Source organism: Suncus etruscus, chromosome 1 (assembly GCF_024139225.1).
Source record: "Suncus etruscus isolate mSunEtr1 chromosome 1, mSunEtr1.pri.cur, whole genome shotgun sequence".
NCBI lineage: Eukaryota > Metazoa > Chordata > Mammalia > Eulipotyphla > Soricidae > Suncus > Suncus etruscus.
Genome location: NC_064848.1, coordinates 206,769,531 through 206,836,753, shown reverse-complemented (window position 1 = coordinate 206,836,753; position 67,223 = coordinate 206,769,531). Strand labels below are relative to the sequence as shown.

Genomic DNA, 67,223 nt, shown 5'->3' with positions numbered 1-67,223 from the left:
ATGAAATTTTTTTTAATTTTTGGTTTTGGGGCCAGACCTGGCGGTGCTCAGGGGTTACTCCTGGCTCTGCACTCAGAAATGGTTCCTGGCAGGCTCAGGAGACCATATGGGATACCAGGGATCGAACCTGGGTCTGTCTTGGGTTGGCCACGTGCAAGGCAAAGGCCCTACCACTGTGCTATCATTTCGGCCTCCAGAAATGAAATATTAAACAACAGGGGGTAAGTAGGATCTCACACTCCTTGCACCCCTCTTCACATCCCTAGCTCTGCATTGTTTCTCCAGCACCACCAGGGGTCCCTCCTGAGCACAGAGAGCCAGGAGCAGCCCCTGAGCCTCACTAGCTATGAGCCAAAGCACAGGTCTTGCCCAAGACTGGGACCCCTTACACCTGTCACCCCTCATGGAGAGGAGGGCTGTCCGGAAAGTGGGGTGCCTCTGGGGACAGGTTCCCTACTAAGGGCAGCCAGACTTTCCCCTGGTGGCTGAACACTCCCACAGGCTCCTGGAAGAACTGGAGCTTTGGGGGTTCTAGGGGGTGGAGGTCAGGGGACCCCCACTTGGACAGGGCCTTGTTTGCAAAGTTTATTCTGGTACTCTCCCCCCCCCCACGGACAAGGCAATAAATTCCAGACTCCCCACTGGATCTAGTGTGAGGTGAAGGCTGCAGCAGAGGGGGAGCAAGGGGCTGGGAGAGTGTGGAGGGAATGGGGGGGGGGTCGAGAAGATAAGGGAATGGGGAAGATGGAGACCCTGAGACAGACGGGATGGGGTCCCAAGACAGGGACCTGAAGGTGCCCCCTTCCATAGAGCTGAGCTCTGGGTTGTGCCCCCCCCCCATCTAGCCCCGGCTCCCTGAATCGTGGAAACGGCTGTGGGGGCAGCCCCCAGATGTGCAGCCCATGTGGATTAACAGCGGCTGCTTCTCCTAAAGGCCAGGATGCCCCAGGGACTGATTCCCCAGGGGTGGGGAAGGGACACAGGTCAGGACCCCACCCACAAAGCTCACGAGGACTTGGGAGACAGGGTCCCCCCGCTCCTGGAGCCCCACTGGATACTGGGGACCCTGCCCTGAGAAAAGAAACAAGCCTCCTGCTGGACCCCACTCAGAGCCCCACATCCGGAACATTCTGGTAGGCCCCAGGCCCCTCCCCAGCCTCCCGACACCCCTGCTCACAGCTCTGCTCCCACTCCCAGGACCCGTGGCCCCAGGAGGGACCTGGGGAGGGAGACACAGACGGTGGAAGGGGGAGGGTGGCCAGGTGCACGGGATCAATACTGATAACCAGGAAGTGCTGTGCAGAACGCAATTAAAGGGCTGCTGGGAGCTGAAGCTGCAGGCCTGGAAATGGGGGTGCTGCCCCTCCCCCAGTGCCCTGAGCCAGCGCGTACTCCAGACTGAGACAGGGTAGACGCTGTTCCAGAGCAGATCTGCAGGACAGACACGGAGCTAGATGGGGACAGGGAACAGGACTGTGGGGGTCCAGGGGGGCCCCCCGGATTACAGGGTTGGCCGAGGAGCTTGTACTCCCTTCAGGCCTCCGCCATCACCTCCCAAGGCACCCAACTGCCCCATCGGCCCTCAAACTCCACTGCATCCCATCACACTTTCCCTGCACCTCACTCTTGTTCCCTGTACCCCATTCCTCACACCTAACACCCCTTTATCCAGGGTCTCCACACTTTCATACCCCATTTCACTCCCTGACACCTGCCTGCTTCCCTGTTCGGAACCTCAAAGCAAGCTCACAAACCCCCTTCACTGCTTTGTTTCTTTATTGGGGGACTAGGGGCCTCACCTGGCAGTGCTCAGGGCTGTCTCCTGTTTCCATGCTCACAGACCCCTCCTAGCAGTATTTAGGGGAACCCTTGTGGAGCCAGGATCTAACCTGCTTCGGCCTCACGCAAGGCAGCCCCTCCCCCATCCTTCTGACCTGCCCCCACCTATACCCCCTTAGAGGGAGCCCCAGGAAGGCCCCAGGGACTGGCCACATCCGCCAGACACTGGGTCCTGGGGGAGGTCTTTGCTCAGCCAGACTCCTGGGGACCTGACCCCTCTGCTCTCAGCCAGGGACATGGATTGGGGTGATTAATAGGAAGCCTCAGGACAGCCCAGCCTTGAACCCTGTGCCTTGCCTGAGACTGTCCTGCCACCCCCCCCCCCATCCCATCCAGCGGCCTCGGGGTCACCAGGGAAGCAATGGGAGGCTGAGGAGGACATAGTTGCTCCTAGGGGTTCCCTCTTGTCCATCCAGCCTCCAGCAACTTCGGGTGGTTGTGGAGGAGGAAGTGATCAGCAGGACAGGGGAAGGGGGTGTCGGCCCTCAGAGGTGGGTGGGGTGCAGCCAGGAGGGGCAAAGGACAGTGTAGACAGGGCAGGTCGACCACAGAGCTCAGCCTTCCAGAAGGTTCATGCTGCTCCCAGAATCTGCTGCTCCACCCCCCCTCCACCCCCACCCCGCCTCCATCTCCCCATGTGGGGAGTGCCTGGGGCAATGTGGAGTTTGGGGGGCAATGGTCAGAGTGGGGCTGTCTTAGCTTGTTGGAAACATGCCACAGTGCTGCCATCGCTGGCCTTTCTCTATCCTGTGCCCACATCTGGGTACGGGGTGCCTTCCCGAACCCCTGGCTGAATCAGGATATGCCCTGGGCTGACCTAGAGGCACTTTCCAGCCCCCCCCACCCCCGAAAGGCTATGCAGCCATTGCTAGACCGTTTCTGGGTGCTGAGAGCAGAGTCAGGACAATGGCCAGGTTCTGTCTTATCCCACCTTGGGGTGCTTTGAGTGGCAGAAAAAGGGGTCACACATGGTGATGGCCACTCCAAGAAAGGACAAGAATGCTCGGCCCAGCCTTCCTCTGGGGGTGCCCAGGAGGCAACCTCCCTCTAGAGGGACCCGGCTGGCCAGGGTCCCATGCAGGGAGGGCACAGGCCCTTAGCAGAAGGTACAAGGGCACCTCTATAGTGACCGAGCTGTGGTCACTATAGGGCAGAGGTATAACCGGGGATCCGCTGCTCCCCAAACCAGCCTGTGGTGGCTTCAGACTTCAAGTTCCCCGGGAGGAAGGATGCTGCTCCGGCAAGTACCCAGAGTTTGGGGGGTGGCAACACCCCCGTGGCCATAAACCGCTTCCTGAGGGACACAAATCTTGAAGCCACTGGGCAAAGTGACAAACCTCAGAGGAGAAATTGGGGTCACTGGACCCTATAACCACATGCTCAGAGGGACAGAATCAGGGTTACTGTTCCCCCATAACCACATGCTGAGAGTGACATTCATGTCGGGGTTCACAATTGCCCCAGACTCTAGGGGAACCTGACTAGAGGCCACAGGCCTGAGCTGCGGATGAGGCTGTCCTGGGCTCTGCATCTGCGCCTGCCCAAGAGACTGCGGTGCCCACAGTGGTGCCCAGGTCCTTGGGCAGGGTGGATGCTGTGGCCAGGTGCTGTGGGCCTGTTGTGGGGGTCACTCCACGGGCTCCACCTGGACACACCTGCCGGCCCCAGCGACCTTGGCCCCTCTCTCCCGGCCTTGAACCTGGGGCTGTTCCACTCAGAGAAGCAGAGGAGAAGCGGCACTTCTGGCTCTTCTTATCACCCAGAAACTGCTCACAGCCTTGTCTGGGGGCCCTGCTGGGCGTGGCCAGACTCCTGACCTTCAGGCCCCAGAAGGACAATGGTGACATTGTGAGTGGCTGGTGGTTGGGGTTGGGGTGGCCTTGGTGGGGGTGGGGTCACATAGCCCAGCCTCTCCCCACCTGCTCTGGGAACCAGAACTGCATTTTTGGTCCAAATCTCAACCTCTGTGCTCAACAGAAGAGGGCTTGCTGGTGGGCCTGGTGGGGCTTACAAGTGAGGGGTGTCAAATATGAGTCCTCATAGGGAGGGGCCTGCAGGACCCTGACCCAGGCAACCAGTTCTGCAGGGTTCAAAGTTTCTAACAGCTCAGAGAGGAAGGGCTGCCTATGCACGCTGGTCTGCGCCCCTGGGCTATGTCACATGCTGGGACCCCAGGGAGCCCTCTCAAGTCCTGAGGGAGGCTGGGATTCCCCCACCTTCATCCCTGAGGACTCTGCCCAAGGCCAAGTGACAGCTGCTGGCAAGGGCCTGGAGCAAGGCTCTTCCTGACTTGGAGAGAGAACATGGAAACATTTCTCCGGTTCTAGGTGGTGGCACCACATTCTCCCCCCAAACCCAGGAAGTGAGAAGCTGGTTTTGTTCTGAGCACCGAGCACCTAAGTGGTTCTGCAGAGCAGCCCCAGGCAATGGGGGTCCCGTGGGTTCCATGAAGTCCCAGAGATAGTCCAGAGGGGGGCCAGGAGAAAGGCAAGTGCATTTACCTTGTGCTAGGGTCCAGCCACCAGTTCAACCCCACCTGCAGGGAAGGAGGAGGGAGAGGCTTTGCTGGTCGGTGGCCCAGGGTCCTTCGCACGTCCAGAGTGCGGTGGGGTGGCTGCATTTTAGTTTAGACACTTTTGGGGGGCTATACCTGGCGGTGCACAGGGGTCACTCCTGGCTCTGTGCTTAGGAGTCACTCCTGGCAGGCTCAGGGGACCCTATGGGATGCCAGGGATTGAACCCGGGTCGGCCATGTGCAAGGCAAACGCCCTCCCTGCTGTGCTCTCACTCTGGCCCCTTTCTGGACCCCTTTTCTCGAGAGACAGGCTCCGAGCCAGGCCACAAGGCTCGTGGGGGACACGCCCCAGCACCCTCTTCTGAGTGACGTGGCTGTGGACCGAAAAGTGAGGCCAGGATGGCCAGGGCTCTGTGGGGACATTGGGCGTCCTTTGGGGTTAGTGAAGCTGGATCTCCCACATGTAGAACTTTCCAGAACTCCAAGGTGATCACTAGGTTCAATGAGAATCTTTGGGGGAGTCTGGGGGTTCTTAGGGAGCCCCGTCCAGGTGAGAAGCCTGGGGGCTGTGGCCTCACAGGTCTGGGGCCACAGTGGGCCAGTGACGACTCAGGGAAGTCAAGGGGGGTCTCAGCTCAGATGGTCATGAGTGGGGTGTGGGGTGAGGGGCCCAGAACCAGAGGCTGGAGACAGGGTTCAGGGACAGACCCTGGGAGGAGAGAGCTGAGGGGTCTTCCTGCACTCTGATGCTGGCATGGCCAGGGTGGGTGTGTCAGGTGGCCAAACTGGAGGCCTTCTTAGAAGAGGTGTTCCCCACTCTTACCTCCCCCTGAGAGCACTTCACAAGACAGATGGTGCCAGAGGCCCCCGGAAACAGGACACTGAGGTTCTTTGCTCCCTGTGGAGAAGGATGGACGTAAGACTCCTGGCCTGGGCCCATCACCCAGTTCTAGAAAATTCCCAGCCCCTGTGCAACACACCCAGTTCTAGAACATTCCGTAGTCCCAGAGGGAAGCCTGCACTCGCTAAGACATCTCTGCACCCCCTGGCCGGCCCCAGTGAGGGTTTGCATAGTAGGGTGGGCTCTGAGGCAGAGGTGGGGTCCGCATCCCCCTGCGCCAGTCCTGACCGTCTTCCACTTGCACTGCTCACTGCACCGGCTTGGCTACCAGCTTATCTGTGGGCACAGCAGATAAGATAAGGTAGGCCAGCGCCTACCTACGTGCCTCGGTGTCCTCAGCCTCAGTTTCCCCAGCTGGAGCACTCTGGAGAGCCTGCCAGGAAGCAGCATTCTCCCAGAGAGGAGGTGCAGGGCCCTGGGGCCTGGGGGGGGCTCCGTGGGAGGCAAGAGGGACAGTGCCTAGGCATCACCGAGAGGCGGGTGTCCTTATGCAATGGATCGGAAATAAGTGCCGAAGCTTCCAAACCGGCTGGCACGCCAGCCTGACCATCCATCAGCGGCTGTTACCGGCCAGAGCCCCCCCTTCTCTCCCCCCACCCCATTGTAAGACACGTGGGGCGGCTGCGACACTCGCTAATGACAGGCCTCACGTAGCAATAACAGGGGCTCTGGTGGGCGGGGGCGCTGGGGGTCCCCGCGGGTGCGCAGGAGCGCGCCGAGAATTGATTAGTCTTGGACGAGCTGACCTTTTTGTTCTTGAAAAATTGCTTTGGAGCAGCTGAGGCAATAAAAGTAAATTGATTCAGAGAGAACGGGAGGAGATTTGCGTTAGGTGGGGGGGGTAGAAGGCCCCCCCATGACGTCAGGAGTCGGCCAGAGGCCCCCCTCCCCAGCTCTGGGCAACAGGAGGTAGGGCGTGGGTGCATGGAGGTTACCTCCAAGGCTAGCGGGTTCTGAGTGGGGAATAAGGCTGGGGGAAGGGGCAGCAAAAGGGGGAGACCCCTGGGGAGAGATGGAGGTGCAGCTAGGCCAGGGGCGCTGTCTTCAGATCCTCCTGCATCCAGGGCAGTTAAGGGGGTGTATGTTTGCAGGTACTGGCTGGGGGTACCTCCAGTCAAGGGGTGCTTTGCTCTGGACCCACAGCCCCCCCCCCACCTGAGTCCAAGTCTCAGCTCCACACTGGGATTCGGGGTATCGTGCTCCCTTTGAAGGGCTAGTGGGGTGGTCCCTAGAATGTGGACCCCCTTAGGGAGGGAGTAAAAATCCTGTCCAGGCTCTGTGGGTATTCCTGGGAGGTCCTGAGAATCTGAGGGGTCCCTGCTGCTCACCAGCACCCAGATTTGAGGCGTACACTGGACAGTCTGGGTCCTGCACCCCAATACCACTGCCCCATCTGGTCTGCTCCCCCCAGGCCCTTCCTGGTAATGCTCCACCCCACAGCCCCCAGACCCTCTTTTCCAGGTACAGTAGAAGCCCCAGGGATCTCCATCTCCTCTGGTGCCACCGCCTGCTCCCAGCTGCAGCCCCCACCCCACGCGGAGCCCAGACTCCTCTCCTGGCCCTGGTGGGGCTCCCCAGGCAGTCGTGTTGCCAGGAGACCAGCAGCTGTCGGTGGAGACACTGGCACGGCCCCCACGGCAGTAGATCTGGGCAGCGGCCACTGCAGAGCAGGACGCAGGGTGCAGAGAACCGAGCGTGGGGTGCAAGGAGCCAGTTTTGGGGTGCAGGGAGCTGGCGTTTGCATGCACCTTGCAGGGCAGGGCACATGGTGGTGAGGACTGGCACCCTGGCACAGGCCCCCTTCCTGGGCACTTGCAATGCCCCCAGCTATTTCCTATGGCCTCACATGAGCAGAAGGTCATGGAGGGGGGCTTACAAAACCCCCAAAGGCCCCACGATGGGGAAAGGCAGTGTCGGATCCTGCTGCAGATGCTGAGGCCGGGACCGACCAGCTGGAACAGCGATGTCTGCTGTACAAATAAACAGACATATCCCTGCAGGAAAAGGCAAAACACAAACTGTGATATTTCAGGGGCTCTCAGACCCGTTCATCACTCCCGTACTGGCAATTAAAATGTTCTTCGTGCAGGGGTGGGGGGATAGGACAGCAGAGAGGGTGCTTGGCTTGCACAGGGTAGACCCAGGTTCGATCTCTGGCATTCCACATGGTCTCCCAAGCAGTGCAAGGAGTGATTCCTGAGTGTGGAATTCCCCCCAAAATACCACTTTTATTGCACCTTATAAAGATGAAGAAAATATTCGTGTTAATATTTTAATTTTTCTTAGAGTGGCATTAAATAGCAAACAAAACATCATGACAATTAGAAAGATGAAGGAAGGAAGGAAGGAAAGAGGGAAGAAATGGAAGAGAAAGGAGGGGAAGGGAGATAAGGAAGGAGGCAGGAGAGAGGAAGGAAGGGGAAGGAAGAAGGAAGGAGGGGAGGAGAAAGGGGAGGAGGGAGAGAGGGAAGGAGAAAAGGCATCTCCGAGAAGGACCCCCCACTGTCCCCACTGTGTCCAAGTTTTCCAGGATGTTGGGTTCCACCAATATATTTGAGGGGTAGGAGGGAGCTACACTGAGCAGTGTTCAAGGGTCATTCCTGGGGGGCTTGGGGGGCCACACGGGAACCTGGAGACTGAACTGGGTTTGTTGTGTGCAAGGCAAGCACCCTGTCTGCTGTACTGTCTCCCTCTTTGAGGAACTTTTAAATAATCTTGCTGGATTTCCCTCCCAGACTCCCCGAAAGCCATTGTGGAAGAGAATTTTGATGACGGCTATTATTTTCCCATTTGCTTCCATGATCCGAGTCAGGAAGAATTGGACACGGAGGCGGCGTCTGGCCGTTCACCACACGGCTGGTTCGAGTTTCAAATACAGGATTACCGATCGATGTCCACAGATCAATAACTCGCCAGAGCAGTCACCAGCCCAGATCTCGACGATGTTCATGCCGCCACACATGGGGACAGGCAGACAGGAGGATAGACACTCGCGGACAGACAGACATGAGGACAGACACACAGGGGCAGACACATAAATGGGGGCAGACACACGCAGAGACAGACTGACAGCACAGGGTCCCACAGCACCCAGACCGGCACCTTCGCCTGCTCCAGAGCCACGTCCCCTGGCCCATCATGAGGCAGGTCCTCGCGCATCGTGTGCCATCACCTCACAGAACACCAGGTCAGGAGGGAAGACAAGTCTACTGACCAATGGACAGACAAATGCACGAATACCTACACATGTCCATACACACACCACACACAATGTACATGACACACATGCACAGCAGTCACCCATGGTACACGCATATGCACATAGGCTAGGGCAGGTGCTTGGGGACGCCATTCTCAACCCTACACCTGAGCCCAAGGTGGACTCCGGTGGTGAGGCTCTAACAGGGCGCATCAGTTTCCACACCTCTTCCTGGCAGACTCATCTCAGGAACTATGAAAAATAAAGTGGGTCAGCGGCCCAACCCAGCTGTCCTGGGTCTTCCCGGCGCTCCAGTTCTGGGGGTCTTTGAGGGCTGTGGTGACTGGTGACCTCTCACCCCACAGCCGTCCCCACCCAGTGCTCCAAACTCTGCTGCTTCCACGACCTGTGACTCCTCGACACTCTGCCCCAGAACCGTCGCTAGCCTTTCCAGACACTACCGGCTCCGGGGGCTGCCTCAAATCTGGCCCAGCCCACACCCCTTCTGTGTGGGAGACATCCCCATCACATTGGACCCAGGGTCGACCTGTCCCACCCCTATCACCCTTTCCAGGCTGGGCTCCGGGGGGGGGGGCGTAATATTGATGTACATTTTTTTTTTTTTTTTGGTTTTTGGGCTACACCCTGCGGTGCTCAGGGGTTACTCCTGGCTGTCTGCTCAGAAATAGCTCCTGGCAGGCACGGGGGACCCTATGGGACACTGGGATTCGAACCAAGCACCTTTGGTCCTGTATCAACTGCTTGCAAGGCAAACGCTGCTGTGCTATCTCTCCGGGCCCTATTGATGTACATTTAAGGAGTAATGACATCCCCAATAATGGCATCTGGGCTGGGACATGCCCCCTGCAACTGACGAGTGCCCCCGAAGTATACAAAGGAGAGTCTAGCAGTTATGGGGGGCAGCAGAGCCTGCCAGCTGGGGGGGCAGAGATGCAGAGATAAAGCATCAGCGAGATGCTGCCTGCTTTACCTCTATCCATCGTTCTCTGTTCTCTCTCTCTTTCCTCTCTCTCTCCCACCCCAACGCAGACCTACAGGCCTTCCTCAGCCCTCTCTGGCCAGCAAATTACCTGCCTCTCTCAGAAAGCCTGGGGCAGCTGCAGATATCAGGCTGGGAATAAAAGACTCTCTCTCTTCTCTCTCTCTCCTCTCTCTCCCACTCTCTCTCTGTCTCCTCTCTCTGTCTCCTCTCTCTCCCTCTCTCTCTGTCTCCTCTCTCTCTCTCTGTCTCTCTGTCTCTGTCTCTGTCTCTGTCTCTGTCTCTGTCTCTCTCTCTCTCTCTCTCTCTCTCTCTCTCTCTCTCTCTCTCTCTCTCTCTCTCCCTCCCTCCCACCTCCCACCTCTGGGTGAGAATATCACCACCCTCAGTAGCTGGTTCCCACAGCCCTTACAGCCTTGCAGTTTGCAGCTAACAGCAAGGTTGGGCTCTGGTGGAATCGTCCTGACCCCTCTCTCTGGAGCCAAACACAAACTCAGTGGTACAGGAACCCAAAAATATGAGGCCTGGGTACCCTCCATGTCCTGGCCCTGCTAGTAGGTTCCCACATTCTGGTACAAGGACCTTGGTACAGGAATAGACTGGCTGAGCTGGGAGCCCCAAAGCTGCCCTTATGAAGCACTGGACCTTCTCGGGCCTCCCCCAGGGGCCACAGCTGACAGGACAGGACTTGAACCTGCAACCCAGCCCAGCAGCGTCAGAGACACAGACACTGAGGGAGGTGGCTCAGGGTGGCTGTCCCGGGCCCTCGCAGTAGCAGCAATGGAGTGACGCAGGCTGCATGAGGGACGGGAATCTGAGGCAGGTGTCTATGCAGTCTCGGGTTGATTCCATGGCGAGTTCTGCCTATCCTTCTGAGATGGTGGAAAGTTCTAGTACGGCCAATGGCAGGCTGAGCACGATGTGTGGAAGACTTCCCCAAAGGCAGTTCTGGGAGTGAGTTTCACTGCATTTATGAAAAGAAGTCCTGTAGTGTGGGTGGGTGTAAGTATCTTCCTGAGCATCATCAGGAGGAACCCCCTGAGTATAGAACCAGGAGTCAGCCCTGAGCGTTGCTGGGAGTATCCAAAAATGATAAACCCCAAAGTACGTTTCTTGTTAAAAGCAAAAAAATAGGGCACTTGCCTTGCTTGCAGCTGACCTGGGTTTGATCCCAGCATCCCCTATGGTGCCCCAAAGCACTGCCAGGAGTGATTCCTGAGCTGAGTTATGAGTCAGCCCTGAGCATCAGGTGTGCCACCCCCCCCAAAAAAAAAAAAGGCAAACAAGTGCATGAGCTGCTCTGGCCTCTGTGGGACCCTCGGAACCAGACAGACCAGAATTCCCTCAGCACCAGGTGGAGAGCTTCCCATGGGACGGGCTGGGGAGTGGGAGTGAGACTGTCCATATGGGGAGTGGAAATTAGATTGCCTGCACCCCGACTTCCCAGTCCTTTGGCCAGGCCTGCCCTTTGGCAGAAGCCAGACCCACTGGCAGAAAGGGCAGACATGGCTGAGCTAACCCCAGCGGAACTGAGGCCTAACTTGCAAACGGGGCACAGACAGCCCAGTGGGGACAGCCTGGCCTGGCACACAGCTGACCCTGCCAAGTTCGATCCCCAGAACCTCATGTCCCCCTGAGCCCTGTGAAGGGAAATCCCTGAGTACAGAGTCAGGAGGAAACCCTGAGCACTGCCCAGTGGGGTCCAAAGCCCAAAAAGAAACAAAAGTCTAAATATGTCTGTGCCAAAAAGATGCCAAGGTGGGGCCAGAGGGATGGCACAGCATGGCACAGAGGGCACTTGCTTTACCTGGGTTCCATCCTCATATGGTCCCAGCCCTGCTAGGAATAATTTCTGGGTGCAGAGCCAGAAGTAACCCTTGAACATTACCAAGAGTGACCCTAAAAAAGACAAAACAAAAGAAATGAAGATATAAAGGAAATCTTACAAACCAATGATAAATAAATATATATACATATACATATGTATATGTATATATATATATTTTACTTTATTTTGGTTTGGGGGCCACACCCAGTGGCACTCAGGGGTTACTCCTGGTGGTGCTCAGGGGTGCCATATGGGATGCTGGGGATCAAACTTGGGTCAGTCAAGTACAAAGCAAAAACCCTCCCCACTGTGCTCTCACTTTGTCCCCCCCTTTTTAATCTGGGGATCAGGATTGGGTCAGCACAAGCTTCACACAGGAGAAGCCTTGGGTTGAATCCTGACCTCAAGCGCTGCCAGGCAGCTCCACCACAGCACATGGCTGCCAACGTGGGTTGAGTCTATTTGTAAACTCGGATTAGGAGGAACCCGGTGGCATTCCCCTGGAATGAGGTGGCTTCAGCATTTGATCATAAGCCCTGGCTTTCTTCTACAAGCAAACTCCAGAAAGTAACCACTTGTGTGTGGAGAGGGTGGTGGGAAAGCCCTCAGCTAAGGGCAAGACCTGCATCCCTGCATCCCAAAGGCCCCCAGCCCCAGGGCTGGGACCACAAGGCAGAATTCAGCTGGCAATGTTGTAAGCAAGGGCCCTGGGTTCAATCCCTAGCAGCACATGGTAACCCGAGCAGCTCTGGGGTGACCTCTGGACACCTCTCAATAGGGCCCCTGAAAACCCCAAGTGTGGCCCAAAATAGGTAAAGGAAAACCCCAAATTAACGTCATGTTAAAATGGAGGCTAGTGGGGTTCAGAGCAATAGCACAGTAGGGAGGGCGCTTGCCTTGCCTGTGGCCGACCCAGATTCGATCCCCAGCATCCCATAGGTTCCCCGGAGCATCGCCAGGAATAATCCTGAGCACAGAGCTAGGGGTAACCCCTGAGTGCCCCCAAGCGTGGTTCAAAAACCAAAAATAGAGACCAGAGAGATAACACAGCGGTAAGGCGTTTGCCTTGCCTGCTACCAACCCCAGGAGGGACCTGGTTCAATTCCCAGCATCCCATATGGCCCCCTGAGCATTCTAGGAGCAACTTCTTAGTGCAGAGCCAGGAGTAACGCTGAGCACTTCCTGACTCACTAAAAACAAAACAAACAAAAGTAACCTCCTCCAAGTAGGAGCTTAGCAATGCCAAGGGGCTGGAGGGGCTGGTGTCTTCAGCACTGTACCCCAGCAGGAACAGTGGAGTACAGCCACATCAGATTATCTCAGGAGCGGGAACGCCTGAGGCTGAGCCCAGGGAGAAAGCGCAGGTGTGGAGGCTGCCAGCATCATCCAACACCATAGAGACTGACCCCTCAACACCACAGTGACCCCAAACACCACCAGACTGACGCCCAACACCACAGAGACGACCCCCCCCCATAGAGAAGCAAAGAAGTCCTTTCCCAACACACACAACATTCCCGTATCCATAGGCAGAAAGAACTTGAACCCAGACCAGCCCCACTAGCCCATACTGCCCCACAGATTCAGCTCCCCGAATGCAGCAGCTCAAGTCTGGGGAAGGAAGAGAGACGGAGGGACGTGGGGGTTAGGCTCCATGGCTGGGACCCGTCTTGGGCAGAGTTCTGGTGCCAAGAACACGCCCGGCATGAGTTCAAATCTCTGCGGGATCACCTGAGGCTTCTGTTAATTTGGGTTTGAATTTTTTTTTTTTTTTTTTTTTTTTTTTTTTTTTTTTGGGCCACATCCAGTCGCACTCAACTGTTACTCCAGGCTCTGTGCTCAGGAATCACTCTTGGCAGGCTCAGGGGACCCTATGGGATGCCGGGGATCGAATCCAGATCAGCCACAGGCAAGGCAAATGCCCTCCCTGCATTGCTCTCACTTCAGCCCCACTTCTTTTGTTTGGGGAGCAGATTGGGTCTCAGCCAGCAGTGTCCAGAACTTCCTACAGGCTCAGGGGTCACTCCTGGCAGACTTGGGAAATTCTGTGTGATGCCCGGTTGGAACCTGGGTCGGCCACACGAAAGGCAAAGCTTTAACCGCTCTGCTTTTTCCAGCATCTAGGGGACAAGATTTGTCAGTTGTAAAAACCCAGTGAAGGATTTCGTGAAGGCTGCAAAAGAGAACTTAAAAATGCAACACAAGGGACTGGAGCGGGAAAGCACAGCAGGGAGAGCATTTGCCTTGCACAAGGCTGACTAGGGTTCGATTCCCGGCATCCCATAGGGTCCTGAGCACAGGGCCAGGAGGAACCCTTGGATGCTGTCAGGAGTTTTTTAGGGCCCCCCTAAAAAAGACAGTATGAGAGGCTGGAGGAAGAATACAGTGAATAAAGCACTTGTCTGCACACACTCAACATGGTACCATCCCAAGGCACTCCATAGGGTCCCCTAAGTTCCACCCACAGTGACCCCTAAGCATAGAGCTAGTAGTAAGCCCTAAATACTGCTGGCTGTGCCTCCCAGTCCCTCCAAATGCTATAAGGAAACAAATATGCCCTTGTGTCTTCCAAGGAAGGTTTATTCTGAGCCTTTCTCTGGGGTTCTGCTGATTTTTTTCTCACTTAACTGCGACTCTCTGAAAGCAGAGGACATCAAATATCTGACACGTACATGCTTGCACACACACAAACGGTTCATACGCAAACCCAGAGACTAAACATCTCACTCTCTCTCACACACGGAGCTCACATGAAAACCCAGACACTTTAAACGTCTCTCTCTCTCTTACACCCACACAGCTCATGTGCAAACCCAGACCCCCTTTTACATCAGCACGAGTCTACACACGTGTGTATGTAGCATGAACATGAGAGCATGTGATGGGGCCTGAGATATAGCATGGAGGTAAAGCTTCTGCCTTGCATGTAGAAGGTCGGTGGTTCGAATCCAGGCATCCCATAGGGTCCCCCGAGCCTGCCAGGAGCGATTTCTGAGTGTAGAGCCAGGAGTAATCCCTGAGCGCTGCTGGGTGTGGCCCAAACACCAAAAACCAAAGAGAGAGAGAGAGAGAGAGAGAGAGAGAGAGAGAGAGAGAGAGAGAGAGAGAGAGAGAGAGAGAGAGAGAGCAGGGTGAGGCGCCTGGGAAAGAGGACCTGGGGAGTCTTTGCACAGTCACCCACAATGGCTTCCAACACCTCCAACACCCAGATGGGGACACCTGGGGGCCCCCACCCTGCACCCCCTCAGCAAACTAGGGAAGCAGGGAGCTGCTCAGGGGCATATGGGAAGACTGTGCTGGCAGGGGCTGGAGCAATGGCACAGCGGGGAGGTTGTTAGCCTTGCCTGCCACTGATCCACATTCAATCCCCAACATCCCATAGGGTCCCCCGAGCCTGCCAGGAGCTATTTCTGAGCACAGAGCTAGGAGAAAACCCTGAGTACTGCCTTGTGTGGCCCAAAAGCCAAAATAAAAAAAAAAAAAGCCAATAATTAAAACTGTGATGGCAGAGGGGAGGTGCTTGGCATCCGGCACAGATGGTGGGCATAGAGTTGTGCCTTAAGATGGGGCTTCGGGGCCGGGAAGGTGGCGCTAGAGATAAGGTGTCTGCCTTGTAAGCGCTACCAAGGAACGGACCGCAGTTCGATCCCCCGGCGTCCCATAGGGTCCCCCCAAGCCAGGGGCGATTTCTGAGCACATAGCCAGGAGTAACGCTTGAGCGTCAAAGGGGTGTGGCCCAAAAACCAAAAACAAAAGATGGGGCTTCATCTTCCTGGGACCCTGCCAAGTCCTGATGTGGAGCCTGCCTACCTACTGCAGGACCCCCTTGCTCCGGAGCATCACCATTCTCTGCAGGGTTCACCCCTCAGAGCTTGCTCCCAGGAGAATAGCTTCCAGCTCCAGGCCCTGGAGGCAGCACTCCAGTGTCAGGCTCCTGGGTTCAAAGCCCCCCTCAGATGTGAGACCAGGATGCGCCCAGGAGCTCCATACCCCACCCGGATTCTCCATCAGACTGCTGGGGTCCCCCCTGCTCTGTCCTGCATGTCAGAGGTTGGAGTGGGGTCATGGTGAGCCCCATTTATTGTCAAGGAAATGGCCTGCAGGCCTGGGCTTCCAGTGGCTTCCATTGCAGAACGGGACCAAGTCTGGCTGTTCCCTGTCCTCTCTCCCTGCCTGTGTCTGTACAACGGGGCAGCCCTGGGGGCAGTGTGAGCATGTCAGAGCATCCCAGCTCCGCTATCTGCCACAGCTGGCCACTGCAGTGCTCAGTGAGGACCCCTGGGTCTAGAGGGGTCCCGGCAGCCTGGAGCCAGAGTGGGGTGTGGGGCTAGCCTGCTCTGCTGGGGAACCACTTTAGGGCCTCCCACCAACCCATGAGGCAGCACTTCATCGCTCTCCTGCTACTTAACCCCTCCCCCCAGGGACCCCTGCATTTTAACTCCACTCAAATAAGCCCTGGGGGCCAGGAGAAATCATTGCCAAGAATTCAAGAGGCCCGCCGGGGGCCCCCCACAGGCTCTGACTCAGCTGCTCTGGTCCAGGGGACAGCCTGGGGCCCCCGTGGATTTCAGGCATCTTGGCTGAGCTCCTTCTTCTCTGGCTAGGGCTGGTCTGGGTCTTCTCCTGCAGCAGAGCGCTTCTACCTCCTTCCTGCACAGTGGCCTGTGATGTCCCTGTGAGGGCCAGACTGGCCCAGTTTGAAAGTAGGGACGGGACAGGGGAAGCCCAGGTTTGGGAATGATGACCAGGTGTGGGCAGGACCATGACCAAGTGTGAGCAGGACCATGGCTAGATGTGAGTACCATGAATCAAATGTCCTGCCAGCTGACCATCCTAACTAGAGTCTGTTTTCATCAACCTCTGGCGAGTGGGGATTTAAAAGTTTGGTGGCACAAGCAGCTGCCATGTCTACACCTTCCCCTGGCCAACTCCACAGACTCACTCTGTTTTCAAAAGAGAAGGAAAACAAGCCATGAGAAATTACGGGTACACCAGCCACAAAGCTGAATGCTGGCAATCTCAGGAGGAAAGAGCGGGCCAAGTCTCCGCCCTGCTGAAGCCAGGTCCGCTGCACCCGTCACCCACAAACACCGATTTGCCAATGGCCTTGCTTCACCACTCCTCTAGGGCTCTCTGCAGAGACACCAATCTGACCCAAACTGCAGGTACCCTAGGACTTTTCTGGAGTGAGAGCAGGCACCACCACTCACCCACCCTGCCTTCTTATACCTCTAGGAGCCCTGGAAGCTGAAATCACACCCCACAAAACCGCAGTATCTGCAATAGTGCCTAGAATTCTTGCACCTTGCAGCCACATTCGCAGCCTCAAAACTCCATTTGTTTTTTAATACTGTCATTTCACAGGAACACACCAATTTAGACGTCAATACGTATCTGAAGCCACCTAATGCTCAGGAACAAAAGAAGTAACAAACCTCCTCACAATGACTCAATGACCTCATTGGAGATACAATAACTTCCACAAAGTTTCTTGTGTCTCTACTCCTTTATTTTTCTTTATCTTTTTTAATTTTTAATGATTTTGCTCCCACTTACCTGAAAACCAATGTGACCAACTCTGTGTTACATGGTTTTTTTTTTTGATTTTTGGTTTTTGGTTTTTGGGTCACACCCGGCGGTGCTCAGGGGTTACTCCTGGCTGTCTGCTCAGAAATAGCTCCTAGCAGGCACGGGGGACCATATGGAACACCAGGATTCGAACCAACCACCTTTGGTCCTAGATTGGCTGCTTGCAAGGCAAACACCGCTGTGCTATCTCTCCGGGCCCTACATGGTTGTTTTATAAGGTAATTTATATTTTAAAAAAATAGGGCTGAAGCAATAGCACAGGAGGGAGGACATTTGCCTTGCATGCGGCTGACCCAGGTTTGATCTCTGGCATCCCATAAGGTCCCTCAAGCTTTGTCAGGAGAGATTCTTGAGCATTTCTGGTTGGGGACCTCAAGCCAAAATAATTTTAGATGTAAATGTTGGGCGAAGAGCAGGAAGTGAACACCTACCTCCATGGATGACATCTGTTCAGAGAGACAGCCTGGACAGACAGACGGATGGAGGGGAGTGGAAGCTTCTGGTCAGTTCTTTAAGTGTGCTCTCTCTGGAGAAGCTTTTCTGGGGGCCTCCCAGGTGAAACACAGGAAGCCCCCAATACCCACAAGATTATCAGCCTGGCATGTGAGCCCATGTGGGCTCTACGGGTTCTGTGATTCCTGCCAAGGCCTTGAGTGCAGGGGAACCTTAGGTGACAGGCTCTGCCCCCTGACCAGGCCCTCTCCCACCCTCTGGCCAGGGCTTCTGTGTTCCTGAACATTCCCTGCCACACCCTTGGCCACGTCTGGAATGTGCTTTAGAAAAATGCACACTGGGGCCAGAGAGAGGATGGCCGGGAAGGCGCAGCCCCTTGGATTAGTTCCTGCCCTCATGGTCTCCTGGGCCCTCCAGGAGTGAGTCCTGAGCACCACCAGGTGTGGCCCCCAAACCAAATCCCCAAAACCCCCAAAATACTGGAAAACAAAATAAATACCTGGAGTACAATGTAATGTTAAAATAAGTGTAAATAGGGGCCCGGAGAGACAGCACAGCAGCGTTTGCCTTGCAAGCAGCCGATCCAGGACCTAACAGCGTCCCATATGGTCCCCCGTGCCTGCCAGGAGCTATTTCTGAGCAGATAGCCAGGAGTAACCCCTGAGCACCGCCGGGTGTGGCTCAAAAACCAAAAAAAAAAAAAAAATCTATTAAAAAATAAAATAATTTCATGGCCAGAGTGATAGCACAGTGGTAGAGCATTTGCTTTGTATACAGCCAACTCTAAACTGACTTCGGTTCGATTCCTGGTATCCCATGTGGCTCCCCAAACCTGCCAGGAGTGACTTCGGAGCATGGAGCCAGGAGTAGCCCCTGAGCTCCTCTGGGTATGACCCAAAAACCAAAATAAATGAATAAATAAAATAAATTTATTAAAATAATGTTTCTTAAAAATCATGACATAATAGAGGCCTGAGGGATAGCACAGCAGTAGGGAGTTTGTCTTGCATGCAGCTGACCCAGGACTGATGGTGGTTCGAATCCTGGCATCCCATAAGGTCCCCTGAGCCTGCCAGGAGAGATTTCTAAGCACAGAGCCAGGAGTAATTTTTGAGCACCTCTGAGTGTGACCAAAAAAACAAAAAAAAAAATCATGACATAACTTAATAAAATTAAGAAAACATAAGAAAAATTGCATCCCTTGAGGAAGGGACAGCAAGTAATAAATTGAGCCAACAAACAGTGTATTTGGGGGGAGGAGAGGGAAGGGGAGGGGAGGAAAAGGGAAAGAAAGCACTAAGGTCACAGGATCCCTGGAATTTGCCCCTTGGTCCCAGACACTGGATACTCCTGCAGCCCAATTACCCCAACGGTCATTTTCATCTTTCACAGCACAACGTGGCCCAGAGCCCTAGTACAGTGGGGAGGGAACAAGCTTGTCTTGTATCCCAATGATCCAGGTTCGATCCCTAGCACCGAGCATGGGTCTTGGAGCACCACCAGGAGCCAGTCCTGAGCACAAACCCCAGAATAGCAGCTAAGCACCACTGGGTATGGCCCAGCCCACTACCCAGTTTAAAATTTTTTTGTTTTGTTTTTGGGTCACACCCGGCAGCGCTCAGGGGTTACCTCTGGCTCTGCACTCAGAAATCACTCCTGGCAGGCTCGGGGGATCATATAGGACGTCAGGATTTGAACCATATTCCATCCTGGATGCTTGCAAGGCAATCGCCCTACCACTGTGGTATCTCTCTGGCCCTATCACGACCCATTTTACATTAAGTAATATCCCACCAGGTGCTCTTGGGCTCCCAAGTCAGGGTGCAGCCACTGCTCCCACAGCCTCTCCTTCCAACCAGGTCCCCGCAGGCGCCATGCCACCTTTAGTTGCACACCTGTTTACTTTCTCCTCCACCCAGGCTCCCTCTTCCAGGCTCCCTCATCCAGGCTGTCCTCCAGGCTGCCCCCTTCAGGCACCTGGGTCCTGCCTGGTTGTGCAGGCTGTGGGGGACCAACTGCACAGGGGCTGGCAGTGCCTGGAGACAGGACCAGCTTTGGCCAGGCACAGGGACACCTGTTCCCCTCTGAGCCTTGCACTGCCTGGTGTGGGGTATACTGAGCTGATGCAGTAGCACCTCATCTCTGAGAGAACCAGACCTGCCTGTGACCGAACTCAGGGGTCCTAGGGCCCAGGCAGGGGTGAGGGTGTAAGCAGATTTAGGACCACAGAGATGCTGACCCCTTCCAACTGGGAGTCACCTCTTGCTGGTCCCTGAGTAACACCCAGAATGCCCCCAAAAGGCCACGGAAACACCCAGGGCCAACAAGATGGGTGCCCAAGAGACCGATTGGAGAGCAGTGAAGCCACCCAGATGCCCTCAGAAGCTGTGAGGGTCCCTAGGGAACAGGAGATGAGAGGCTGGGCACCCCTCTCCTTTCTGGGCCAGCCCCCCCAGTCTGCCTGTTCCACCTAGCTGTAGGAAGAAAGGGCAGGCAAGATGGTCTCACTCCACAGGCCCCTCGGCCCCCCAAGATGCCTACCGAACATCCGCGGCTCTTGGAGGGACTGCGCCCGACTTCCTGGAAGGAATAGGCTGTCCCTCCCCTTGAGTCAACTTCCTCCCAGGGAAGTACCGGGAATGGGGCTCAATGGGATCATGAAGTGCTCTGGAAAGTGTGCTCTCTGTAAGGCGGAACAGGCACCCCCAGACCTCTGTGACAACATCAAAGCAGAGCCCACTTGTGCCCATGGCACTTGGGGGTGGAAAGTAGGGCTGGGTGGCATGTAGCATCCTAAAAATGTCCTGCTGGCTGCCTGGCTGACCGGTGACAGTGTGGGCACCCTCCTGTAACTCCGCACCCGGGACAGTTTAGACTCAGGCCCCACCTGTGAAATGAGTCAGGAGGGAGCAGAGGACTGAAGGGAGTCGGCAAAGAATCAGGGAGAGCATGAGGGGCTGGGCAGTTGCAGGCCCCTCATTGCCCCAGCTGAGGGAGGGGGAGCAAAGTCCACTTTGGGCCGGGCCCAGCGCAGAGGCCAAGCGGGGCCAGAGGGCGGAAGGGTCGGGGCGGGGCGGGCCCAACCCTGAGCCCCTAGAGCAGGGGTCTCAAACTCAATTTACCTGGGGGCCACAGGAGGCAAAGTCGGGGTGAGGCAGGGCCGCATAAGGGATTTCGCTTACCGAATATTCGCGATAAAAAATTGCATCAGTGGGCCCGGAGAGATAGCACAGCGGCGTTTGCCTTGCAAGCAGCCAACCCAGAACCAAAGGTGGTTGGTTCGAATCCCGGTGTCCCATATGGTCCCTCGTGCCTGCCAGGAGCCTTTCTGAGCAGACAGCCTGGAGTAACCCCTGAGCACCACCGGGTGTGGCCCCCCCCCCAAAAAAAATCGCATTAGTAAGAAAAAAATCGCAAAAAATCGCATTAAACATTTGCATACCCCAAACGGAACTGCTCGGGGTATGCGAATGCTTAATGTGATTTTTTTCTTACTAATGCGATTTTTATTGCGATTATTCGGTAAGCGAATAATCACGAATACTGCGATATTTGAAGGCTGGCCGCGGGTCACAAAATGTTGTACGGAGGGCCGCAAACGGCCCGAAGGCCTCGAGTTTGAGACCCCTGTCCTAGACCAATGCTGCTGGCCCTTCTCCAGACCTGGCTCTGTTTTCACCAGCACAGCCCCTGCCAAGTGCCCTTCTTTCCTGCCCCTGTGGCCAAGTCCTGGTCCCAGGCATCTCTGAAGAGACCAGAAGGGGCCCCAGCTCTGTTCATTGCACTCCCCATCCCTCAGTTGGGCCCCAGCTCTGCCCAATGTGCTCTCCGTCGCTCAGGGCCAACTCCCCTCCTCATCTCCAATTCATCTTGGATTGCCCTGACTGGCCCCTCTGACACCTGCTTCATGTTCACGTGTGTGAACAACATGCATGTGGGTATGTGTGTGAGTACATACCTGCATGCCTATGTGTGTGCAAGTGTAAGCTGTGTGCATGTGTGTGAGGCTGTGTGCAAAAGTGTGAGGCCATTGCATGTGAGTCTGTGTGAAGCTGTGTGTATGTGTAAGGCTGTGCGTATGTGTGTGTTGAGTGGTGGTTTGTGTGTTTCAAAATCCCCAGAGAGGGAGAGGGATCCCCAGGCCCCCTCTCAGGTAGGACAAGAGAAGCCAGTCCAGCAGCAATTCCGACGCAGGAAATAATCCACATGCAGTTGGGAAGAAGTAGCAGGCCATAAGCTCTTCACTTACAAGCCAGTTGCTCCACCATGTGGAACCACGAACCAAGATGGCAGCCTTCCCTCCATCTTCCCAAGCAGCCTTTATTGGGAAATACAAAGCCCACCCCCAAAGGGAGGGGGGAAAATCAGATGAGGAGGCAATGGGGAAACATCTTTTTAACATGTTGTAAACCAAAGGAACCAGTCCAGAGACATCTGATTGGAAGGCAACATGAGGACCAATCCAAAGGCCTCTACCAACAAGTGTGTGAGGCTGTGTGTACTCATGTGCATGCCTGTGTCCACTCTGGCTCCTGCTACCTGCCCCTGCAGCCAGGTGCTGGTTCTCAGGGCATCCTGCACCCATCCCTCTTCTTCCTCACCTCTAGGGGCTCACACTTTACAGTGCTCCCCCGCCATGTCCCTCACAGAGGAGGAGCTGAATTCAGGCACCCTAGATCCATGGCCAGGCTGTGTGCTCAGGACTCCTGAATCAACTGTCCCCCAGAACCCTTACACACCCTCCTACACCTGAGACACCCCCAGTCTTAGGGGGAAACAAGGTGACAGGCTGGGGCTCAGGGGGTACCTGCTCTCCAAGGGGGGGGTCCTGAGTCCCCAACACCAACTCGCTTTCTCATCCGTTCCTTGGACTTTCTATTGTCATTGTCAACAGTGCTCAAATTTATGAGTGGATGAGCAAAGCGACTGCACCCCACTCCCACCCCTGCCAAAGTGCTTTCAACCTCCCCTGTGACCCCATGTTACCCCTGGACCTGCCTCATGCCCCATCCTCCCCCCTGTTTGTTCATCGCTGTGACCCAAGGCCAGAGATAGTGTGAGACTATCTCTCAGCTGTGTCCCGGATGAGAGGCACGACCCACCTCAATGGATGTAATGAACCTCGATCCTTGGCCCTACCCATGCGTGGGGACTGCAGGGATCCCCGGAGTCTTGGCTCACAGTTACCCAGTTTTACAGGGACAGGTCAAAGCTGGTGATATGGGCCAGGCGTGAGTCCAAGGGAGCGGCACATGCTTTGCAGGAGGCTCGAGTTTGTCCTCAGCATCACGGGACCTCCCAAGGACCTCTGAGAGTAGGGGGACCCCAGAAACCAAAGCAAAGCAAAACAAAGTGACTGCGGAGGCCTCATGGGCTTGGCTAAGACCCTTCACCCATCCCCAGCTAAAGTGGAGGAGAAAAGGGCCAAATACCAGCCCCTTGCCACATGCTGCTGAGCGTGCTGGAAGCTTCTTTCCCACGCAGTGTCCTGAGCCCTTATCTGCAACTTCCTCCCCTGCTGCTCTCGGCCCTGTGGACACAGGTGGAAGGAGAGCTGGTGAGTGAGGGTCCCTGCTGCTGCCCCTTCGGGGGATGCTGGGAAGGGGTCGGCCCTCACCATGTTATAGATAGCTCTCTCATGCTCGCTCTCTCTCTCTCTCTCTCTCTCTCTCTCTCTCTCTCTCTCTCTCTCTCTCTCTTTGAATTTATTTTTGTAACATTGTGAACTACAGATACAAAGTGGTTTCTGATTGAGTTTCAGTCTTCCAATGTCCAACACCCTTCACCAGGACACATTTCCTGACACCAGTGTCCCCAGTCTCCCTTCCATCCTCCCCCTGCCTGCCTCTGGGCAGACATTTCTCTATCTTTCTGTCTCTGCCTGCCTCCTTGTCTGTTTCTCTTTCCTTTCTGTCTGTCTGTCTCTCTCTGTCTCTCTGTTTCTCTCTGTCTCTGTCTCTCTCTGTCTCTGTCTCTCTCTGTCTCTCTTTCTCTCTTTCTCTCTCTCTCTCTCTCTCTCTCTCTCTCTCTCTCTCTCTCTCTCTCTCTCTCTCTCTCTCTCTCTCTCTCTCATTTCCTTTTAGTCACTGTGGTCTGCTGTGCTGTTCCTGACTGGGAACCATTCGTATCACATGCCCTGCCCTCAGCACCCAGTTCTCGTCCGGAGTGACAGTCCCCAGCTCACTGTCCTGTCCTGGTCCTGTCCCGTTTCTGCCCTCACTGCTGTGGGGGGGGGGGGGGCAGGACCAGGATCACAAAGTGGAGGGCAAGTCCCACAGGAACTCGGGAGCCACAGTGCTCTGAGACCGGAAGTTCAGCAGTGGAACGGGGAGGGGTCCCAAGGCAAGAGCAGATGCTACGGTGTCTGTGGGCCTAACTGCTTTCCAGTGTTGGGACCACCTGGGCCACACTGCTCTGGGGACTCAACTCAGGGCCTTGGCCTGCCAGGTCCCATCTGCGTTCTGAGCACCTCCATGGCCCCCATGGAGGCCAGTTTGCCTGTCCCACTCCCGACCTTGGGGTCCCAGGAGTCTCTCAAAGGTCTGACAACCAGGCTCCTCGGGGGCTCCACCCGAGAGTGGGCAGATCCACGCACAGGGAGCACCCAGCAGACTTGAGCAGGGCCCCCCACTTGGAGCCCTTCACTGGCATCGCCACCCTCACATCTTTCTTGGTTTCGTGTTCTCTGGGGTGAGGGGCTACACCTGGCAGGGCTCAGGGGACCCTGTGGGGTGCCAGGGGCCAAAGCCCTGCCCCTGGCCTTATTCATTTTGGAATGCTCTCATCTTCCTTGCCAGGGAGAATGCCCAGGGCTGGCTGGGGGCTGCCCTACCCAGGAACACCAGGGCACAGACCCCCGGACGGTTTGGGTTGAACTGGGCTCAGATCCACATGCCCAGGGAGGGTCTCAGGGGCTGTCTGGGGGCTCAGCCGCAGACAGGAAGGGACAGGCGGGTGACAGTCTGGACAGGCAATTCCATGGCCTGACAGACTGTTCAATACTATCGATGGAGTCCCCACAGCCCCTCCTCACCCTGTCACAGTCAGAGGCCTCCCATGGGCCACAGACACACAGAGAGACCCACACACTCATACACACAGACCCACACAAGGCAAACGTGTGCACATGTGCACACACATGTGCACACAGACAGACATGTACACACACGCAACAGAGGTATGTACATACAGACATACACACACAGACAACACAGAGACATATGCACACAAGACACACACACACACACACACACACACACACACACACACACACACACGCTCATGCACACGTACAGGCCTGGCCCAGGCCCCACTCTGATCACACCCAGGCCCTTTGCTCTGGCCCGAGCCTCACTGCTGCCTGGTTTCTGGTGTCCAGGTCTGCAGGAAAGCTCAGCTCCCCGGGGGCCCTTCCTGGCCAGGCTCTTCTCCCTTGGGGCTCCCCATTCCTCCACGTCCAAGGAAACCAGCCCCGTGCTCGGTGGGGGCAGGAGCCCCTCAGTTCTGGACCTTCCGGTCGCAGAGTCCAAGTATGAAAAATAGCTCCATTACGGTCATTACTGTCGGATCCCGGCAACCGGCACTGACACAGGCCAGACGGACCTGCAGCCACTTCCGCACAGAGCCGCCTCTGAGCTCTGAGCCTCTGAGGAGGCTGGTTGGGGGAGTCGAGGGAAGCAGGCGGCTAGGGTTCCCCCTGCTTCCCCTGCGTTTCCCATCTCAGCCACCTCTGATGGGAAAGGGCACCCTCAGGAGTGGGGAGAAAGGCCAGGGGGGCCTTGGTGGTGCCAGGGAAAGTCAGGGCTGGACCATCAGACTGGGACTCAGAACCAGCCACAATGACTGCAGGAAACACACCCCACCACCAGCAGCTGTCCCCTCCTAGAAGTGGGACCCACACCCCAACAACCCCAACTGTCCTGGAAACAAGGTCCGCTTCTGTGGGTCCTTTCTCCAGGGCCAGGTTGCCAGGGGCATCTCATGTCTTACTGGGGCCCAGACTGTTAGAGTCTGGGGTCAAAGGATGAGACCACACAATAAAAATACAGCAAAGCAAAGCTTTATTCCGTCTACCAACAAACCAGAAGCTGACCGATCAGGGCCATCTCCCACAGGAAGCAACCTCTCATCCTGGGGTGGTCACAAGCCAAGTGATTATAGGGCTAGAAGCAGAAAGTCTTGACCTGAAGTTGATTGGCTGTTGTTTAGGGTGTTTCTAGGGTGTTTTTCCATGTTCTCTTATGGTTAGATGTCTAGGGCGGTATATTGTGCTTTCTAAGGTCTGGGGGTCTGCATCATTAGTGTTGAGTTGGAAACAGCCATAACATGCAAACTTAACTTTGAGTTGACAAAATGGAGTCCCTTCACAAGATGCACATGCAATGTTACCTTCTAAACCATTTTCTTATTCCTGGAAGCTTTTCCTTTGGACCTTAAAAGAAATTAAGCACATGTAAGATGGAATTTTATTTCTGAAAGGAAGACACAACAGGAAGTAAGGCACCTGCCTGCCTTGCTGTCTCTGAACATTAGTGGAATCCCTGGCGCCCTACAGGGTCCCCCAAACACTGCTAGAAATTGCTCCTGAATACAGATCTAGATATAAGGCCCAAGCATCAGTGGGTATGGCCAGAGAAGTCAATAAATTACTCATAAGAGGAAGGAGGCTGGCCCGGAGCGATAGCACAGTGGATAGGGTGTGTTAGCCTAGTATGAGGCCTACCTATCGAACCTGGGTTCGATCCTGGCATCCCTTATGCTCCTCTGAGCCCTCCAGGAATGATTCCTGAGCGCAGAGCCAGGAGTAACCCTTGAGTACCACCAGCTGTGACTCAAAAACAAAAACTAGAAAGACAAAGGAATGAGGCAACAGACTGTCAGGCCAGCAGAGAAATTGCCCAGAGCCTCTAAGCTCCCAAAAAACACAGTGCCCAGAATCTTCCCTGGGAGACTGGTCCAGGCTGACAGCTCTGGGGCCTTCTTAGAATGGGGGTGGCAGAGACCCCTCCTTGCCTGGAGACACAGCAGCTCCCAGCCTCACCCAACACCCTCTGACAGAGACACAGCCCAGCTCCACAACTCAACCTCATCCAAGTGTTAATCGGTTGAATTGGTCCAGATTTATGAATCCTGGATCACGTGGCCTCAAAATTCCCTTGTAGTATTGGCTGAGGAGATCCCAGAAAATCAAACGGGAAAGATGCACAGAAGCCCACCATGCTCGGGGAGCCCCAAAAGACACAGAAGCTCAACTAGCACCAACCACGGCCCAGGAAACCCTCAGACACTGACTTTAGTACCACAGGGAGAGAGAGAGAAAACCATCATTTTACATTGACACTCATGGATCTAGGTCATTTCCATTGGCCTTTTTGTTGTACCAAACGATTATGAAGTAAATTTGTTTGTGCCTGTAAGGGGGAAGAATTGGGCGGTGGGTGAGAAATTGGGGATACTGGTGTAGGGAAGGCCCCACTGGTGGTGGAATTTCTGGTGGAACATTGAATGTCTAAAACAACTTGGTAAACCACAGTGTTATAATAAAACAATTTTTTAATGAAGGATAATCAGATCCCAGAGTGATAGCACAGCAGGGAAGGTGCTTGTCCTGTTTGTGGCCAACTAGGGTTTAATCCCCGGTATTTCATGGGGGACCCCTGAGCCTGCCAGGAATGATTCCTGAACAGATCTAGGAGTGAGCCCCAAAACAAGACAGACAAAAAAAATAAATGATAATCAGTCTAGGAAATAGAATTATGTGCTTATCACCAGTATGTTAAAAAAATAAAATATGAATAATAGTAAGACATGGCTGAGGGGCCGGAGTGATAGCACAGAGGTAGGGCGCTTGCCTTGCGCAAGGCAGACCTGGAATAGCTCCAGGTTTGATCCCTGGCATCTCATAGGGTCTTCCGAGCCTGCCAGGAGAGATTTCTGAGCGCAGAAGTAATGCAGGAGTAACCCCTGAGTGCCACCGGGTATACCTCTCAAAACAGACATGGTTGAGAAATAAATAAATATTTACAAGGAAGAGAAGGGGCCAGAGTGATTGCAGAAGATAAGGAGTTTGCCTTAAATGTGGACAACCCAGGTCTGATATTTGGCACCATATAGTCCGCAGAGTACCACCAGCAGTGATTAACTCCTGAGTGCAGGCAGGAGTAAATTCTAAGCATCTCTGGTATGGTCCCATAACAAAACATTAATGTAATTTGAAAAGGAAGGGAGGGTCCGGGAGATAGCACAGCAGAGAAGGTGCTGGTCTTGTATAAGGACCACTGGGCTTGGATCCCTGGCATTCCATAGGGTCTCTGAGCACCACCAAGAGTATAGAGTCAGGAGGAACCTCTGAGCACTGCCAGGTGTGGCCCTAAAGTTGGGGGGGGGGGGAAGGAAGGGAATTCTGATCCATGTCAGACAAATGAGCATCCAAGACAGTATGTGAAATAATCTCCACTAATAGGGAAAATCCTGGCTGACTCCACCTTTTCTCAAAGAAACTTAGAGGCACCAAATCCAGACAAAAGCGGGGTGAGGACCAGGGAATGGGGGAGGAGACAGGTGAGAGGAGAGGGCATGTTCTCTTTGGACTGAGAAGGTTCTGGACAATAGAGCACAGAAGTGTAAAAAACAGAAGGTCCCTCAAATATAGCTTTAAAAATGGTTAAAGGGGGGGAGGCCGGGGCAGTGGTGCAGGGCAACGGACTGCAGTTTAATCCCCTGGCGTCCACATGGTCCCCCAAGCCAGGGGCAATTTCTGAGCGCATAGTCAGGAGTAACCCCTGAGCCTTAACAGGTGTGCTTCCCCCCAAAAAAATTGGTTAAAGGGCGGAGCAATAGCAAAGCAGAAAGGGCTGACCTGTGTTTGATCCCCAGCATACCATAGGGTCCCCTGAGCCTGTCAAGAGTGATTTCTGAGCACAAAGCCAGGAGTAATCCCTGAGCAATGCCTGGTGTAGCCCCAAAACGAAAAACAAACAAATAAAAATGATTAAGATGAGGCTGGAGAGATAGTCCAGGGGTGAAGGCACTTGCTCTGAATGTGGCAGACCTCGGTTTGATTCCTGCATCATGTATGGTCCCTCAAATACTGTCCCTGAGGACTCAGTTTGATTCCTGCATCATGTATGGTCCCTCAAGTACTGTCCCCGAGGACTGATCCCTGGTGCTGAGTCAGGACTGAACCCCCCAAGCAGTGCTGGGTTGGCTCCAAAACCAAAGCACAAAACTGACACAGAGGGGGCTGGGGACAGTTCAGGCTCATCCGCAGAGCAGAGGCCTGGCGTTCAGCCTTTCTACTGGGGGGTGAAGAGATCATTTCCTTTATATGTAATTCACCACATTTCATTTTCTTTTTAAAAGGGAACCAAATGAGGCTGGGGTGATAATACAATGGGCAAGGTTTGCATGTGGCTGACCTGGGTTCGATTCCTAGCATCCCATATGGTCCCCAAGCTTGCCAGGAGTAAGCCCTGAGCACCACTGAGTCTGGCCAAAAAACAAACAAAACTTGGGGCTGGAGCAGTGGTGCAGGGCGTAAGGCGTCTACCTTGCACGCACGCACTAGCCTAGGACGAACTGTGGTTTGATCCCTTGGCATCCCATATGGTCCCCCAAGCCAGGGGCGATTTCTGAGCATATAACCAGGAGTAACCCCTGAGCGTCACCGGTGTGGCCCAAAAGCTAAAAAAAAAAAAAAAAAAAAAAAAAGTTGGGGGAGCCAAATGGGCCTGAGCAACAGCACATCAGGGAGGGCATATTGCCTTGCATGGGTTCGATCCCTGGCATCCCATACACTCCTCCAAATTTGCCAGAAGTAACTTCTGAGCACAGAGCCAGGAGTAAACCCTGAGCACCCCCAAACCCAAACCAAACAAACAAAACAAAACAAAAAGAGCACTTAGCCCCAGCCATAGCACAGAGGGTAGGGTATTTGCCTTGCAGGAGGCCGACCCAGGTACGAGGCCAACCCTGGTCCAATCTCCGCACTACATTTGGTTCCCTGAGCACTGCCAGGAGTAATTTCTGAGCACAGAGCCAGGAGTCAGACCTGAGCATGGCTGGGTGTGGCCCCCAAACCAAAACAAAGCAAAACAAAAGAGAACACTGGGGGCAGGAGAGGTAGTACAGAGGGTAAGGAGGTGCTGAATCGAAAGTGAGCCCTGCCTGAGCACCCCTGGGTGTGGCCTCAAACCCCATCATCATCATCATTTGAAAACCACTTTAGAGGGGCCTGGGAGTGTCGACAGGAGGTGGGGTGCGCCCAGCCCGTTTCGGACTGTTATTTCTGGCTGAAAAAGCAGCAGCTGAATTGGGGGCACTGTACCTGGGGCCTGGCACAGGGTGGAGGGGACCAGTGCCCCTCCCCCTCTTGCCACCTTCCTTCACTGCCCCAGGGTCGGCCCTAGGGAACCCGCCCCCTGGAGGAGGGCGGCGGTACTGCAGGCCTCGCGCCCCCGCCGCGCCCCAGCGCTTGGGGACCCCCAGGTGTGACCGGCTTAGGCGTCCAGGGCGTTGGGGTAAGGGAGAACAAAGGTGACCCCGGGGGTCCTCTAGGCTGTGCCGGGAAACGCGCCTCCAGAAGCACCCTAGGAGATGGGATTCTTGCGCACAACTGGGGTGTCTTTCCAGAGGTGGGGTTGAGGGGACGCGCGCGTCCCGGGAGCACTTGGAGAGGGGGCTGGACTGTGACCCCGTCCCCTCCCTCGGGGACGGGGACCTGGACAGAGCTGCAGGGCAGGCAGGGCGGGCCCGGAAGCGTCGAAGCCGGCCTGCACTGACTACATGGAATCCGGGGGGGGGCTGAGGGGGACCCCAGACGTCCCCCCAGCCGGCCTGGACGCTTGGCACGCGCCCCCCCCGCACCCAGAGGCCGGGCAGAGCTCGACGGGACCACCTACACCCCCGATCGTCACCCCGAGGTGCCCCGCGCGCCCCCTCGGTCCACCCACCCGGGTCCTGCGGGGAGCCCCCTCCCCGACCCTCCCCACCCAGGTGTCCGGCGGGGCTCGATGCGCGCCCGCCCCCCGGGATCGATCGGTGCCGGCGACGCGCGACCGCGGCTCCGAGCCTCCGCCTCCGCCTCCTCCCCCGCCCCGCGCGGGCTCCGGGCTGCGTCCGGGGCCGTTCCGGGCCGCCGCCGCCCTCGGCTCCCCGCCAGCGGGGTGGCGCGCGCGCGCGGCGCTGGGGCGCGCCTGGGGGGCCCCGGAGCGCAGCGCCCCGAGTCCGCGGCCGCACCCGGCGCCGAGCGCGCGGGCTGGGCGAGGCCGGGGGGAGCGGGGGCCGGGATCGGGGGGCCGAAACCACTTCGGGGGTCCGCGATCTGTGCTCCAGCCCCGGGCTGGCCAGGGCGGCTGTCTCCGAGCGAAGGGACCGGGGCTGGGGGGTGGCTAGGGAGGGCCCCGCTCGGATCCGGGGCGCAACGGGGTCTCCCCCACCCCCCGCCGAGCAGAGCGCAGGGCCGGGCGTGCCGGGGCGAACCCCGCGGGCGAAGGGGGCTGGCGGGGAGCACCGGAGCCCGCAAAGCCCGGCTAGGAAAGCGCCGCGCGCGCCCTGGCAGAGGCCGCGCCGCGGCGGCTCGGAAGCCGAGGCGCACCGGATCCCGGGGGCGCATCTCCCTGCGCCGGGAGCCCCGCGGCCGGATGTGGGGCGGGGACCGGGGGGCGCTCGGCGCCGGCTCGAGAGGGGGAGGCCGTGGAGCCGCCGCGGCCGTGGTCGTGGTCGTGGTCGAGCCCGGCGCGCCCCACCTTGCGCGGTGACCCTGCGTGCCGCAATGCGGAGGCGCGGCCTGCAGCGGCCCGTGTGGCCCCAAGAACCCGCAGGGGGCCACGGCGCGATCCCCGCCGGCCCTCCCGCCCGGACCCCCGCCCTGGTCGCCGGAGCCCGCGCAGAAGGGACGCGGGAGCCGGAGGACGGGGGTGTCCGAGTCTCCTGCGCCCCCGCCCCTAAATAAAAGCCGCCCCTTTTCCCGGACCGTGTGACAAAGAGCTGCAAGGTGGGGGTGGGGGCTCGGTGCGGGGCGCCCTAGAAACAAAGCCTCGCTCCGAGAAGGGAATCTGGGGGTGTCCCCAGCAGCCTCCGCGCTCCTGTCCCCACGCACGAGCCCACCAGGGCTGCGCCCATGAAGCCGCGACAGCAAATCCGAATGGAAGCGAGGACCGTGCCGGCCCGGTTCCCCCGCGAGGGCCCAGCGCGGCCACGTCTGATCGGATCTCCTCGAGTGTGGGGAACCCATCTCGGGGCGTCTAGAAAGCACCCCGGGGGTCTGGCGGGGCAGGGCCAGGGACGGCCAGGGCGGGGAGGTGACGGTGGCCCTTGGGTGCGAGGCGGATCCGAACTTGTGGGCTGTGGGCGGCGAGGCTGGGAGTGTCTCTGCCGGAGTCTGCTTCTGGGGGGCTTCTGGAAGGATCCGTTCTTTCCCGGGGTGCCATTCGTGCCCTGGGGCCTAGGACTCAGCGACCAGCGCCCCCACCGCGCAGCTACCATAAAAACCAAGGCCTGGGGGACCCCTGTGGCCCCTCCCGGGGTCGGAGCCCAGAGGAGCCAGAGCGCTGGACTTTTGGGGTGCAGCCAGGACGTTCTGCCCTTCTCCAGCTTAGCAGGGGGGGGGACTGACCCCGGTTGGGAAGGCCAGACCGCTCTGTCCTGGTGGGATTCCCGGGGACATCCTGGTGCCAGGCAGGGGCCCCAGCTGAAGGCGCTGGGAATACCGGGTTTGGGGCTGGACTTGCCCCCAGGGCCAGGACTGGGTTGGAGCTGCAGGGGACACCCCAGGGCAGTTCCCAGAAAGCACCGGAAGGAGTGTGGTAAGGGGGCTTCCAGAAGACCCCCCCCGTAACTCCCCACCCAGCCCCAAATCCTGTCCTCTCCTCCCTGGATCTCCGGAGAGTCGGGGCCTGAGTGACGCAGCCCTGGCCGGTGAGGAGTGACCTCTGTCCAGCCTCTGAGGCCTCGGTCCACATTCTCACCGCCCCCAGACCCTCCTGGAGGAAGAGTAAATAACAGCTTGGGGGTGTGGGTGCAGCTGCGCTATGCAGGGCCAGTGTCCTGCCTCTCTGAGTCCGGGGAAGAAAGGATAGAGGCAGGCACTGGGGTCTTTGGGGGGGGGGGTGTCTGAGAACTCTGAAAGGTCCCTTCCAGCCATCTCCACCGGGGAGGACTTTAGGGCCACCCTCCCCCCCACCTCGCTGCTGGCCCACCCCTGTTTGACTGACTTCCCCCTGGGGCCCCCAGATGCCAAGGTGTGGCCCCAGAGCGGGAAAACAGAGCAGGGAGCACAGCGGGGGGGAGCGGGGGCTGGCGGGTGGGACACCCCCTGGCTTCGCAGGTACTAAGGCTGTTTCCCCCCAACCCACTTGGCCCCTGAGCTGGATGCCTGTGGGAAACGCCCACTAGACACAGACTTTCCAGGGGAGTTTCTGCAGAGGAGGCTAGAGGGAGAAGGGAATCTCAGCCCTGACCTCCCTTCTGGGGACGTGACTGGCAGACTAGGTGGGGACAGCTCCCCCCAGTCCTAGGCACACGGGCAGCTGCGCGGCTCAGTCGGGGGTGGGTGCTGTCCTGCCCCCCCTCCGGGCTTCCCAAGCTGGCCTGGGGGGCTTCCTGACCATCGGTGATGTACGTGGCCAGAAGTCCCCTCTCCCTGAGCAAGAAGTTGGGGGAAGGAGGACAGGGAATACCCCGTTCCTAACACTCCTAACACTCTCCTCCCTTAGCTCCTGGCCACCCTACCCCCAGCCCCTGCGGCCACGCCAGGCCGGTGACACTTCACCGAACGCCGCTGATCCGGGGTTTTGGGGAACCTGGAGGGGCACTGGCTGCAGTCACAGCCCATCTGTGAGCCTCCCGAACCCCAGTACCCACGGGAGGCACCCCGTCTCTGCCTCCCTCTGAGGCCTCTTAGCCCCTGCGGCGGCAGATCCGAGGTGTGCAAGTGGCCAGACTTGGTGTGCCCCGGCACCACAGCCCCTTTGCAGGCTGCGCCCGCCCAGGATGCGGCGAGACACCCCGTGGGGTGGGATGGGGGAAACTGGAGGTGGGTTTGCGGACCTCGCCCTTCCCGACAGTCCCCACCCAGCGCACGGCCCTGAATCGGGGAGACCCAATGCTTCTTTGCTCGCTCTTAGCTCGACTCTGGCCCTTTTTCTTTCTCCTTCGACGCCAAGCTTCCTGCTCCAGAGAGATGCAGGACACCCCCTGGCAGGCGCGCCCTTGCCTGGGTCCCTCCCGGACAACCCCATCCCCAAATGCTGGACCCCACGGAGCGCGCGCGGCCCACGGTGGCGCCCTCGGGAGGCCGCGTGGCGCGCAGCAGCTCCCTCCGCCGGACGCCTGGACGCGTCGCGTCGCCGCCGCCGGAGGTGCCAAGCTTCACGCGCGACGGGTTCTCCGAATGTGTTCCCAGAATGCGTCGCCTCGGCCGTGTGGGCCCGGGGTCGCGCGTTGGAGAGGGCGGCGGGGGCCCCGAACCCCTCCGTCGTGCGCCCCAGGCCGGCCTTGCTCTCCCTCGGCCTGGGCGCACGCCCTTCCCGGGGCCCCAGGCGGTCCGGTGCCCTGCCCTGCGCCCCTGCCCGGCCCGGCGGAGCCAAGCGTCTTGGGGTGGTCCCCGCGGGCATGGACCACCCGCCCCGCCCAACACCAGAAGAGGACCCGGGCGTTTATAAAAACGGGGAGCCCGATCGAGGCCGGGGAGAAGTGACGCGTCCCCTCGGGTGTGCCTCCTTCGCTCGGGGGGCCCCTGACCGTCTCCTGCGCCGGGGGCCCTCGCCCGCGTCCCCTCGGCGCTCGGCCCGCGGCTCCTCGGCACGGCCCCGGGGCCGCGGCCGCTCGGCCTGGCGCTCCCTTGCCAAGCCTCTCCAAACACCCCACGGCGCGCGCGGCCTCCGGAGGCGGGGAGCCCTCGAGGTGCCCCGGCCTGGGTTCCCGCCCCCTGCCGGCGGCTCCCCGCGCGCCCGCACATGACGCAATTCGGTGCAACTGGAAAGTGGCGGCGGGGACGCGTCCGTGGCCCCCAGCGGGGGTCCCCCGGGCGCGCGAGGGCGTGTAGGGGCTCGGAGAGGGGCCGCGCGCGGGCCGGACGCTGCGGGGGGCCTGTCACGCGCCCCGCTCGGACCCGTGCGCCTTCCCTCCTTCTTTCCTCCCTTCCTCCCTTCCTTCCCGGTGCCCGCGCCCTGTGTGCGCCCTGCGCGCAGCAGCCTCGCTTTGCGCCCGGGCTCCGGGCTCCGGGCTCCGGGCTCCCTCCCTCGCGGCACCTCCCGGGCGGGCGGGCGCCCTCCTCCTCCCTCTTCTCCTCCTCCTCCTCCTCCTCCTCCTCCTCCCCCTCCCCTCCTCCCGCCCTCCTCGCCGCCCCTCCCGCGCTGGGCCCGGGGCCTCGGGTAGGCCGGGCTGCGCCAATCCCGGCGGCGACCCGCCCCCTGACGCCGAGCCCGGCCCGGCGCCGCCCCGCCCGCTGACGTCCGGATTTGCATGAGTTCTGGTGCCGCCGCCGACCGGCCGCAGTTGTCTGGGCGAGCGGAGCCGGGGGTCGCGCGGGCGTGCGTGCGGGCGGGCGGCCGGGCTGGGCCGGGACTGGGCCGGGGCGAGGGCGTGGGCGGCGGCGCCTGGGCCCGGGGCGGCAGCCGGACGCCGGCGGGAGCCTGCAGCGTCTGCAGCCGCGCTGGCCGCCCGCGCCCCGGCGCGCTCGGGCTCGGCCATGGAGCTGCCAGCTGTGGGCGAGCACGTCTTCGCCGTGGAGAGCATCGAGAAGAAGCGGATCCGCAAGGTAGGCGGGCGGGCGCGCGGGGCCGGCGGGCCGGCCGGGCCTGGCACGGCGCGGCGGGCGGGCTTGGCACGGGCCGCGGGCGAGGGGGTGGGGAGGCTGCGGGCCGGCGCGGGGGATCCCGCGGAAGCGCAGCGCGGCGCTGGTGGGGTGCGAGCGCGCGCGCTGCTCACCCTCCTCCCTTCCCCGCGCAGGGCCGAGTGGAGTACCTGGTGAAATGGAGAGGCTGGTCCCCCAAGTAAGTCGCGCCGGGCCGCGGGGCGGGCGGCGGGTGGGCGGCGGGAGGAGGCCGGGGAGGCGGCGGAGGGGGTGGGGAGGCCGGTGGCAGGCGCCGGGGAAGCCGCGCCGGGCCCCGGCCCGAGCCCCGCGCCCCGAGTGGCCGCCGCTCCGCTCTCCGGGAAATGCCATCAGTAATTTATGCGCCCGGAGGAGAGGAGCCGGCCGAGCGGGGAGGCCGGCGCGGCGCGGGCGGCGGGAGGGAGGCGCGACGCCGACTGCTGTGCTGCAGCAGAAAATGGCTCCTTTCCCCTTTCCCTCCGCGCACGGCTCCATATTGCAAAACCAGAACGAAGCAAAAAAAAAAAAAAAAAAAAAAGGGAAAAGCGACGAAAATGCCATCGGGCACCTCTGGGCTCCGCGCGGCGCAGGCAGGGGGACAGGGAGAACGGGCGGCTGGCAGGGGCTGGCACTGTCACGGCGGCGCTTTGGGTGCGGGGATAGATATATAGATATGTTTTTTTAATTCGAAATGCGAACGCACCGGATGGAGCCTGGCGCGCGCACAGACACACACACACACATTTGCACAGACACACATACACACACACGGACTTATGTTGTTTTGTGGGTGCCTGGGGATTTGGGGGGTGTCCGCCCGTGACAGCGGGCGACGGGGGGGCATGGGAGCCCTCGGCCCATGGTGATCGGATTAGGGGTCAGATGGAGAAGGGGCCGGCCGGGAGGCGACGTGGGCGGCTGGGCCATCGCCATTCAGCTGCTTTGCATCCAGGGCTCCCAGGGGCTGCGGCAGGGTCTCTGGAGCCGCTTGAAATTCTTGTCAACTGCGACATGCCCTGCTGGCCGCTCCCCCCAGGCCCTGCGCCCCGGCCTGGCCGCCCTGGTGGGATTGCTTTGACTTGGCGGTGGCAGGCCGTGGGTTCCCGGCTCCCGGCCTCTGGGTCTGGCCTGCAGAAACCCACCACCCCCTATTGCTGACCCAGCGTGTAGACAGAACTGAGGGGGGGGGAATCTGCTCACTGTTGCCTGCCCCGCGGTGCAGACAGAGCCGGATCTCGGCTGCCCGCCCCACTCTTTGACGGGTGTCCCCTGCTTCTTCCCCCGCAAGATACAACACGTGGGAACCAGAGGAGAATATTTTGGACCCCAGACTGCTCATCGCCTTCCAGAACAGGTGAGTGACTGCTGGTGGCAAGTGACCTAACCCCAAGAGGGCACGGCCCCTGGAGGGGGAGAGTGAGGGGGAGAGAGGGGAGGGAGGGTGGCCCCCCAGCCGACAGCCCCACCCCCAACACCCGGGTGTGAGCTGGCCACGCTGCGGCCTCCACTTGCTTCTCCAACGTGCGTCCTTGGCGGTGGCTGCAGGCTAGCCTGTGGGGGCGGGGCAGAGCCCAGGCCTAGAGGCTGGTGGTGGTTTTTTTCGGGGGAAGAGGGGGCTAAGTAAGGGTGCTGGTGGGGGAAGACCAGGAGTTTCGAGAACTTGGGGCTGCACCCGGATCTCTCTTGAAGGCCCCCCCAGCCTAGGTGGCTTTCGCCGCAGGCAGCCTGGCACAGTCGCAGCCACCTGGCAGGCCAGCACGGGGACTGGCATTGTGAAACCGCAGGGCAGCGCCGAACGTCTTGGTGCTTAACCTGTTGGGGGTTGGGGGAAAGTTGACAGCCAGAAGCGCCCTTCTCTCCTTCCCCTGCCCCCCAGGAGTCCAGGGTGGGTGGGTGGCAAGGGCAGACTTAGGGGTTCCCCTTTGGCACCAGGAAACCAGGTGGCCCAAGCCCCGTTCTCAGGGGCTGAGCCTAGCCCCAGGGGATGGGACATCGAGGGGGCATCCAGCTAGTGGCTCAAGTGATGGGACAGCTGGATGGCATGCCTGGTTCTGTTTTGGGGGGGGCGGGACGAGGGGGGTTCCCCCTTGAATTCTGCATCATTTCAAGTTAGACATCCTTGCAGCACTCAGACCCCCGGGTGGACAGCCCCGCGGGGAAGTCCTTGCTCCAGTCTTGAGGTGGGGTGGGGGGGCGCGGGCTGCAGGGAGGGGACCCGCCCCCCTGCACCTGGGATCCCCAGTAACCATGTCAGCGGCTGATGCCATGTTGCATAATGGGTCCCCCGAGAGGCTGGCACTGGCTGTTGCAATGACACGCAACTTTAGAGTCAGGCAGGCGCCCGGTCCCCCCTCCCTGCCCCCAACCCGTGGGGCTCCCGCGGCTGGGGGGGGCCCCCCACTCCCACCCGTGGAGTGTACCTAGGGTGGCCACAGCCGAGGCCCCCCAGGGCGCGGCTGCTTTGTGGGGGGCGCTGGAGAGGCGCCCCCGGCTCCCGCGGAGAGCTGGGGAATGCCAGGACCGGCTCCCTGGCCAGGCCCCTCCTCCAGCCGCGGGCGGAAGTCTCCGGGCTGGGCTGGCCGCGCGGCTTATTAATAATTGGGAAATCGAGGGGCCTCGGGGAGGTCCCGGGCCTCCGCCTGCTCCGAGCTGAGCCGGTTCACCTGCCAGCAGCGGGCCAACCTGGGGCGGGGCGGAGGTCAGTCTGGGCTGCCGGTCCACCCACCACCTCCACCCCCCAGCCGGGCCCCTAATGGGTCATTTGCCGCCCTGTAAACTGGGGCGCAGCCCCTCCCCCTGCTCGGGGCCTGGGCTCGCTCTGCTCCGGCCTCCGCGCCTGTCCTCGGAATCCTAATGAGATCATTAGCATCCCGGGCCTCCGAGGGCTCACCTCGGGGGCTGCAGCCCCTCGCCCACACTCCGCCCACACTCCCCACGCTGCAGCCCAGCCCTCTCCGGCCTGGCGGGGGTGGCTTGGGGCTACAGGGGAGGAGGAGGTGGCCCTGGGCTAACCGTCCCCCTCTGTCCACCCCCAGAGAACGGCAGGAGCAACTGATGGGCTACCGAAAGAGAGGCCCCAAGCCCAAGCCGCTGGTAGTGCAGGTAACCGGGGGCCCCCAACTTGACCCCATCAGGGAGGGAGGGGCGGGGCCCCCCACATTCACGCAAGCCCCTTCCTCCTCGGCTCCCCCTCACTCGCTGCGCCCCTTCCCCAGGTCCCCACCTTCGCCCGGAGGTCCAACGTGCTCACCGGCCTCCAGGACTCCTCGGCCGACAACCGCGCCAAGCTGGAGCTGGGCGCACCGGGCAAGGGCCAGGGGCACCAGTATGAGCTCAACAGCAAGAAGCACCACCAGTACCAGCCGCACAGCAAGGAGCGGGCGGGCAAGCCCCCGCCGCCGGGCAAGGGCGGCAAGTACTACTACCAGCTCAACAGCAAGAAGCATCACCCCTACCAGCCGGACCCCAAGATGTACGACCTGCAGTACCAGGGCGGCCACAAGGAGGCTCCCGGCCCCACCTGCCCGGACCTGGGCGCCAAGAGCCACGGGCACGGCGCGGGTGCCAAGGGCTACCTGGGCGCGGTGAAGCCGCTGGCTGGGTCCGCCGCGGGGACGCCCGGCAAGGGCTCCGACAAGGGCCCCCCCAATGGCCTGGCGCCCGCTCCCAAGGAGGCCGTGACCGGCAACGGGATCGGGGGCAAGATGAAGATCGTCAAGAACAAGAACAAGAACGGGCGCATCGTCATCGTCATGAGCAAGTACATGGACAACGGGATGCAGGCGGTGAAGATCAAGTCCGGGGAGGCCGAGGTGGACGCGCGCTCCCCGGGCAGCCACAAAAAGCGAGCACCCGACGAGCGCCACCCCCAGACGGACAGGACTTTCAAAAAGGCCGCAGGGACGGAGGAGAAGAAGGTGGAAGTGGCCGCTACCAAGAGGCGCGAGGAGGACACGCCCGGCCCTGGACTGACGCAGCCCCAGGACACCGGCGGCAGCGGCGGCGGTGGCGCCCGCAAACTGTCCCCCGCCACCAAGGAGGCCTTCGGGGAGCAGCCCCTGCAGCTCACCACCAAGCCCGACCTGCTGGCCTGGGACTCGCCGCGGGGCGCACACGCGCCCCCCTCGCACCACCACCATCACCACCACCACCACCACCACCACCACGCGCTCGGCCTCAACCTGGCCCCCTCGCGCAAGCGCTGCCTGTCAGAGACACACGGGGAGCGCGACCCCTGCAAGAAGCGGCTCACGGCGCGGAGCATCAGCACCCCTGTCTGTCTGGGGGGCAGCCCGGGGGCCGAGCGCCCCGTGGACGTGCCCATGCACGCCGCCGCCGCCTCCGCCCTCCCCGCGCAGCCCGAGGTCATCCTGCTGGACTCGGACCTGGACGAGCCCATTGACTTGCGCTGCGTAAAGACGCGCGGAGAGGCCGGGGAGCCTCTCCTCCCCGCAGCGCTGAGGGTCAAGCCGGAGGCGCCCGCCACGGTGGTGGCAGCGGCAGCATCGGTGGAGGCTGCGCCTGAGAAATCCCCCGCCGAGGCCCAGGACGAGCCCGACGAGCCGCTGAGCGGATTCAAGCCCTTCTTTGGGAATATAATCATCACCGACGTGACCGCCAACTGCCTCACCGTCACTTTCAAGGAGTACGTGACGGTGTAGCGCGAGCCATCGACCGAGCAGTGCGGGTGTGGGAAGGGGACCCCAGTTCCCTGGAGGGGTGAGGGGTGGGGACAGACGCCCGGCTAGCTGGCTGGACATTTCTTCGGGCAGGAACCATCCCCACCTCCACCCCCACATCCCCTCTCCTGGGAGCGCTGAGGGTGCCCAGGGGCGCCCCCAACCCCAGCTGGAGCGAGCGGGATGCGGGGCGCCAGGCCAGGGCCGCGTCCAGAGTTCTAGTATTGCTATTTTAACTAACCGTGCTGACTTGTTTTAAGTGCAGGCTTGTACGTGGTGTTATTGAAACGTATTGTTTGAGCTCAGACGGGCCCCCCTCGGCCATCCCTCCACCTTACCCCCCCACCCCTTTTGGGCTGATATATATATATATTTATTTGTAGGTATTTATATATTGAAATATAAAAACCTAGATTTATGGAGTTTCCTCTAGATCATGTTATATTCTATACCAGACAAACTATTTTCTGTTGCTCCTCCCTCGGTTAATATTTGGGTCCATTTCCTACCCACCACCCCACAATCCACCCCCCCCCCGCCAGGATTCGCAGACTAGTCACCTTGGTATATATTTTTTGATACTGTCCACATGGATGTGTTGTTTCTATGTGCAAAAAAAGAAAAAAGAAAAAAAAGTTTGTTAACCGGCTAAACGAGCTCTCTAGAAACTGCTGCTACTAGGAATGTCTAAACGATGCTTCGGGTTCTTACCTGCTTGAATGTACATAGTAAAAAGGAGGTTTGAAGGTGCCCTGTGCTTGTCTGAGGGGGTCTGCGCCCCGTTCCTGCCGTCGGGGTGCCCGGTGGAGATCTGCCTACCCGCCGGATACCCAGTGCCCGGTGCCTGGTCTCCCGGGATGAAGCCTGAGGGGCGCACACGTACCCCCAGCCCCGGGTTGGGGAATTCCTACAGGGGCGCGCGCACCGGCAGCCCTGCCGGGCTCCAACTCGGGGTGCGGCCGCTTGCTCGCTCGCCCGGTGGGCGCGGGCTCCGCTCTAATCCCTGCCCGGCAGGGCCGGTTCGGCGGGTGGGACGCTCCCACCCTGTCCGTCCCGCGTCCCTCCCTGGCTGGCACGGCCCGGCACCGCCCCGCCGAGCCGGCCTCTCCGGCCTCTCCCCGGAAACCAGCCGGCCGGAGGCGCCCAGCGGCCGGTCAGGGGAAGCTCCGGCGTGGAAGGGGAGGCCCGGACGAGCAAGGCCGGCCCACCCCCCACTTCCTCCGAGGGGAGACGTGGGAGCCCGGCTCCAAGGCGCCCCTCCGCGCGCCTGGGGCCCTTGGCACCCCGGGCCGGAAGGGGTTAAGTGGGGAGCGGGGAGCGCGGGAGCTCCGGAAGCCGAAGCCCGGCAGAGCCGACACAGAGACCTTCCCCCTGCTGGGGTGGCCCGGCCCGAGCTGGGGCTGCGGGCTCTGGGGCCCCGGGCCCGGTGGGCACCGGGCAGGGCGGGACCCGCAGCAGGCGCGCGCACTGGGCAGGGCCTACGGGGCCGTCGCGGGGGCGGGGGCGGCGGGCGGAGACCCTAGGCTGAAAGCGGCCAGTGTGGCGGGTGTTGGCGGCGGGCCACGGCGGCCTGGGGGAGGGGAGGCAAGTTCTTAAAAACAACCCCCAAATTAAGAATTCTTTAAAAACCCGGTTTGGGAGCTGGTGGCTCGCCTGTGGGTGCCTCCCCCCAGCGCACCCCTGCGCCCCTCACCATGGGTCCTGCGTGCCTTTAGCTACCTGGGAGTGCACAATCGGCGGTTCCCACTGCTCCTGGCCCGCTGCCCACCCCACCCGGAATCGGGTCTGCCCTTCCTGGCTGGGGCACAAAGGCCCATGCAGGCAGGCACGCTGGCTCCCTGTCCCCCTGCGCCCGCAGGGGCCCCACCCCGGGTGCCACAGTGGGTGATTGGAACCTTCGCAGCGGCAGGGGGGTGTTCTCCAGCCCAGTGGGTGGGCCTGGGTGGCCAGAGGCAGGGAGGGAGAGGGGTGACCCAATGCCCTGGGTCAGGGAACATGGGGTGGTGAGGTGGTGAGAAACCCCCCCAGCCCACAGCCCCAGGGGTTCTGAGGGGCCCCACCTGCTCCTGAGCAGGACAGCGTTGAAATCACCACGCAGGGGATATTGGGGGCAATGCTCTCGCCTTGCCAGGCATCTGCCCTCTTCAAGGCTGCTCCTTATCCTGCTGACCCCACACAGCTGTGTCTGCCACCCCCCTTGGAACTAGCCCAATAGCACAGAAAGAACAGGCCAAGCCGGTCTCCTAGAGAAGATGCCCGTCATCACGGGTCAGTGCTGGGCAGAACTGTCCTCAGAGGCACTGGGGGGGGGGGGCACTGTGTGGGAGCCGGATTTAAGAAGCACCCTGGATCTCCCTGCCAGGAGTCCAGAAGGTCTGTCTGTGTCTTTTCAGGGATGTTGTGATTCCGGGAGCCCAAGGGTCACCCCACTGCACTGAGGTGCCCTTGACCATGGTGGCACCAAGTGGGGCCTAGGAACCTGAATCTTTGGTGAGGCTCTCTGTGCACATGATGTCACCAGACAAAAAGGGGGGGACCAGAGGTTGCTCCATGGGGCCCATGCACTAAGGATCCTCTTCACCTCTGTCCGAAAACCTAGAAGATTTCAAGAGGATGGGATGGGGGGATCAGAACTGGAGGACAGTGAGGAGAGTGTTTGCCTTGCACACAGCCAACCCAGATTCAATCCCTGGCATCCCATAGGGTCCCCGGAGCCAGCCAGGAGCAACCCCTAAGTGCTGCTAGCTATGGCCCCAAAACAAATCAAAAATCCCCAGCCAAAACCCAGAACCCCCTCCCATTTCCTACTCTCCAGGACAGGATTTGGGGGAGGTGGAATTGGGTCACCCCCTAAAATAAAATCAATGTTGGTCTGGCAATAGTTCATAGCCCAGCCAGGCCCCCCACAACTGATGACCAACCAGATGATGATGAGCTAGAGAACAGACCAGTGTGTGTTCTGATGGGACCCCAATACAGGCCCCAGCCCCCCCCCTTGCCATTGCCAGCACTGCTATAATGGAGTATGTGTTGATCCCCGTCTGGGCCCCTTAGTGGCCTCCTGGTTTCAGAATTACCTTGTGGGGTTCAGTGGAGCCAGTGCAAGTCTAGAGGGCTGGTCTGGGAGTGCAGGGGCAGAGAGGAGGTCATTGAAGGGCCAGCCTCAGAGCACACACATACGGCCCCCACATCTCTACTCCCAGGGAGCCCCTCCTTGCTGTGTGGTGCTCCCCCCCAGGGTGGGTTACTGTGTGCTCCACGTGGTGCGGAAGAGGAGGGGCATAGACATGAACAGGAGCGTTTTGGGGCCAACAGCAGTGCCACAGATGCCCACGCAGGCCTGGTGCCCCCTGGGTTCTTCCAGCCTTTCCCAAGACCAGTTGGACCTGAGCATCTGCACATCCGGGGCCCCCTGCTCCTGACACACCTTTCACACACAGACCCCAAAGTGGCCGGGTTCTGTGCTTACCCCGTGGGGCTGGGCACAGGCATCTGGAGCTGAACATGGCAGTGCCCCCTCGGTGCTGGGCTGTTGTGCTAGAGCTCTGCGTGTGTGTGTGTGTGTGTGTGTGTGTGTGTGTGTGTGTGTGTGTGTGAGTCTGTGCACGTGTCAGTGTGTGACGTGTGAATGTGTATATATGCATGCATGTTTGAGTGTGTACACATGTGATTGTGTATGTGAGTATGTGTGAATCCTGTGGAGGGTCCTGAGGTCACCCAGGGTCTCAGCATGCCCCCTGCCCTACAACCACAAAGAGGGTCCACAGCTGGGTAAGCTGATAGGGTAAGCTGTGTGCCCTGCACCTGCCTGCCATATAAGCTGCTCTGGGGTGAAGGGTCTCTGCCGACCTGTTACCCCCTGGCCCTTGTGAGGTCTCAGCCCTTGGGGTCTCAAACAGCTGAGACTGCTCCTGCCTCTTCTTCCTTGGAGCAGTGCTGGGGCCCAGGGCCACATTAGGGGGTGCCATGACTGGAACCGGGTCTCCTGAGCAGGTGTGTGCTGGAGCAGGAGCCACTCCTGGCTCAGGTCTGGGCTTTGACGGTTGCAGTGATTTGAAGACCCCTGTGTCCAGGCCTGGGGGGCTGCAGGAGGAGGGACCGGCCCATGCTCACATCAGAGCAGGCACACCGGGGCCTCCATGACTGCTGTGGGGGCTCGGGCCTCCCTCTCACTCGCCCTGTGGAGGGTCTTTCAGAGCGCTGCCTGGCCAGGCCCCGCCTGCCCCCCCCCCCCGCCCGCCCAGGTGTCCCGTAAACCCTGGATTTCCTCCTTTCCGCTTCATCCGAGAAATTCTTCTCTAATTCCATGGTATCTGGTTTCTCCTGTGTCTCCACTCGGGCAGCCCCAATGGCGGGCCACAGGCAGAGGGTCCCAAGAATGGCGTGAAGCCCCCCAATCGTCACTGCCCTGTCACCCCAACCACGGCAGGCAGAGCAGGAAAAGGCTGCCCTGCCAGCGTCCCCAGGGAAGGGCAAATGCCAACTGGGCCCCAGAGGCACCCACATCCCTCTGGGTCCCCAAGCCCTGCTGTTACATGAGGAAGGACAATGCTGCCAGCCCCTCTTTGGGGGTGCCAGTGGACACCCCCGAGGCAATGCAGCCTGGCCCATCCAGGTGCAGTTGGGGGACCCTCTCTGGCCATAGCCAGAGTCCCAGGTCAGTGGAGCCTCCAGGGCTGAGACTGAGACTCCCCAGCCCAGCTCGCCTCATCCCTGACTTACACCCCCTCTCCTGCATTGAATATTATTTATTTTCAAACAGCCTTGTTGCACACTCCCCACTGCTCATTCCTGCCAGTGACCAGCAATGCAGGGATGGATGTGAGTAGAGTGGAAGGATGATGGGGGGTGGGGGGTGGGATTTGGCTCTGGCTCCTACCAAAGGGCCAGCCAGGGCCTTCTCTTAGGATTTGGGGACAGGCTTTGGCACCTCCAGGCCTGGGACTCCTGAGAGAGGTGGCTGCTCCCTGCCCTGCTATGCAGGATAAGGAGCTGTCTGGGGGGCTGGGCTGATGGACCCCTGAGTCCTGAGCTGCAGGCAGGTCCTTGCAAAGGCTGCAGGCTTTCTCCTCCAAGTCCCTCCCAGTGGGGCTTGTGCCCACCTGGGGCACCTGGGCAGAGGGTGGAGGCACAGGAACTGCAGGTGGGGCCCTGGGTTTGATTCCAGGTACTGCAGGTGTGATCTCCAGTTTTTTTATTTTTTATTTGTGGGCCATACTCAGGGGTTCTCAGGGGTTCCTCCTGGCTCTGCACTCAGGAATCACTCCTGGCAGGCTCCGGGGACCCTATGGGATGCAGGAGATTGAACCTGGATTGACCGAATACAACACAAACGTCCTCCCTGCTGTGCTCTGGCTCCGGCCCAGCCCTGGATTATAAGAACTGAAAAATTTAATCAGTGAAACAGAAACTGACCAAAGGGCCGCGGTCTGGCCCAGCCATGTCAGCCTCTTTGTTCAAGAGAAACTGTCCCCTGTCTAGTCGGGGCTGTGAGACCAGTGATGCGGGGGCCTGCCTACACACACACAGGCAGGGGCCAGCATGTCCGGCTTCTGCTGCTGGACAGCGGTGAGGTTTGGGCTCTCCCTGAACACGGCCTCCGAGTGAGCCCAGCCCTGCCAAGTGGCCAAAAGCTCCCACTCAGCTGTGCTGGGCCTGCGGGTGTGTGTGTGTGTGTGTGTGTGTGTGTGTGTGTGTGTGTGTGTGTGTGTGTCTGTGTGTGTCTGTGTGTGTCTGTATGTGTGTCTGTGTGTGTGTCTGTGTGTGTGTCTGTGTGTGTCTGTGTCACTTGAGGGACACCCACACGCTGCACCCTGGAGTTGCCAGTCACCCTTGGTGGAGGACAGTATGGGGTAAGCATACCCCAGGAAAGTCAGGGCCTGCTCATATTTGAGGGGACAAAAGAAAGGACTCAGAGATGAGACGGAGTTGAGTTGAGGAGCTGGAGCCGTAGCACAGCAGGGAGGACATTTGCCTTATACTGGCCGACCCGGATTCAATCCCCGGCATCCCATAGGGTCCCACAAACACCGCCAGAAGTGATTCCTGAGCGCAGAGCTGGGAGTCAGCTGAGCACTATTGGGTGTGGCCCCCAAACAAAACAAAACAGAAAAAAGAGGGGTGTGCAGGGAGAGCTGGTGACAAATAAGGAAAGCAGGTGCGGCCCCGGGGCGAGGCACTGAACCAGGACTGTCCAGATGCCATCACCAACCAGCAGACAACTCCTCTCCCCTCCCTCCCTGCCCTTCTTTCTCCTTCCCTTGTTTTCGGCCACACTGGGCGGTGCTCTGGGGCTACTCCCAGCTTGATGCTCAGAGGTTGCTCTTGGTAGTGCTCCGAGAGCCCTGAGGATCTGGGGTACAAACACGGGCTCCTCCATTTGAGGATGGACCCAGCCCTGTGAATACTCCCTTTGGCCCTTTCTCCTCATCCCTCCTCCCGGCATCTCAGAAAGGTCCCCTGAGCCTGCCAGGAGTAATTTCTGAGCACAGAGCCAGGGATAACCCCTGAAAGTCGCAGGGTGTGGCCCAAAAACCAAAAAATAGGGGGGCAAAGGTTGATGAGTCAGGAAGATTTCCTGGCCTTCTGGAGCCCTGAGTCCCGTGCTTAGCCCCAAACCACACTCCAACACCTCAGGGTGTGGCCTACAAACAAGGCTGGGGCAGTGCCTTGTGTGCTGGAGACCCAGGGCTCTACTTGGGCCCCGCAACCTGGAGGTGACTGTTCCCCACTAGCACCAAGTCCTGAGAAGCTCCAGCCACTTCCTGTGGCCCCAAAACAACCAGGAGTGCAGCTGGGCAGGGAGAAGGCGGGGAACCTGCCAGGCTCGAAGCACCTGCTGTGCCTGTGGTCAACCCTGCTCTTAACCCTGGCACTGCACAGTCCACTGGGCTCTATTGGGCACAGCCCTGAGCACTGCCAGGTGAAGCTTCATTCATGCCTTGCCCAAGCACTGACCTGTCACGAGGCAGCTGAACCCAGCTGAGGGGGCCGAGTACAAAGGTTGGGGCCTGGAGGAAAAAGAAGGGCAGTGGGGAGGGTGCTGACCTTGCAAGCAGCTGAGCTGGACAGGATCCCTGGGACCCCAAAGGCCTCTCTGAGCCCCACCAGGAGTGACCCCTGAGCACTGAGCCAGAGTCAGCCCTGAGAAGTGCTAGGTGTGGCCTCAAAACAACAACAACAACAAAAAGGCCCAAAGAGATGTCAGCAAGGTGCCCACAGGAAGTGGCTGCCAGAGTGACTGTCCCATGACCCTCGGACCCAGCGGTCACAGCCCCACCCTGTCACTGATGGGTCCAGTGCCCTTTCTGGGTTCACTCTGGTGAAGGGTGGTTGGCACTACCAAGGTTCATCTCTGCTACCCTTTCGGGGTGTGTGTGTCTGTTGTTTTGGGACTTTTTGTTTGATTTGGTTTTGGTTTTGACTTTCGGGGCCACACCTGGTAGTGCTCAGGGGTTACTCCTGGTTCTGGGCTAAGAAATTGCTCCTGGCAGGCTCGGGGACCCTATGAGATTTAGGGGTTGAACCCGCATTGACTGTGTGCAAGGCAAATAAATGTCCTCCTTACTGTGCTATAGGGTGTTTTTGAAACACAAGTTCTGGCTCCATGTAGGCATTGTCCTAATGAGAGACAGAGACAAATACAGAGAGAGAGAGACAGACAGACAGACAGACAGACAGACAGACAGACAGACAGACAGACAGACAGAGACAGAGAGAGTGATAGAGAGACAAAGAGTGACAGAGAGAGACAGAGTGAGACAGAGAGAAACAGAGTGACAGAGACAGAAAGACAGAGAGAAAGCTGAAGGTCTGAACAGGCCAAGGGGTCTGGCTCCTGAGCCCTTGTGAACCTCAGAAATGGCCTCAGAAAGGGATTCTAGAAAGAGTCAGTCCAGACCCTGCCCGGACTCTACCTGTCCCCTGACTGCCTGGATGTTGCTTGTGCTGCAGAATGTTCTGGAAGAGACGCTGTTCCCTTCCCTTGGTTCTAACCACTGACCTTCGCTTCAGGACAGAAGCACCTGGGTTGGGGGCACCTCGCTTTCTTCCCTGACTCGGCAGCCCTGACTGCCGACACCCATCGGTCCCTCGTGTCCTGAGGTCTAGATTTCTCAGGCCCCCAAACAGCTCAGAGCCCTCCAAGGAGACCCCATGGCCACTCAAACATGGACAGACTAAATGGGAACATGGAGACAGGTTCTGCCCAGTGCTGGGGACAGGCCCCCCAACACACACAGGCCGCCAACATGTACAGGTTCCCCCATGCACACAGGCACTGTGGCTCTCCTGGTTGAGGAGCAGCTGTGCTGCCTCTCAGGACAGTCTCACCAGCTGGACAAGGGCCAATCACTTAAACCCGAACCCCCATTCCCAGGCCACCCCCTCTCTGGGACTGCTAGGGACAGGGAAGTTGGCAAAGGCTGACTTGGGGCCCCTGTCCCCAACTCTGAGCCCAGATAAGCCTGGCATGGCTATAAATAACCCCCCGAGCCCTTCCCTGTCACTCGGGTGAGCTCCGGCTTCCCTGGGGGTTCCCTCTCCAGCTTTGTCTTTTTTAGGATGTGCAACCAAGGTGTCACCCTGATCTTCCCCAGGGAGCCGCACCTCCTGGCCACTGACTTCGAACATAGTTGTACCTTTCACCCCTCGCGCCCCAGACTCGGAGGACATGGAAATTTTGGGGTTCAGCTCAGCCCACTGCCTCTGAAGTCACAGATATGTCTCCTCCACCAGCTACTCGAAGAGGGTGGTCAGCAGTGCTAAACAAAGGGACTCTTGCTGCCTTTTTGTTTCTTACTGTCCCCCACATTTTTAATATAATTTCCTCATTTTATTTTATTTTGGAGGAGTCACACCTGGCAGCGCTCAGGGGTTCCTCCTGGTTCTATGCTCAGAAATCACTCCTGGCAGGCTCGGGGGACCATATGGGATTCCAGGATTTGAACCACCATCCTTCTGCATGCTAGGCAAACCTATCTACCATGCAAAGCAAACCTACCTAAGGCAAAGCCCTACCTCCATGCTATCTCTCCAGCCCTGTTCCCCACTTTTAAGACAGTCCACACCTGGGACCCTCAGGGGTAACTCCTGGCTCTGTGCTCAGGAATCACTCCTAGCAGGGTTGAGGTAACCAATGGGATGATGAAGATTGAACCCTGATCTGCCACATGCAAGGAAAACCTATCACTTTGGTCCCTACCCTCCCCACTTTTATTACTTGCACCAGAGCTTGAGATGGTCTCCTAAACCGCATTCAGCAGAGTTACCTGTGGGACCTCTTGGACCTGGAGACCTCCAGGCCTGCTGCCCCACCTTGCCACCATATCTCCCCCTCTTCCCCACCAGGGCCTGGAGCAACATAAAATTTAACCCATCACTTTGATGTTCTGAGAGACCAAAAGTCCAGGGGCCACCCACCTGTAAACTCAGGGGGATAAAAAATGAACAGCGCAGGGGGGGGGGGGCAGAGTTGCTTGCAGGAATGAAGTGAGGAGCTCAAAGAGTGCAGGGTCCTCATTAAACCCTGCTGACTTCATTAATCAATGAATTGATTTGGGGGAGTCCCAAGACTGCTGGGTCCCCATTAAATTCTGTTGACTTCATTGATCAATGATTTGACTTGGGGATTCCAAGACTGCAGGGTCCACATTAAATCTTGTTGACTTAGTTTATTAGTCGATTTGATTTGGGGTCTACACCCCACAGTGTCCATTGTCCATTGAAGTCTGTGCTCCAGCCCTCGTCATATATCTCCAGCCCAGCACCCCCTTTACAGGTGAACCCTATGACATATCCTCCAGCCCAGGAACAGCTGTGGGACCTGCTCAGACTCAGCTCAGACTGACATCCAGCAGTGCTGTGTCCAGGACTTCCTGAGCCCCCCCCCAGGTCCCCTGTCTAATATGTGGGCATCACCCCCAGAAAAGGATGAGGGTCCCAGTTTTGAGCTCTTGCCCTGCTTCCCAGCCGGCCCCACTTTCTCATGCCTCTGACTGACCAGGATCTCCTGCACCCACAGCTGCTCCACCATGGGGCAGGATTTGGCTATGACCTCATAAAGTGACCTGAAAGCCTGGAAATTCACAACCAGATGCCCAAGCTCATCAGGCCACTGTCCCGGCCTTCCTGCTGCCCCTGCCAAGAACCCTGTTCACCCCCTTAGGCAAATGGCAATGACCGCTCTTGTCAGGTCCTCCCTAAACAGCCTTGGAACTCACGCCTGCAGGGGCTGGATCTGCTGCTTATAAAGCCCCCTGGGTTGGGGAGATACACAGAGGTAAACACTTGCCTTACCTGATGTTGTGGGTCTGCAACCCTGGTTCTAACCACATATGGTTCCCTGAGCACTGCCCAGTCACTCCTGAGCAGAGGCGGGTATGGTCCTGAGTATCTCAGGGTATATGACCCAAAGCCCCACCCATGACTGAAAATATCCCTACTCTGAGCATGGGTTGGGATCAAGAAGATGTCCAGGAAATCTTTGTTAGATGATGGAGATGAAGGGATAGAGGATGGGTGGATGGATGGATGATGGATGGAAGGGTGGGTAGATTAATGGATGAATGATAGATGACAGGTGGATGGGTTGATGGATGGGTGGATGAATGAGTAGATGAATGGATGAACAGGTGGATGGATGGATATATACATAGATGGATGGATAGGTGGATGGATGAATGGATGGGCAAACAAATAGATGTATGGATAAATGGGTGGAAAATGGATGGACAGACAGATGCATGGAGGGATAGAAAATGGAGGGATGAACAGAAAGATGCATGGATGGATGGATGGGTGGATAGATATGTGCATATATGAATGGATAGATGGATGAATGGATGGACAGATAGATGCATGCATGGATGGATAGACGATATATGCATAATGAATAGATAGGTGAATGTATGTATGTATGGGTAGGTGGATGAATAGACATATGCATAGATGAGGAATGGGTGGGTGGAAGAATGAATGGGTAGACAGAGAGATGCATAGCTGTATATATAGATGAACAGATGGATTAATGTGTGGTGGCTGAATAGATTAGTGGAGTGGGTAAATAGGTGAATGGATTGGTTTATAGATGGACCAGTATGTGATGGATGCATAGATGTGTGTGAATGTGTAATGGGCAGTCATGTAAGTGGATGGATGAATAGAAGGGTGTGTGGATGGATAAATTAGTATGGATAGATGCTTAGAAGCATTTACATGCGGATGAATAATGGGTGCGGCATGTGGATGGATGGGTGTGAGTGTGGGTGGATTGGTCTATGGGTGGACAAGTGTGTGATGGGTGGATGGTTGATGGTCATATGTATATGGATGGATTATGCATGGATGTGTGGGTGGAAGCATTGGTATATCGGTAGAAGCATGTGATGGATGGATGGTTGTATGTGGATGGGTGATAGGTGGGTTTTGTGTGGATAGATGAATTATGCATGAATGGATGTGTGGCCAGATGACAGGTTGGTATGTAAGTGCATGAATGGGTGGGTGAATGGGTTGGTGGATGGATGGGTGGACGGATGAATGGATGGATGGATGGATGGATGGGTGGGTAGATTGATGGATGGATGGGGAATGGGTAGTGAGTGAGTGAATGAATGAATGAATGGATGGATGGATATCGGTGGAGTATATGAGAAGAGTTCTAGAATGTCAGACAGCATTAATGGGACCTGCCCTGAGTGACGGCCACTATATGACAGTGAGGCTCAGAAAGCATGGACAGGAGGCCACACTCCCCCTGCATCTTCTCACACATTCCCTGGCCACTAGATAGTCAAAATGCCCAAACTGGAGCAAAAGAACAGCGTGCCTTGCACATGGCTGACCAGGGTTGGATCCCTGGCACCCCATCCCTGAGATCAGAGTCGGGAACAGGCCCTAAGCACTGCTGGGTTAGCACAAAAGTAAAAAATAAAAGTAAAAATTAACTAGAGAAAAAAAAGGAAAGGTTCAGTTCAGATTCTTTCCTCTGTAACCAGCAAAACTTGGTTCATGTCGGTCCCAGGTTCTGTTCTGACTGTAGTCACTCTGGCTCTGCCATGGTCCAAGAAACTTCCGGAATATCTGATTTGGGGGTAGCTGCAAGGGCTCTGAAGCTGGGGGCTTCTTCTCCTGGGTCCTGCCCAACCTGAGCCCTCTAGCTGGGGGCGGGCATGCTTTTGCTGAAGGCTTCTAGTCACCTTGTCCACTCATGGCCTCAAGTGGTCAGGCTCCCCCTGGGCTCAGGGCCCGGAGCCAAAGTGTGGGAGGAGAGGGCGTTTAAGGATGCTTAGTGGAGCACATCAGAGGCCAGGTGCCCCACAGGGAGGCAGAGTGAAGGTCCCATCCTGTCCTGCCCAGACCTGCACCACCAAACCCAGTGAGTGGCTTCTGGGCAGCGACTGAGAGTTCCTGTGTGGCCTGAGTTCCCAGAAACTTGGTGATGTGGGACCCGAGGGTTGCTGGGGTTCAAACCCTGCTCTAGATCCCAATTTCTGATCATCTGATCTCTAGACTCTGGGACACCTTCCTGATCTCTGTGGAAGCTCCCTAATTTCTGGGACCTTGTGGGGTCATCCAGGGCTATCTGTCCCTTTTCCCTTTACATCCAGCTTCCCTGCAAATTCTGCTCTGGGGTGGTTCACTGGGGGCCCCATCCTGGTTCTATGTGCTGGACCCTGTCACCTAGCCCTGCACTCCACTTCTGTGCATGCTGCCTGCCCTTTGCTATTCCTCAAAAAAGCAATCCTGAGGGGCTGTGGAGGAGAACCCAAGCCCTCTGGACCCTTTCAGTCCAGCAAAGCCAGTCGGGGCTGCAAGGACCCCCATAGACATCAGGGCCCCCTTGCATCTTCTCTACCCTCCCTTGAATCTGCTCCCATGGTAGAAATGGTGCTGCCTGAATTTCTCATGTGGGACCAGGCCACAGGCTGGAAATTCTGGGTATTCTTGGAATGGGGGGCCATGCCCCCAACAGAAAACCCAGAAGCTTCTGCCCACATTTGCCATCTTCCTGGCAGAAAAATGTCCCCACTCCTCTCCCACACTCCCTGGAGAAATGAAGGTGCCCACTCTCTCCAGGCAGCCTGGCCAAGCTGATGATCCCTCTGTGACCTTCTCAGAACTGGGGTGGGGACAGGTTCCCCTTCCTGAGGGACCACAGCAGCCCCAGAGAGCCACAGAAACAACGGCCCCGGGCCGGGAAGGTGGCGCTACAGGTAAGGTGTCTGCCTTGCAAGCGCTAGCGTAGGATGGACCGCGGTTCGATCCCCCGGTGTCCCATAGGGTCCCCCCAAACCAGGAGCGACTTCTGAGTGAGCAACTTCTGAGCGCATAGCCAGGAGTAACCCCTGAGCATCACAGGGTGTGGCCCAAAAACCAAAAAAAAAAAAAAAAAAAAAAAAGAAAAGAAAAGAAAAGAAAAAATAGGGGCCTGGAGAGATAGCACAGTGGCGTTTGCCTTGCAAGCAGCCAACCCAGGACCAAAGGTGGTTGGTTCGAACCCCGGTGTCCCATATGGTCCCCTGTGCCTGCCAGGAGCTATTTCTGAGCAGACAGCCAGGAGTGACCCCTGAGCACCACCGGGTATGGCCCAAAAACAAAAACAAAAAACAAAAACAAAAAAGGAAAAAATAGGGGGTGCAGCCTCAGTGTCCCCCAGCCTGCTTGAGCTCCCCTGAACCTGGGGTCAGCTAGGCCGGGGTGGATGGATGAATGGATGAACAAACAAATAGATGTATGGATAAATGGATGGACAGACAGATGCATGGAGGGATAGAAAATGGAGGGATGAACAGAAAGATGCATGGATGGATGGACGGACAGATAGATATATGCATATATGAATGGATAGATGGATGAATGGATGGACAGATAGATGCATGCATGGATGGATAGACGATATGTGCATAGATGAATAGATAGGTGAGTGTATGTATGTATGGGTTGGTGAACAAACAGACATCTGCATAGATGAGGAATGGGTGGGTGGAAGAATGAATGGGTGATGGCTCCCGCATACACACAGGGCCAACCTGGAAGTGGGTGCAGGGAGCTGGGAGACCCCAAGCAGAGGGCATTGGCTTGTGGAGACCCCTCCAGGAATCTCCGACTGGAGGGATAGAAGGTGGCCCCCTTCTTCACCCTTCAGGATGAAGACAGCTCCCTGCGGTGCTGGGAGGGGCCAGGAACGCTTCCCAAGGTGGGTTCAGTTCCCGGGTTGCAGCAGGGGCTGCCCTGTCGGAGCCCCCTCCCCCTCTGCGGGCATAACAGCGCCTCCCTTTGAAGCCCTGACGCCTTCCCGGTGGGCCACGGGGGCAGCTGGGGCTGTGGGGTTTGGCGCTGGATCACCCCACCCTGGCAGCCGCCGCCCACCGCCCCTGGGGAGGCCTGCGAAATGGGCGAAGTGGTCAGACTGGTTTCCAGGGCCGGGCTGGGAGTCCACGCGGGCTGGCAGAGGCGGGGGACTGAACCCCGCTGCAGAGGCCACCCCACAAGGCTTTGTTTTCGACCCTGGAAGGCGCCCGGCCACGGGGCAGGGCGGGAGCCGCGTCCCCAGGTGCACCCCGCTATGATCACGATTGGGGTGCCATTCGCTTGCCCCTCCCGTGCAGAACCCCCGCGTCTGGAGATGTGGAGGCCGAAGCTAAACTCGGGGTCCCAGCCGGGCCCGGATGGTGCATGGGGGGGAAGAGAGTGGGAGGCAGCAAGCTCTGCTCTGACCTTCAGGGTGACCTTGGCCGCCCCGCCCCCGCCTCAGCTTCCTCCTCTCCCTCTGCGCCCGCCTCTGTCCAGCCCTCCTGGAACGCAGGTGGACGACGCCCTAGTCTTCGTGGGTCCTCTTGGGGCTGCAGGATGCTGGCACGCTGTTGGGGTGGGGGGACTCAGCCCCAGAAAGCCTAGCGCCCTCGGAGTCCCCGCTGCACCCGGGTTGGAGAGCAAATTCCCTCGCTTGGAGAAGCAATGCGCGCTCATGACCGAGGCTGGAGGGCGCAGTTTGGGGAGGGGGTGTCTGTCTCTCCCCCTCGGGCACCCACCATCCCAGCCCTCTGGGTTTTCCACCCCCATAGAGAAAAGGGGCGTCGAGAGAGGGGGGCCGCGAAGAAAGGAGGGAGGAACCGCAGCCCCGCCACCCCGGAAAGGAGCCGGCTCCATTCCAGAGTGCCGCAGCTGCAGGCGGCCAGGAGGGGGGTCTGCAGTGCCGCCCACGCTCGAGATGTGTCGAGGTCCCCCCTCGCAGAGTCGGCATGGCATGTGGGACTGTGGGGTGCCCAGGAGTGCACCGTCATCACAGCCTCACCAGAAAGGGCAGAGGGGCCGAGAACTGGGGGAGGGGGCGCCCGGCCCCCCTGTGCGCCGCGCCCGCCAGCCGGGGTGGGGGGACCCCCCGCCGGCCACCAGGGTGGGCTGCGGCGAGCGCGCGGGGCGCGGGGTGCCGCGGGGCCAGCCGGGGGGGGGGGGGACGGGGAAGGCCGCCCCTGGGCGCCGAGGTTGGGGGGCGCTGGGGCGACTGCGGCCGCCGTCCCGAGTCCCCGGCGGGTGCGGGGGGCGCCGCGGCCCCCGGGGAGGGGCGGGCCGGGGGCCCCGGGGTCCGGCGGGCTTTGTCTGCGGCGGCCCCGCTTCGGGAAGGCGCCAGCCCGGTGACAAGATGGCGGGGCCGGGCGGGACGCGGCGGCGCCACGCGGGGCGCACGGTGCGGGGAGGGCGCGCCCCGGCGCCGAGGCCCCCACCTCCTCGCCCCGCGTCCCGCACCCCCGCGCCCCGCGCCCCGCCGCCGGGCCGCCGCCTCCCCGCACCCAGCCCGGCTCGGCAGCTGCAGAAAATGGCTGCCAAGGGCGCCGCCGCCGCCCCCCGCTCCGCACCCCGAACCCCGTGCGCCCCGGAGCGGCCGGGCCCGGAGAGGCGCGGCGACCTGCGCGCGGGGCGGGGGGCGGCGGCGCAGGATCTGGGGGGGACACCCCTCGCCCTTCCCCCCACCCGCACCCCCACCCCGGGTGCCCTGGAGAGGCGGCGGCGCCCGGGAGGGCCTGACCCATCCTGGCACGCTGACCCTGCGCGCCCCCACCCGAGTCGGTGCCACCCTCCCCGCCCCCACCGCCCGGGTTCGGCTCGCGTTGACGTGGCCGGCGCGAAGGGCACCGCAGGGGGGAGGCCGAGGAATGCACCGCAGGTGGGGAGGTGTGTTTCGGGGCCCACGGCAGAGCCGCCCGAGAAGCGGGAGGGTCCCCGCGCGCCACGGACCAGCAGGTGTCGTGCGCCCACCTCGGCCCACGGGGAGCTCAGCTCGCCTCGCTCGGCCCCCGAGCCCCGCGGGCTCCCGTGGCCACCTTGGCTGGCGCTCCCCGGCACCCCGAGTCCCAGCTCGCTTCTGGGGCGCCCGTAGAGGATAGTCGGAGCTCTGGAAAGGAGCGTCCAGGGCGCAGTGGAGACCCCAAGCAGGGAGCGCCGGGGCAGGAAGGAAATTGCCCCAGGGGTCCCCGCCTTTGGGGGTGCTGAAAAATCAACGAAAAGTACGAAACGAGGACCCGAGGGCGGAGGTGGGCTCTGGAATCGGAACCCCTTAGTCACGTCCGTCGGGTCCGTAGCCTCCGTTGTACCCCCACGAGGTTGGACGCAGGGAGATGGGGCGAGGGTCAAGTTGGAGGCTTTAGTTCTCGTAGCCGCACCTTTCTCACCCTTCCCACTTCCCACCCCTGTTCTCGAGGCTGGCGAGGCCAACCACGGCTGGGAAAATTCCAGTTCCCTCGACAAGAGGCCAGAGACCCAGGCCAACAGGTTCGGAACCGGTGTCTCCACACCAGCGACCCCGGGCACCGGGGCGCACAAGAGCTTGGAGAAGGGAATGCGCCCCCGACGACGTGCCACACGGGAAGGGGGAACAGGGAGACTGAGATGGGATTGTGGGGTCCTGAGAGACTGCACCCCCAAACATGCACCTTTCATCCAGCACCCCAGATTTCTCGGTGGCTGAGTGGGCGCGTTAGGTGCACACCAGGGAGCTCAGTCCTCCCCGCGAGCACCCCCCAGCGCGCACCGTGGAAGGGACAGTCTTTCCCGCTGGGCAGGGCGGACGCGGCGGACCAGCTCGGCCAAGGTCGCGGGCAAAGGCTGCGGCGGTCCCGGCGCTTCCTTTCCTTCCGCAGCCGGAGACAGCCCGACCAGCCGGCAGCTGCCCTCCCCGACCTCGCACCCGGGCTCCCGGGCAGTGCCAGCGTCCACCGCCTCCTGGGGTGGTGTCAGAGAATTGGGGAAGGCTAAATAAAGGACGGGGGGCAAGGGTGGTCCAGGATGCCCAGGACAGCGGGCGGAGGTCATTCCACTCGCGCCCTAAACAGCCTCCCGCGCGCCCCCCACCTGCGCCGCGCTCAGGGTCTCCGGCTTCCCAGTAGGGGGCATCTCTCCCAGCTTGGGCGAGGGCGAGGCGGCGGTCCCCGCAGCCCGGGTCCCCAGGGTATTATGTTAGGGTACCCATTGTCTAAATGGTCCCCGGGGGCAACTCTGGCAGGGAGGATGGCGCCAGGGCACCGGGCGGGCGGGAGGGGTTAGCCAGGACGGACACCTGTGCGTGCCCGTGCGCGCGCCTTTGCGCGGGGCTCGGCGCCAGGGGACCCTTTGGAGGGGGGACCGGCTGCCTTTTCCGCCCGGGTTTGACGCCCGCCAGAGGAGCCCGGTCTCGGCGGGCCGGTGATCTCCTCCTGGGCTGCTCCCGGCCCGGGATGCCACTCGGCGCGGGCCACCTGACCCGCACGCCGCTGCGCCGCTGCATTCTGCCAGGAGACCCGAGGGGGGCTCCTCTCCGTTCCAGCATCCTCCTTCTCCACCTTCCTCCTTCTCCTCCTCCCCTCTCGATCTCCGGGATTCTCCCCCACCGTCCCCACTGGCAGGTTCTAGAAGAGCCATCGATTTATCATTATTATGGTCGCCTTTAGAAATCCAGCCCGAAGGGGCTAGCCGCGCTGGGAGACAGACGGTAGATTCAACGGCACCAGGGGCTGCTTGCGGATTAGCTCGCCAGCCAGCCCCGCAAGCAAGCACTAATTGTTCCCATCACCTTCGTGGCGGGGGGCTATGTGTATACGTACATGTATGTGCGTGCGTGTGTGTGTGTGTGGTAGGGGGCTCCTGCTGTGTATGTGTGTCTGTGTGTGCGCGCATATTCCCGGATCCCCGCGCGTGCTCGCTGCAGACCGAGGCTGCGGCTGTGACTGCAGTTTCTGCTGCTGCAGCCTCACCAGCACCGCCCCCCGCATCCCCGCTGCAGCAGCAGCAGCATCTCCAGGCATCCGCGGCCTTCTCGCAGCTCCACCGCTGCTAGCCGGGCTTTTTCCATCATCTTCCATTGGGAGGGAGCGCGTGCATGCGTGCGTGTGTGTGTGTGCGTGTGCATGCGTGTGCGTGTATGTGTGTGTATGTTCCCGTGCCCGAGGCGGCTGGCAGTGGGCGCGCGCGCAGTGGGGACTAGGGCGAGCTCGGGGAGGGAGATCGGGGGTGGCAGGCGAGGGTGCGCGCCTCCCCGCGGTGGGCATCCTGGGGGGCTGGCGCGGCGGGTGGAAAGAAAGGGCGGGGGCGGGGGCGGCTGGCGGGTTTCCACCCGTGAGAGCCGGTTGCCCAGAGACGCGCGAGCCAATGAGCGCGCACCAGCTCAGCCCGGCGCCCTGCGCTTCGCCTTATATGGTGCGGCCGCTTCGGCGGGCGCCCGCGCACATCGCCTTATAAGGCTCGGAACCGAAATACAGGCTCTACCTTGTTCTCGGCTCGCCCGCCCGCCCGCCCGGCCAGCCCGGAGCGCGCGGCCGCCGCCGAGAGGGTTGGAGCGCGCGCGCGCAAAAACCCGGGAGCGCGCGGTCCGGGGACGGCGTCGCCGCAGATGCCCACGGCGCGCGCGCGGCCGGCCAGATGTGGCGGCGAGCGCCCAGGCAGCCCCGCCAGCTGTGGCGAGCGGAGGGATCCCCCCCGCCCCGCCACCCTCCCACTCTCCGCTCCCCACCTCCTGCTGTGTCGGAGGTGCCCATGCAAATGAACCCGCCTGCAAATCTAATTGCTTTTGTTTTAAAAGAGAAGGAACGAGCCCGAGCCCAGGCAGGCCCCGGAGATCTGGAGGGAATCCGGGGAACCCTCGGCGTGAACGGGGAGGGGGCAAAAAGGAACCGGATTCGGATTTGGAGGGCCCGTCCGGGACCCTCCTGCTGAAAGACTAAGCCCCTGGGCACACCCTTTCTCCCACCCCCGTGGCGCTAGGCACGGGCTCCCTCCGGGGCGAAAAGAAGGGGAGAAGCGCCTTTTCTTTCTGCGACTGAATTGTCCTGCTCTCCAATGCAGTCCCTAAACACACACACACACACACACACACACGCACACACACACACACACACACACACGCACACGCACACGCACACTCGCATGCACGCACACACGCACACCTCGATTGATCGGTAGCAGGGACCGGCACAGGCTTGCAAAGGGCCCGTAGAGGCTGGAAGGAGCCACTTAGCCCCCATCGCCGGGACCCCAATTCCAGCCTCCAGCAGGACCCTGTATTTCTCTTCTTTCTCTGCAAGCGCCCCTCCTGGGCAGGGTGGCGGAGAGTGGCCCCTGCGGACAAGGCAAGGGACTCCGAATGGGGCCCCTAGCAGGTCCCAGACATGGCACTGTATCGGGTGAGAATCGGGGACCCCTCCTTGGCCGCGAAGTTCCTCCCCACAGCGCACCTTTCCCGCCCACCTTCTGCTTGCCGCAGCTCGTCCCTTGGAAGCTGCAGCCCACAGACATGAGCGCGCCCAGAAGCTTCTGGGCCCCTGGGTGTGGGCGGGCTGGGCACATGGGTCAGGGTGGGCCTCTTCCACGACACTAACGTTGGCACGAAGCTGCCCTGGCTTCCCGGTGGCACGCAGCACCCGCGCTGAGTTGCTGTCTCGAGCCATTCCCAGTAGCGCGGTGCCACCTATGGAAAGTACCTGGAATTAGTCCGGCTGTGCGGAGCGGTGCTGGCGGTGGCGGGCGCCGGTGGCCATGAAGTTCACGACAGGGAAGGCGGCTGGAATTGGCCCTGGGATGTTTCATCTTGCCTCTGGGCTCCCCTGGGCTTGGTGACTCCCTGCAGGAACCTCTGGGGAAACTGAGGTCCGCTGGTGCCTGGCAGGTGCGGGGCAGGACATTCGTTGCCCTCTCCGCGGGGCCTCTGGCCAGTGGCAAACTTGGGGAGCCATAGCACGGGAATCCCACAGTTCTCAGCATTAGTGGTGAACAGGCAGTTTGGGAAGGTTCTAGAATTCCAACAAACCTAATCCACAGGAGATGAAGCAGAGACTGCTAGTCCTGGAGAAATCGAGGTCTGGAAACTCCGTAAACAGGGCTAGAGAAGGCTCTGGTGCCCCTCCAAATCTCTTCGTTAATCCCTGCTCCCTGCGGGTAGGTGGGGCAGGCACCTCTCTTGGCAGCAGCCTGGCACCCACGGAAATCTGGCTGCGTGGCATGTTGGTCCAGAACCACAGAGCTGACACCTGCGCCTGCCCTGGGTGCCCTCATCGATTCAATGCCCCTCCAGTCTCTGATTGCAGGGAAGGGTCCAGGGACAGGACACTCGGCTGATCTGGAGCCATGTCTCTGGTCTCTGGGTATCTCTCTCCCTTCCTTCCTTCCTTCCTTCCTTCCTTCCTTCCTTCCTTCCTTCCTTCCATCTTTCTTTTTCTTTTTCTTTCTCTTTCTTTCTCTCTTTCTTTCCTTCCTTCCTTCCTCCCTCCCTCCCTCCCTTTCTTTCTTTCTTTCTTTCTTTCTTTCTTTCTTTCTTTCTTTCTTTCTTTCTTTCTTTCTTTCTTTCTCTTTCTTTCTTTCTTTCTTTCTTTCTCTTTCTTTCTTTCTTTCTCTTTCTTTCTTTCTTTCTTTCTTTCTTTCTTTCTTTCTTTCTTTCTTTCTTTCTTTCTTTCTTTCTTTCTTTCTTTCTTTCTTTTTCTTTCTCACATACACAAACACATACATGTGTCTGGTTGCAACTGTGGTGCCTGCCCTCTGTCTAGTGTCTGCACGGTTGAGCCCATCAGAGTTGCCCAGCACTCTATCATCTCCTGGGAACAAACGAGGTCCAAACCTGCTGTGCATCATCTGGGGCAGTACTTGGCGCTGTCCTCTGACCCCAGGTGGTCAGAGGTCCCTGGATGAGTGGGCAAAGGGAGCTTGCGAAGCTTTCTTCCACAGCTCTGATGAGGAAACCTAGGAATAGTGAATGGTGTCTTGGATGCCCGCCCCTGCTCACTGATCCTCAGCGCTCTTGGCTCTTGTGTGCCAGACTGGGGGACACAGATGAGAAGCAGGCACACGCCAACCTCCCATGTGGGCTCCCCTGGGGTGTAAACTCCTCACCACCTGTCCCCCGACTTCACCCCCACCCCCCAACACCTTCCAGCCCTCACCTGCTCACCTCTTTCTTCTTCCCCAGGTCCTTCACAGCTTTGCAGAGCCCCCAAAGGTGAGGGTCAGGAAAGCTGCCTCGATCTTTCTTAGTCTGGGGGCTGTCTTCAGAGGCAGGAGGCAGCAAGTGGGTATGAGTGCAAGGGTGAGTGTGGGAGGCAACAGTCCTGAGTTCCTGCTACCGAGACTGCTCCCACCATCTGAAAAGGATTGCAAAGGACTGAATGCAACACCAGTCCCACCCAGAAACCTGCCCGGAAATGGATCTTCCCTGGAGAGAGTGAAATTTGGTTCCAGGACACTGGCAGAGCCATCTGGGACTGAGCTGAGCTGGAAACACCCATTTCTGAGGAGTCTGGAAGCCTTCAGTACTTGGGGGGGGCGCTGTTTTGGACCACACCTGGCATGGTTCTGGGGTCACTCACCCTTTTTGGGGGCTCCAGGGACCCTGTATGGTGCTGGGTATCGAACCTGAATCACTCCTGCTGGATAAAAGCCTTCTATGCTGTTCTATCTCCCAGGTCCCCTGGCTTCCAAACCTAGCTGAACCCCCACAGAAACACCCAACCTCTAAGGCTCACTCCACATTTCAGCGGGACTGGCTGGCAGAACTTTGTGTTTGAAAAGACTCAGGATTTGTTTTCCTTCAGGAAAGTGTGAAATCCTGGGGGGAAAGTTTCGATTCTGGATTCTGATTCTGCCTTTCTCCCTCCAGCCTGAGGGCAGTTTCTGGACACCCTTTACACCCAGGCTCACCTTCCAGGGGGCGGCAGGCAGCATTCCTTTCTGCTAGGCTGCTCTTGACCCCCTGCAAGAAGCCCATCGGGGTGCTTTCAGGCGGGCGGGAGAACCTGGTTCCACATAGAAGTGGTTGTTTCATGGCACACAGGAGACCTCTAGTCTGGGGATGAGGATAGAGTGGGGCTCAGGGAACTCTGGGGCACCCCTACACATGCACACATGAGAGTGGAAGCTCTGGCAGAGCGATCCAGGCAGGCTCTCCTGGGTCCCCTCTATCTGCCTGAGAAGAATCAAACTGGAAGTAGGAGGCTGGAGCTCCAAGTCCTTGTTGCCTTTCTTAGGTAAAAGGACATGAGGTTTCTGACCTTCCCTGGCTGGTTCAGGGGGTGAGTCCGAGCTCCAGTGGAAGGATCCTCCAGAGGAAGAAGTGGCTGGGCTGAGCAGGGGCTCCTGGCAGTGGGCGGGCAGGGAAGCGAAGGAAATGGGGAGTTTGGGGCAGACTTTCTGTTTGTGCTCAGCAGCCCCCACAACTCCTGTCTCACTCTGAGCCTCCCAAACAGCACGCTGGGATGAAAAAAGTGCCCTCTGTCTTCCCGGTAGCAAAACCCCAACTTTAAAACTGGGAGTTACTTGCATAGAAGTGGGGCGTGTGTGCAGGCGGTCTGAAGCACTCACTGCCTCACACTTAGTCCTGTCCTGGTTGCCCCTGGGCCACACTTCTTGGTTATTTTCATCTGTTCAGTAGTGACGGGGGTGGTGGGCAGGAAAGCGGAGCAGGCGGGGGAGAGGGGGCCAATACATTTCTTCTGATAAAAATCCTCAGGGGCACAAAAGTGCCCGGAAAGTGGCCTCGCGATGTCAATTCTGGTCCGAATTCATTTATCATCTTTATTTGTGAATTTCTTCCTCCCACTCCTCTTCGTATTAAAACAGATCAAAAAGATTTCTAATATATAGATGTTCTTTCTACATCAAGCTCCGCCCACCCACCTATCAACACACTGGCACTAGCGCCCTTTATCCCTGATTTGGATCCAAATTTCTGTAGCGGGACTTGTCGGGGTGATATCCCAGAGCAAGGAAATGGGACCAACACTTTGGAAAACCACACGGGGGGAGGGTATCCAGCATCCAGTTTGGTCTCACCTTCCAAGAGGACACAGAGTTCTAAGTGTCCGCCAGTTCACCAAAAGCCCACCAAGGGTGAGCGAGAGAAGGCGGCGGTGGGAGGCATCTAAGGAGACTCAAACTCTTCACCCGTTTGTCCCCTAAGTAGCCTAACTCCGAGGCTGCAATTAGCAAAGTTCCAAAAACAGAGCGACCTGGCATTTTCACGACTTTCTGACTTCACCCCGCTGGGTACCAGGTCGCAAGCGCCAAGACTCCGCAAAATCAGTTGTTCTCGTCCTGAGCCTATTGGAGGTGCTTGAGGTCCAACCAGCCCCAGGGTGGAAAGATTTTGCCCCCACATCGCTGCCAGGTTCGAGATGAGCTCCTATGATACAAAGGCGGACTCGGCCCAGATGTTTGCATCAGGACCCGGATGGGCCCCAACTTCTGGAGCACGCGCGGCGCCAAGGAAAGAAGTTGCGCGTGTAAATACGGTACGACCGGCCCTGAATTTGATTTTCTCCAGCGAGGCGGGGAAGCCGAGCTGAGGCGTCCCTCGGCCGCCACCGGCCAGGGTGTCGTGGCCCGAGTGGCCCCTTTCAGCAGTGCCCGGTGTAGGGGTGTGCTGAGCCGCCCAGCCGCTTGGCCGCTCGGAGACGCGCGGGCAGCCAGGCGCTTGCGCGCGGACCCCGCTCCTCCGCCGCTGCCCGCCACGCGGCTTCTGGGCGTGCGCGGAGCGGGCGCGCAAATCCCGAGCCCCGCAGGCCTCTCGACGTGCGGGGAGGGTCCCTCGCCAGCCGCCCCTCCTGGAGCAAGGCACGGGGTGAGGTGGCAAGGGGCGGGGGTACTGTTCGGAGCAGCCCCCAGAAACGCAGACGCTTCGTCGCGGCGTCTCCCGCAAATCCTGGCCGGCGGCTCCCCGGGTTCGACTCCTGCTCCCCCAACCCCGCAGTCCCGCCAGAGGAAGGCAAATAGCCGGGTGGACGCCCAGGTTCTCTGGGATGTCCTAGACTCGCCGCCCCTTTCAGCTGTGCCTGTGAATAACCGGGCACCTGGGGCACCCGGCTTTCCTGCGTGCTCAAACGGGCGCTTTAGTGGAAATGGCACCTAATGGGCCCCCCGGCTGGGAAACTGGATCCTGAGGTCCCTGGACACCCTCTGCGGGGCGGGGAGGGAGTGGGAAGGACGCGAGACCCCCAGACCGAGCCCCGAGGCCTTCTTGCGCCCAACCTGCGGGGCTGGGCAGGGCAGGGCAGCCCGTGCCACCGAGCCCGGCTGGAGTCCCCACTTCTGCTCCTGGGCGATGCGGCTAGGGTGCCCGCGGGACCAGAGCCAGCGCCTCCGGGGTGCCCTCCCTGACTTCCCCCAGAGGACTGACTTCCCCCAGCTCTGGCTGGCTGCAACGTGTGGTCAGGTTCCGTTTGCAGCCTTCTACAAGGGATGCTGCAGCCGCGACGCAGGATGGGGCGGGGTTTGGGGACAACGGAGACTCCGGGTCCCCCTCCCCGAGAGGCCAGGACTTGTGTCCACCATCGCCGCCTTCACACCTCCAGGCCTGTGCGCGCATGATGGGGTGGGACGCCCTTGCCAGGGCCCAGCCGCGGACCCAGCCACTCCACCCCGCAGGACGGGCGCAGGGTGGGGAGGGCGGCTCGATGCACGGAGGCACGCCCCAGCTGGCACCCTGCGGGTCCAGCGGGCTCCCCGGGGCTCCGAGCGAGCGAGCGAGCGAGGCGAGCGGGATCTGGCAGCTGCAGGCGGGTCTCCCCTTGGCCCGACTGGGGGTGCCCAGCCCTCGGCGCGCATGCGTCCCCGTTGCAGCGCTGTGCGCGTGCTCCAGAGGCTCCGCCGGCCTCGAGGCTCTTGGGGGGCTCCAGGAGGGGCTTGGGGAGACGGTGCACGAGGCGCTAGGCCCGATTCCGGAGAGGGGGGCACCGGGTCCATCTTCCCGGTATCCCCGAGCGCTCAGGGGGGCGTCGGCAGGGCCTGTGTCCAGCCTCGATCTCGCGGCCTCTGCAGACCTTTCAGGAGTCGAAGCCGCCGCTTGGGGGGAATTGCTCGCATCCAGTTTGTAAGGTGGACGGAGTCCCAGCAAGCCTGGCCTGGCACAGAGGGAACCCGGACACCCACCCCCGTTCAGAATGCGGGCTCAGGCTGGGCTCCTATCTGTTCATCCCATGCACTTGCTTGATTTGGTAGGACTTAGTCTCAGGTTCCCTGACCAGAGCACCCCACGCTGGCCCTTTCTTACCCGAGTCCACTGGCGTTTTTCCATGAGGCTGAAAGCCCCACTGGTGGGTGGTCAGAGGATTCTACCCCCCTCAGATGTAGCCCTAGCAGGGGCTCCTGAGCCAATTACGTGGCCTCAGTTTCCCCATCTGCAACATGGGAATATGTGGATTAATCTCACCTGGTCGCTTTGAATCTCTTGTGGGACAGTGTAACCCCAGAAAGGTCATCCCAGAGCTGGGGGGTTCAGGGGCCATTTTCCCCCCATGTCTCAGTGCTTGGGGGGTACATATCACAGGGGACCTTCCAGTGTGAGCAGGTTTGACAGGTAAATAAGGTACCAGCTAGTCCACTGCACTCCCTAGTACCATCTCTCCCTCCAGAGAATGAGGAACTTCTTATTCAAAACCAGAAAAACCCCTCACTCCTCCTCCTCCGGCCAGGGCTTACCTTGGTAAGTCTCTGGCTCAACTCTGAGCGTCCCTACCTCTCCCACCTTCCCCAGCAGCTGCTCCTGGCCGCCCCCCAACACTCCCTTCACGCGGGTCTTGGCCTCCCCCCCAGCCCCCAGCAAGTGCTGCGCCCTTGGCCAGATCCCAGGAGCTCCGACGCCGTGGAGCAGCCGAGCGCAAAGGCTCCTGATGAAGGCGCCCAGCCCGGCCTTGCCCGGGAGCTGGAGAACAAGCTGGGGCTCGCTGGTACAGGGTGACCCAGGATCAGGGCAGGCGTAGGGTGGGGGACCTGCCCTGCCCCCTCTCGGCCCAGCCCTCAGACTCCTGCAGTGGGTTTGGGGAGGCACGGGCGGCCCTAGCCCGGGGCCCCATCCGGGATGTCCCGAGCTGCGTGTTTGGGTTTTCAGAGCTCAGAGCGCCCAGACACCCAAGGGTCCCACAAACAGGTGTCCCGCGGGCGTGGGGCACCCGCAGTCCAGAGAAACGGGCAGCTCCCCACGGGCGTTAGAAGGCTGGGGGGAGGCTGCTCAGAGGTCCGTCGACAATTTCCTTCATAAAAGTGCGATCGCAGAGCGTTTGATTCCCACTTTCACTCCCCCCGGCTGGCCAGCCCGGCGCGCGCCTCGGTTCAGACTCTCAGATTGCAGCCAGATGGGGCTCCGGGAATTGGAAGCAGTTACCATATTTACCGCAGAAGCAGCGCACTAACCTGCCTGCCGCTGCCGCCCAGGAGCAGACGCCGAACAGAACAGGGGGAAACCTTTGAAGGTTGCCTTCTCCTCGGAGGAAGCACCTGGGAAAAGCAGTGATGGACCGGCGGGAGGACTGACAGGAGGATTGACTTGGTGTGGAGGAGAGGGGGGAGCTGAGTGTGAGAGGGAGGTGAGGCAGGCTAAGAACAGGCTGAGGATCTTGTCTCTCTGCTGAGCGGGGAAAGGTCAGGCTTTCTCAGGCTGTGAAGGTGCCCCGTCCCCTGTCTCGCCCGGTGCCCTGTCCTGGGTGGGCTGGAACCCCGAGATATCCTAGGAGACAGCAGACCCACTTCTCAGATGCTGCCTCCAGTCCAGGAGAACAGAGGGTCGCTGCTGACCCGGGCTTGTTCCAGTTGCTTCGGGTTAATCTTCGGGGTCAAGCTCCCCTGTGCCTGTGCTCTGCAGGGAGTCCCGACCTTGGCGGATCCAGCATCTCTCAAGCCGCCAGTTTGCTCACAGCAGTCATTTCATTGCCAGGCTCCAAGATAAGCTGAAAAGCTGGGGAGAGGGAGAGAGAGAGAGAGAGAGAGAGAGAGAGAGAGAGAGAGAGAGAGAGAGAGAGAGAGAGAGAGAGAGAGAGAGAGAGAGAGAGAGAGAGAGAGAGAGGAGAGAGAGAGAGAGAGAGAGAGAGAGAGAGAGAGAGAGAGAGAGAGAGAGAGAGAGAGAGAAAGGAAGAGGGAGGGAACTGGATAGAAAGGAGGAAAAAGAGCAGAGATAGCACAAGT

General features: G+C 59.3%; 2 protein-coding genes across 2 annotated transcripts; both read left to right on the top strand.

Moving 5' to 3' along the window:
• The first annotated feature begins 34,948 nt into the window (after nucleotides 1–34,948).
• CBX4 (chromobox 4) lies at nucleotides 34,949–40,565 on the top strand. Its single transcript, XM_049776240.1, has 5 exons — nucleotides 34,949–35,082; nucleotides 35,274–35,317; nucleotides 36,425–36,490; nucleotides 38,172–38,238; nucleotides 38,352–40,565. The coding sequence occupies exons 1-5, from the start codon at nucleotides 35,014–35,016 to the stop codon at nucleotides 39,795–39,797; spliced, it is 1,692 nt and encodes a 563-aa protein (XP_049632197.1). The 5' UTR covers nucleotides 34,949–35,013; the 3' UTR covers nucleotides 39,798–40,565.
• A 13,397-nt stretch (nucleotides 40,566–53,962) lies between these two features.
• On the top strand, nucleotides 53,963–58,125 carry LOC126001404 (collagen alpha-1(I) chain-like). Its single transcript, XM_049768668.1, has 7 exons — nucleotides 53,963–54,012; nucleotides 54,099–56,189; nucleotides 56,322–56,668; nucleotides 56,758–57,045; nucleotides 57,146–57,261; nucleotides 57,818–57,898; nucleotides 57,997–58,125. The coding sequence occupies exons 1-7, from the start codon at nucleotides 53,963–53,965 to the stop codon at nucleotides 58,123–58,125; spliced, it is 3,102 nt and encodes a 1,033-aa protein (XP_049624625.1).
• The last annotated feature ends 9,098 nt before the right edge of the window (nucleotides 58,126–67,223 follow it).

Bases quoted from the DNA above. Each gene is read 5' to 3' on its own strand.
- LOC126001404 (XM_049768668.1), top strand. From the start codon at position 53,963: ATGAAGACAGCTCCCTGCGGTGCTGGGAGGGGCCAGGAACGCTTCCCA. The intron at 57,046-57,145 runs GTCAGAGAATTG...CGCCCTAAACAG, and splicing joins CCACCGCCTCCTGGGGTGGT to CCTCCCGCGCGCCCCCCACC. The intron at 57,262-57,817 runs GTATTATGTTAG...CTTGCGGATTAG, and splicing joins CCGCAGCCCGGGTCCCCAGG to CTCGCCAGCCAGCCCCGCAA.
- CBX4 (XM_049776240.1), top strand. From the start codon at position 35,014: ATGGAGCTGCCAGCTGTGGGCGAGCACGTCTTCGCCGTGGAGAGCATC. The intron at 36,491-38,171 runs GTGAGTGACTGC...GTCCACCCCCAG, and splicing joins CTCATCGCCTTCCAGAACAG to AGAACGGCAGGAGCAACTGA. The intron at 38,239-38,351 runs GTAACCGGGGGC...CCCCTTCCCCAG, and splicing joins CCAAGCCGCTGGTAGTGCAG to GTCCCCACCTTCGCCCGGAG.